The sequence below is a fragment of the Doryrhamphus excisus genome, linkage group LG20, assembly GCF_037039965.1.
Source record: "Doryrhamphus excisus strain RoL-2023G ecotype Guam linkage group LG20, RoL_Dexc_Guam_v1.1, whole genome shotgun sequence".
NCBI classification, from domain to species: Eukaryota; Metazoa; Chordata; class Actinopteri; order Syngnathiformes; family Syngnathidae; genus Doryrhamphus; species Doryrhamphus excisus.
In genome coordinates, this window is record NC_136376.1 from 2,768,564 (window position 1) to 2,840,087 (window position 71,524).

A 71,524-nucleotide genomic window follows, 5' to 3' on the forward strand; every position below is an offset into this window, starting at 1 on the left:
CCAGCCAATCACAGGGCACATATAGACAAACAACCATTCACACTCACATTCATACCTATGGACAATTTGGAGTCGCTAATTAACCTAGCATTTTTTTGGAATGTGGGAGGAAACCGGAGAGAACATGCAAACTCCACACAGAGACGGTGGGATTGAACTCGGGTCTCCTAGCTGTGAGGTCGGTACGCTAACCACTTGACCACCGTGCAGCCCCCTTTGTATTTAGCTATGTGAAATCAATGCACCAATGAAGGAAGTTCCAGTAATGCTTAAAAAGAGCAAAAATAGGTTGCTGCAGCTGATGTCCATTTTTGTAAACTTCCCTTTTCCCAAATATTCTCAACTGGATTTAGACCAGGGAAACACGCAGGATGGTCCAAAATGGTGAGCTTATTCCTCTGGAAGCAGCCTCGTCATGGGGGTATTGTGCACTAAAGACTTGTCCTGTTGAAAGAGGCAGTCATACCACACAGACGTCTCCACATAGCCAGGTGCCATTTGACGCCCTTGCACAATCTGAAGCTCCACAGGTCCATTGAAGTATCACGATGGCGCCCCCCCTCAACTGTGCCGTGTGTAAAAGATCTCAGGTGGGATCTCCTTTTCACGTTGGAAGCCATCAGGATGAGGTCTTTTTGTACTTAAAAGCAGTCTGATGGTTATTGGACTGTACTTGGGTCCAGATGATCCCGTGTCTTGATGAACAGCAAATACGACGGGGACATTTTTCTGGGTGTACCACTTGATTTTTTTTGTTCCGTCACCCTCAGGATGTTTGAAGAAGTTCCAAATGCATTTACCTCAATCTTGCTCAAATCTTACACACATGTTCATATGACCTCCTCCCACATTCCAAAAACATGCTAGGTTAATTGGCCACTCCAAATTGTCCATAGGTATGAATGTGAGTGTGAATGGTTGTTTGTCTGTATGTGCCCTGTGATTGGCTGGCCACCAGTCCAGGGTGTACCCCGCCTCTCGCACCGAAGACAGCTGGGATAGGCTCCAGCACCCCCCGCAACCCTCTTGAGGCTAAGCGGTAGAAAATGAATGAATCTTCATACTACATGTTCTTCTTGTAATATTTGGACTGTGATTGTGTACCCCGCCTCTCACCCGAAGACAGCTGGGATAGGCTCCAGCACCCCCCGCAACCCTCTTGAGGCTAAGCGGTAGAAAATGAATGAATCTTCATACTACATGTTCTTCTTGTAATATGTGGAGTGTGATTGTGTACCCCGCCTCTCGCCTGAAGACAGCTGGGATAGGCTACAGCACCCCCCGCAACCCTCTTGAGGCTAAGCGGTAGAAAATGAATGAATCTTCATACTACATGTTCTTCTTGTAATATGTGGAGTGTGATTGTGTACCCTGCCTCTCGCCCGAAGACAGCTGGGATAGGCTCCAGCATCCCCCGAAACCCTCTTGAGGCTAAGCGGTAGAAAATGAATGAATCGTCATACTACATGTTCTTGTAATATTTGGACTGTGATTGTGTACCCCGCCTCTCGCCTGAAGACAGCTGGGATAGGCTACAGCACCCTCCGCAACCCTCTTGAGGCTAAGCGGTAGAAAATAAATGAATCTTCATACTACATGTTCTTCTTGTAATATTTGGACTGTGATTGTGTATCCCGCCTCTCATCCGAAGACAGCTGGGATAGGCTCCAGCACCCTCGCGACCCTCATGAGGATAAGCGGTAGAAAATGAATGAATGAAATGAAATCAGCAACACACCTCAAAAGTACAAGAGGGTGTTTCTATAGAGCACTTTGAGCTGTGTGAGAAATTTCAAGTCATGGTTTAATAAGCGCATCTTTGTGTGGTGTATTCGTCCGTAAAATAATAGCACCGGCAACACGGTACGTGTGCATGTTTTGACAGATTTTCAGCCTTTTGTGTGCAGTGGCGTAGAAGTAGAAGAGTCAGCTTGCACAAACACATTACTAAGTAAAATAACATACAACGCTTTCAAATGATTCATTATAAATACAACAATGTAAATTCGGATATTTGTCCTCTACTTTGTTGAAGAGTGAGAGCATGCATTACAGAATAAGATAAACACAAGAATGTAAATAAATTAAAAAAAAGCCTTTATAACCCGGCCAGGTATGAAGTAGGAAATTCCGGTACGGTTGTTAAGCAATGTACTGTACTCAATAATTATTGCACAGCAGCAGTATCAACAATGACTACCAGGTGGGTATCCTTGGTAAACTACGATGTGATAAAAGTATGTCAAGCTTCCAACGTACGAACGAGTGGAAACCATGATGATGTTATGATTGATGGACACAATCACGGCAAAGGGTGCCAGGAAAGAAGAATATTTGGGCACTTAGCGAGGAATGTGTTACCTGGAGAACATCTGACCGCGTGGGAGAACAAGAAAACGCTCGGAGAAAGTTTATTTAAAAAAAAAAACAAAAACAAATATGAGGTAAAAATGTGTTAAGAATGTTGTTTTTTTCAGTCATTGTTTGGGTTTCTGCTTCAGTCTTTGGTACCAATCAGGAGCTTCTCTTTTGGTCTGCAAGTGAAACAAAAGAAGGAAACCGGAATGAAGTAGCTGGACTGGTTGGATGTATAAACTACTTATTTTCTTTGATATAAAACTTCAACAATGTAAGATGAAGTGCTGTGTGTGTGTTTGTGGATGATTGACATTTTTAAAAAATGTTTAATTTGTAAAGCAGGATTGTCCAAAGTGTGGCCCAGGGACCATTTTAGCACCATACGTCATTTTTTAATGACCTTTGGCATGCAGTATATCAAATCAGATTCAAATAATATAATATTAAATAATATAACATCATTGATGGTCGAGTGGTTAGCGTGCAAACCTCACAGCTAGGAGGCCAGGGTTCAATTCCACTCTTGGCCATCTCTGTGTGGAGTTTGCATGTTTTCCGGGTACTCCGGTTTCCTCCCACATTCCAAAAACATGCTAGGTTAATTTGCGACTCCAAATTGTCCATAGGTATGAATGTGAGTGTGAATGGTTGTTTGTCTATATGTGCCCTGTGATTGGCTGGCCACCAGGCCAGGGTGTACCCCGCCTCTCGCCCAAAGACAGCTGGGATAGGCTCCAGCATACGCCCGCGATCCCAATGAGGATAAGCGGCATAGAAAATGGACGGATGTATAAATATACATTTGCATACATTTACAGTTAACTACTTTTTCACTTTTGGCATTTCCCTGTTTAGGGTCACCAAACTGTGGGTCAATCGCATGAATGCTTTCTACCAGGTATGTCCTATTCTTGATGCCCCCCCCCCCGCCTAAGCGTGGGGGGGCATGTACCATGACACCACAGAATTATTATTAAGACATATCATTAGGTATGGAATATGTTTCCTCTGCTATCAATAAGCCTTGAACATGTTTTGTTCAAAGCAAAGGAAACATATTCCATTCCCAACCGTGACAAAACATATTAGTGTAATATCTAACAATACGTATATCTGATTTTAGGAAGTTTTCTTCAGCTTTGAACGAGGCATGCTGAAGGCTTGTTGGTAGCAGAGGGGAAAATATTCCATTCCTAACAGTGATAAAACATGTTAGTGTGATATATAACAATATATCTGATGTTATCAACATGTCTTGGTCAAAGCAGAGGGAATATATCCCATTCCTAAAAGACCAAGCTAATATATTGACATGCATTCGATTGGTTTTCAGCATCTCCAAGGGCCCGCCATCGTTCAATTTTTCAGTATGCAGCCCTCGTCGGTAAAAGTCGTGGCAAAGCACCACTATTGTGTCGGAAGTCTTAAGTTTTATGAGTGTTGCTCAAATGAAACCCAACTGACAAAAGAGTCGCTAACGTCTACCCTGCCAACCTGGCGTGTTCCCTCGTCTGACTCACGTTGGGTGTTGGCCTGGTTTTGACACTTACAAACACGGTAGGTTTTGGCTTGTCGGGCGACTCGTCTTGGAGCGTCTTGGAGCGTCGGTTGCTGGAGCCGGAGCTCCTCGTATCTCCTTTGATCGTCGGCAATGGGCTCAAAGCGTTTTCCTGTTTGGAGCGCATGTTGAGGAGGACCTGCTTCATCATGGCAAACTCCTGCAGTGTCACACATAGGGGGGGGGGGGGGGTGCCAGATGTTAGCATGTTTCGTGAAGATTATGTATATAATGACGTGTGTCCAGAAGCAGCGGGCCGGGTGAAGCTCTTGAGGGCGACCGCCCCCCCCGTCCCCCGAGGCTCAACAAGCTTCAAGGGGTCTTGCTGGGGTAGAATGCAGCAGGGCCATTTCACTGTTCTATTTATCACCCCTGAGGACATGAGCCCTGGCATGTCACACACACGCGTAAACGTGCGCACACACACACACACACACACACACACACACATACAAACTGCGGTGGCATCTCAAACAGCCAGGCTCAGGAACAGCTGTCTATGACAGGGCACATACTTCATACAGCAAACGGCAGGCAAGCAAGCAGAGGAGAGGGGGAGGGGGGGCGGCCTGTTCCCACGTGCACGCACACACACACACACACACACACATCATCTTGAAGGAATTGTTGCAACACAGTGAGAGAACTCGTCTGGTGTGAAAAGCCTGAAGGTTTGTTTTAAAAGCGACTCCCGTGGACGAGGAGAGAAGAGGCAAACAGGCACGACTGGCTCATTCGGGGCTTTGTTGTTTCTTCTTGTCGTTTACCGACTGAGCCTTTTATGCAAATTGAATCAGGCGAAACACAACAACGGGGAAAACATTGAATAATTCACATTATGACAGAAGAAGAAAAGGGGTCCTAAAATGTACCTCGCGATGGTTAAGGAGGCGCTCCAGATCGGCGGCCATGTTGTTCTTCACTTGCAGCAGAGCCGTTCGCTCCTTCGTCAGAGAGCTGGTGACACACACACACACAGGGCCGTGAAATGTTAATAGATCTGATAAGATCCACGGTGATTAATTGGTGACTAAGAGTGACATAAAATAAGCTACTATGTTGAGTTTATCGGTGTTGTTTCAGGGTGCAGTCAAGTCAGGATCTGCACAGAAAAAAAATAGTTGCAAGGAACTATGCGTCACCATCATTTGGAGGTAGTGACTTCGCTGTGATTCAACACAGGACATGAATGGACTATGACCCAGCGTGATTAAACTTAAAACTCAAACTTAATTCATAATTAATTTGGAATAAAAGAAAACTTTACGGAATTTGTTTTGGAGACGCAACGTAAAAGTAGAGCATTAAAAAGAAATGACGCCATGGTTAACGGAGCGTTGTGACATTCCACCAGCTGACTGGCGGTCATCTACTTTTCCTTATGCAAGCAACTGTCCCTTCTTCCTGTAGCCAGGGTGCTTGTGGGTAGTGGAGTGTATACACTATTGTATGGCCAATAACGGCTAGCACGTAGCACAAGTGTCATACTTCATTCATTCATTTTCTACCGCTTATCCTCACGAGGGTCGCAGGGGGGGGGGTGCTGGAGCCTATTCCAGCTGTCTCTGGGCGAGAGGCGGGGTACACAATCACAGTCCAAATATTACAAGAAGAACATGTAGTATGAAGATTCATTCATTTTCTACTGCTTAGCCTCAAGAGGGTTGCGGGGTGCTGGAGCCTATCCCAGCTGTCTTCGGGCGAGAGGTGGGGTACACAATCACAGTCCAAATATTACAAGAAGAACATGTAGTATGAAGATTCATTCATTTTCTACTGCTTAGCCTCAAGAGGGTTGCGGGGAGTGCTGGGGCCTATCCCAGCTGTCTTCGGGCGAGAGGCGGGGTACACAATCACAGTCCAAATATTACAAGAAGAACATGTAGTATGAAGATTCATTCATTTTCTACCGCTTAGCCTCAAGAGGGCTGCGGGGTACACCCTGGGCTGGTGGCCGGCCAATCACAGGGCACATATAGACAAACAACCATTCACACTCACATTCATACCTATGGACAATTTGGAGTCGCTAATTAACCCAAGTTGAAATATTAAATAAGTTGCCATAAAGTTGTAATATATAAATATATAAAACAACTACTCAGCTAGCATTAAAGTGCTGCATTCTGACCACTCAGGATACTGCAAATTCAGCTACTGCCATCTTGTGGAGTTGATAAAAAAGTACATGAGGAGGTTGCCTACAGCCACGACTGCTCATGCCAACAATTTCTCAACAGGCGCTAATTAGAGACGCAGACGGTTAAACACCCACCGATTACAGAAGACTGAACATGATTGCACAGAAGCGTTAATTGGAACATGCATTGTTCCAGGCATTGAACAGGCGTTGTTGTACATAGTTACACCCCTAAATCCCACACAGACAAAAAATTACAACCGTGTCAAGGCGACCGTGGAAGGACAAAAAGAGATAAATGACTTAAGGGTGGGGAAAATGGCCGACTGCCAATGAAAGTAATTTACACAAAGTGGAACACAAAGATTTAAAGAGACTGTTTGCAACCGGCTCAAAATGGCGTTTTCCCCCCACCAAAATAACTATAAACACTCTAAAGTCTTGATTTTTCACAATTGCAAAGAATAAGAATAAGACATCTACACTTTCACACCGCCAGCACGGTTCCTGTGTGGGTGTGTCCCCAATCGACACGCCGCACGGCGGAAGTTAGCGCCCTGGAGGCAGCCGCGTAACCGTTGCAAACAGTCCATTTAACCTAATTGCTTCAAATTATTGAGGCGTTAATTCGTAGTGGGAAGTGGTTGTGTGTACCTGACATTGTCCTCCAGCGAAGCGATGCGTTGCTTCAGGGTGTCGATCTGCCCGTCCTTGTGTCTCACCGTCTCGATCAGGTAGCTGTAGGGCTGCTGCGCCTGCTCCAGAAGTTGGTTGGCTGCCATCAGCTGGATGGAGGTAAACATACGCAGAAACAATGGTCAACAATGGTCGACAATGATCAACAATGGTCAACAATGGTCAACAATGGCTATCAGGTTCGCACTTTTGTGTATGACTTTTTTAAATGGCTGAGCTAGCTAGGGCATGGGTGTCCAAAGTGTGGCCTGGGGGCAATTTTTATTAAACCATAGCACCTTCTGAAAATATAATTTAACATGAAAACTAAAAAAAACAGCAAAACTGGAAAAACAGTGGTCATTGTACAAGAATAAAGTCAAAATGCTAACAGAACAATGTAATCTGGCTCTGGTGTCTTATATCTGATTTTAGGAATTAAATAGTTTCCTTCTGCTTTGAACAAGGCATGCTGATAGCTTGTTAGCTTGATAGCAGGAGCCTGTGCTGGAGCCTATCCCAGCTGTCTTCGGTGCAAGAGGCGGGGTACACGCTGGACTGGTGGCCAGCCAATCACAGGGCACATATAGACAAACAACCATTCACACTCACATTCATACCTATGGACAATTTGGAGTCGCTAATTAACCTAGCATGTTTTTGGAATGTGGGAGGAAACCGGAGTACCCGGAGAAAACCCACGCATGCACGGGGAGAACATGCAAACTCCACACAGAGATGGCCGAGGGTGGAATTGAACTCGGGTCTCCTAGCTGTGTGGCGTGCGCGCTAACCACTCGACCATTGTGCAGCCCTAGAGGAACTTGCCATGCAATATTTTGCTGAATTATTTTAATTGTTTTAATGATATAAAAATATTATAATTTAGTAATATAAATAATCAGCCAATCACAGGGCAAACAACCATTCACACTCATTCGCCAATTAACCTAGCATGATTTTGGAATGTGGGATGAAGGGGGGGATCGAACCCGGGACTCCTAGTTGTGAGGTCTGCGCGCTAACCACACTTCTGCCGTGCAGCCTAGCGTTTAAAATATACGTTTTCATAAATGTTTCAAGTAATATTATGAGAAACTTTAAAATATACATTTTCATAAATATTTCAACGCTAGGCGGAACGACGGTCGAGTGGTTAGCGCGCAGACCTCACAGCTAGGGTTCGATTCCACCCTCTGCCAATTTGAATTAGCACCAGCGGCACGGTGGTCGAGTGGTTAGTGCGCAGACCTCACATTCCACATTCCACCCTCGGCCATCTCTGTGTGGAGTTTGCATGTTCTCCCCGTGCATGCGTGGGCTTTCTCCGGGTACTCCGGTTTCCTCCCACATTCCAAAAACATGCTAGGTTAATTAGCGACTCCAAATTGTCCATAGGTATGAATGTGAGTGTGAATGGTTGTTTGTCTATATGTGCTCTGATTGGCTGGCCACCAGTCCAGGGTGTACGCCGCCTCTCGCCCGAAGACAGCTGGGATAGGCTCCAGCACCCCCGCGACCCTTGAAAATGAATGAATGAATGAATTATGAGAAACAAACAAAACAAAATAAAGTTGTAATTTTTGAAAAATTCTATCATAGAAAATAATATTAATATTGTGGAAGTAAAGTCAAAATATGGAGGGAATGAAGTCATAATATTAAAAGCCAGAGTAACATCTTAAAGATGTTTTGCCAGTTCACAACGAGTCAGCTCCAGTCTGTGGGGATGGTGCAAGATCTACATGATTTCTCCTCTAAGGTAGAGACACGGCCTCAGACCAAAATGGTTTAATTTTCGTGAAAAACGACGGTTGTTAGTGGAGCGAGGCCTGTGCCTCTTGACAGTCATTTGGGTGGACTTACTCTTACTTACTTATAAGCAAAACGACTCGATATTTTATGTAGGGGAGGGGTCGTATTTCCCAACCTTGACGTAGTGTACATGGCGTCTTCTACATTTCTGTCCTCAAAAGACTGCCGCTCGACCCGAAGAGCTTCAGCCCGTCTGTGTTGAGACATGTGCCTGATCATTGGCTTTTTGGATCACGCACCGTTCCTTCAGACTAGAGCTGTCCTATCTAGTTGTGAGCATGAAGCGGTGAAGTCTTCTCGGATGGGAGCCAAAAACGTCTTCTTAGACAACATGAACAGTCTCGTTGCGATGGATTCAATGACCCGGATGAATGAATGAGAAGATGCTGGGGTAGGTGATATCTCATTGAAGTTGTCTTTTGTCGCCTTGTGGCAGGAAAGAGCAGATTAGGATGCTTCGCTGCGTGAAGTGGAGATGCAGAGACTTTTGAGTCAGTGCCCCGGCTTGTTAAGTTCAATTGCTATCTGGTCTAAAATCTTAGAAGGGAGGGGGGGGACGGATAAAGTTTGCTCGCTGTTATACATTAAACCACTTTTACAACCCCAGAAGAGGGCGAGCAGAAGCGGGTGGGAGGGTGAGACAAAGTGGGTTGGAGGTTGAGGACAATAGTAAAGTTAGTCAGGGCGCCTGTGTGGGTGGTGAAGTGGTTAACATGCTTGGCTTTTTCCTGTGAAGAAACGGCAATATTTCAACCTTTCTTTTCATACCCAGTGAATCATAAGGTATTCCTGACGAATGGTGTAAGCTTGACAGGTGAATGGCTGGTTTATTTAGCCACAAGTGGGCCCCGCCTCGCTTACTCTCGACCAAAATCTACACTCTTGAGTGCTTTTAAAAGCAGAAATAAATGAAACACAAAAAGATTCTCTGGGGGGGCACGCAAGGGGTTGTCGTTTTAGCGATTTCAAATTGTAAACATGTGACTTTGCTTGCTCACGCCGCAATTAAAAGTCTTCGCCGGGCACATGTACAGACACACACAACACAAGCCGAGAGAGAGGATAAGACCGGCATGCTCACGCTTTTTGGCCGTGCTTTCCGTCTGAGTCAACAATTGTGACAGACAGGTACTACGGCTCCGACTTCTCACACTTTTGTCACATAAGCTGTGTTGTGTTTTTGCTCCGTAAATGCCAGGGGTCTCAAACACGTGGCCCGTGGGCCAAATGTGGCACGCAGGACATTAATTTGAGGCCCCCCGCCTTGATATGAAAGTTTAATGTTAGTGCGGCCCACACAAGTTTGATATGGATGCTGTATGGTATCATGTACCCAGAAAAAATTATTACATTTGATTAATGTTCATGTTAAATGTTAAATAACTGTTAATCCTCCCTATCCGTGTGGAAGTGGTAAGTTTTTAGGTTATTTAAGTTTAAAAGAAATAACTTGAAGGCTACCGTTTAGGTCGCTTGCTCTCTAGTTTGCGAGTTAGCATGTGTCTCAAGACCCTGCAGTTGCGCAATATGTTGTAAATAAAAAAAGTATAAATGTGACTATAGTCGTGTTTTGTCATGTCTACAGGGCTCTAATAATGCTTTGTTCATTTTAAATCTGGAAAAAATAATTTGTCTACCCACCAACTATATGTGGTTTCTTAAGTTTTTATTATTTGCCGTTTTTTTTATTATTATTATATTTATTTATTTATTACTTATTGATTTTCTTTATTCTTGATTTGTTTATTTATTTTTCATCTTATTTTGTGTAGAAAAATAAAATAAGATATTTGAGAACAGTGGAATGTTTTATCAGAGCTTTTCTTGTAGAAAATTGGAACCAAAGCGAAGTTTTTTTTATTTTTTTGTTTTTAATAAATGCGTTTTTTTGGGGGGGGGGAACCTGATGCGGCCCAGTCTCACTCAGACCCGAGCTCCAGTGGCCCCCCCAAGTAAATTGAGTTTGAGACCCCTGGTCTATGCCATTGCCCGACACAAACTTGACATTATCGTGACAAGAGACGGACGGAGATTACAGGGCGCAAGATTAACTCCGAGTTTGGCGATTGGACGTGCTCTTACCGTTGAGCTCGCGACAATGGCGCCGCCCGGATGGCATGAGAGGTAAACGAGTGGCGTCATGAGAGAGAGAAGCCGGCTTTGAGATAATAACTGTTATGCCATCAAAACACTTGTAGTAAATCCTTCTGTCTCTCGTAAAAACAGTGGAACATCTGAGCTGCTTGGGTGGGTGGGTGGTTGTCGGGGGGAGGGTGGTTGTGCAAGATTAGCAATGATGGGATAGCAAGTGCACGGTCGTTTGCAGGTGCCGACACGCAGGGATGAAAGTTCCAAACAACCACGCGTCCCGTAATGCTCGTGTCCTGGTGCCATTGCGCACCGTGGCGCCTCCATTTGTGTGTTGATACCTCGTCAGAGATCTGGCCTGTTTGGGACTGGTGTCTCTCCAAATCTCTTCTCAGCGATGTGTTCTGCCTCTCCAGCTGCAGCACCCTGCGGGCCAGGTGAACACTACACACACACACACACACACATATAAAGAAAATTCCAAAACACTGCAAGTTACCACTAGTGTTACTTCAATATTTCCCTGGTGGGTTACGTAACCATGAGAGATGAGATCAATATGAGGTTCTGAGCTGCTTGTGTTGACTCCCAGACTATAAAAACACAATACAGAACACACGCATGCAATGCAAGCCGCAACAGAGTGAGTATAGTACCCCACTGCAGGGTTGGGAGGCGGGGCCTGTGCGCACATGATAGCAGTATATCACAGTGCAAGAGGTCTTTTGGACAATTTGACAATGATAGGAGTAAAAGGCTGGAGGAATTTGTGTCGGTATGAAGGCTGTCATCCACCCGGGCGGGTTTAATGCTATTGCAAACACTAGTAGTGTTGAGGAAGAACTTTTGTCAGCTAACACAAAGGAGCCACTCACAAGGCTTTTTAATAAAGTGAGAAATGACTGCAAAATAAATATGCAACGTTTGTGTGTACATTCCTCACACTTCAGCGAGTCTTCTCACGGGACAGTATACTATAGAAATGTACAGCTTGTATAGGAGTATAGATTTAGCGTCAACACTGCCATTATTGTCTAAATAGCTGGCGTAAGACGAGTGAGTACACCTCACGGTGAACATGTTCAAATACCGGGGGTGTAAAGGTGCACAGGGTTTGGTACGGTACACAATTCCCACGTGGAGCACATTCATTAGAAAGGGACAGGAAGTGATTTTTGCATCATGTATTTACACGGCAATCAAAGATTAAGATTAAGATGTACACGAAGCCACCAAAGGCCTTATTTCATGTACCTGCGTTGTTGTTGTGACTCAGACAAATAAAAGTATTTTTGTCAAGCCCTATACTTTGAAATTGTAGTTTTCTAACAAGTATATATACATCTATGCTATACGATAAATAAATATAATGATATATAAATATCGTCAAGCTGCACGGTGGTCGAGTGGTTAGCGCACAGACCTCACAGCATGGAGAACTGAGTTCAATTCCACTCTCGGCCATCTCTGTGTGGAGTTTGCATGTTCTCCCCGTGCATGCGTGGGTTTTCTCCAGGTACTCCGGTTTCCTCCCACATTCCAAAAACATGATCGGTTAATTGGCAAATGAGTGTGAATGGTTGTTTGCCCTGTGATTGGCTGATTATTCATATTACTATATTATAATATTTTTATATTATTAAAATAATTAAAATTATTCAGCAAAATATTGCATGGCAAGTTCCTCCAGGGCTGCACGATGGTCAAGTCGTGAGCGCGCACGCCACACAGCAAGGAGACCCGAGTTCAATTCCACCCTCGGCCATCTTTGTGTGGAGTTTGCATGTTCTCCCTGTGCATGCGTGGGTTTTCTCCAGATACTCCGGTTTCATCCCACATTCCAAAAACATGATCGGTTAATTGGCGAATGAGTGTGAATGGTTGTTTGCCCTGTGATTGGCTGATTATTCATATTACTATATTATAATATTTTTATATTATTAAAATAATTAAAATAATTCAGCAAAATATTGCATGGCAAGTTCCTCCAGGGCTGCACGATGGTCAAGTCGTGAGCGCGCACGCCACACAGCAAGGAGACCCGAGTTCAATTCCACCCTCGGCCATCTTTGTGTGGAGTTTGCATGTTCTCCCCGTGCATGCGTGGGTTTCCTACCACATGCTAGCTTCATTAGCTTCGACTCCAAATTGTCCATAGGTATGAATGTGAGTGTGAATGGTTGTTTGTCTATATGTGCCCTGTGATTGGCTGGCCAACAGTCCAGGGTGTACCCCGCCTCTTGCCTGAAGACAACTGGGATAGGCTCCAGCAAACCCCCGCGACTCTCGTGAGGATAAGCGGCAGAAAATGAATGAATTAATAAATATCGTCTTGTTCTTGCGAACCCAAAGCTATACAGCTGTACAAGCTGTACACTGACTACTCTAAGATGTATCAAAGTTGACTTCCTCCCGTATTGTCCCTTGAGAAGATGTACTATAATGACTATTATGAAACATAGTAGTTATTTTCAAGCCATGCTTAAATTTGCTTTGCAGTAACTGCAATGGTATATCGATCTATTGTATGTATTATTTTTGCATACTGTTGGCCGTAACAAAAAGGAACATGTTCCGACACTGTAATGTATGCAGCCTTGAGACTAACATGTTTTATGTATGAACTTGATCTTGAAAAGCGTTCTTTTGAACTTTCCTCCCCCTCCCAGCAACGGGATGCTGGAATACAATGAATACAAATGCAATACAGTGGAACCTGTGAAGTCAAAAGCCCCTAAGGTTGTACAATTCAGAATTCCCCTAAAATTCTGGGGCGGAAATATGCCTCTGAAGTTGCACAAAACGTCTGAGTTGAAGACCTTTGCAAATCTCACGACACTTCTGTAGCGTGTGACACTTATTCCAAGAGAAGACCCAACCTCAACAAGGAGGACAAAGTTCCACTGTAGTAGCAATGTGTAAGTTATTGTTTTCTCCGTGCTGACATTTTCTGCAGTGCGCGGAGTGCATCACAGTCTGTACCTCTGCTGAAGTCTCCTTTTAGCTGTGGTCGGAACGTTGGCTCCGTAGCCATATGAGAATAGAACCCTCTCTGCTTCCTCCTCGTTCTCAACTGGACAGACAAAATCAAATTCAACGTGCGTGTCATCCATCTGTGATTGTGTGGCGTGACAACGATTTGTACGACAATACGAGAGAGGAGGCCTCACTTTCAGCGGCCTGCACGGTGACCTGGTCCAGCTCCTGCTCCAGCTTTTCGTACGACTCCAGCCGAGACGCCTGCTCAGCATTCTGAGCGCGCAGCTCCGCCACTCGCTTCTCTGATGACGTCTGTAGCCTGTAAAACTCCTGGGTGAGGAGCTGTGATAATGTAGGAGGAGGATAAACAACATAAACATATCCATGAAACATGTTCATCGACAATGAATGATGTTACAGTAACTTATGTCAATACAACTTGTTGATGAGCACCAAACATGAGAAAAAAAATCTCTTTTTTTGCTTTAAAGCAAAGTCGCTTAACCTGCAGCGCTTGCAATTACCAGCAGGCTTTGCTACACGTCCTTCAATTCGCCTGCAGCTGTTTCAACTATCCATCAGTTAGCTTCATGTTTGATCATGTTATTTTTCATTCAGCTAATAAGCTAACCCAGCATGATGTTGCTGTAGAGATGTGATTGACATGTTAGCACTGTCGCTCATTCGTGTCACTATATGTATAGTCGAGATCCAATATTGATATTGGGCCGAAAAAAAGCATTTCAAATCTGCGGTATTACACTACCGCTGAAAAGTTTGGGATCACTTGCAAATTTCTTTGTTTTTCAAAGAAAAAAAAAAAGTATTTCACAAACATTTTTCATCCATTTTACAAACAATTAAAATGAATCAGATGATTTTCAAAGAAGAATCTACATTTTTACATAGAGGCCTACTATCAACAACTGTCAGTCCTCTGCATCAATCTCCTGATATGGCTGCTAATCCAAGTTCATCATTTTATAAGGCTAATAGATGATCAGAAAAGCCATCTAAAAACTAAAACTAAAATCTCTTACCATGCTGTTAAATACTCCCTTCAGAGAGCAGCACAAACTGGGTCTAACAAGGACACAAAAACGCTGCACAAATATCTGAGAGTGTGTAGTTTAAGGACGTCACCTGGCAGCTGCACTAAATATTAGCCGTCAAACACCAGTGTCAGTATCAACAGTGAAGCGGTGACTTCAGGATGCTGGACTTCATAGCAGGACTGCCAAGAAAAAGTCATATCTCAGACTGGCCCAATAAAATTTCCAAGTGATCCCAAACTTTTGAGCGGTAGTGTATATATCTCCTATACAAGCCATGGATTCCAGACTCCGCCCCAGCACATCCAACCTGCAGCGAGGATATGTGATCACATGTAAAAAAAAAAAAAAAACTGGGAATGTTTAATATGATGAACCTCATTGTGCATATGAAGCGGTATCGTATGGGTAATTTATAATAAATGGGTTTTTCCTCCAAACTCCACCATAGAAAATACACTGCAACGTCAGTATCGTATTGCAAACGTTGTATCGGGACACCCCTAATAAATCGCATTTATTACGTTGGACAAGTGTAGAGTTAAAGTTATAGCTCATTAGCATTAAAGCTACATACACATAACGGAAAAGCGCTTTCCAATTGACTAAATTCTGCATCAATGCTATATTTCGGGCAATCCACCATTAAAGGTACAACATGGGACATTTAATCTTAAGCATGGGGCGGCACGGCGGACGAGTGGTTAGCGCGCAGACCTCACGGCTAGGAGACCAGGGTTCAATTCCACCCTCGGCCATCTCTGTGTGGAGTTTGCATGTTCTCCCCGTGCATGCGTGGGTTTTCTCCGGTTTCCTCCCACATTCCAAAAACATGCTAGGTTAATTAGCGACTCCAAATTGTCCATAGGTATGAATGTGAGTGTGAATGGTTGTTTGTCTATATGTCTATACCCCCGCGACCCTCGTGAGGAAAAGCAGCAGAAAATGAATGAATGAATGAATCTTAAGCATACACGGCTCACATAAACTGCAATACAAAAAAACTTTGTAACTTTGTCATTCACCACCAGCAAAACATTTACACACACATTGACAGTTTTTGTCTGTAAGTCTCCCGTCAAGCTCAGCTAACAAGCGGTAATCATGTGCCAGAAGTGAACACCTCTTACTACTACAACTTAATTAGTTTTCCTTGAGAACGGCGCTTTGACAGAAGAAGGATGAGGCTTTAGGGGCCGTATGATGACTCCCAAACAAAACACACAAAAAAAAAAAACTGTTGAAAAAGTGTTGAAAAGTCTCTCCCCGATGACGGAGGCCCGCTGACAGGCTGGCTGAAAACACAGCCGTGCGTCGAAGAGAAAGAATAACTTGGAGACAAAAATAAAGCCGCTCATGTATGCAATGTTATTGTTATTAGTGTTGTGGTGCATTAACGCCATTGTACCCGGTGAGCCATGTTGTATGTGTTGTGTTAGCGCGCTAACCAGGTGCAATTCCCAATTCCGAGGTGAAAGGTGAAAGTGGTGCCCGATCGCGACCAAAACACTGCATTCTCCACCGCGGGGATTGCGGGCAGAGGCCAGGCTTGATCGCCTTGTGACGTAACGTTAAGAGTTTTTTTTGGATATTTTTTCCATCGGGCGGTTGGAGTACCTCCAGTTTTTTCTGCTGTTTCTCACACTCCACCTGGCACTGGGCCAGGGCCTTGTCGGTTTCCTCCTTCAGCATCTGAGCGCGCTCGGCTTCAAAGGAGTGAAGCTTGGCCTGGTTGGACAACTCGGCGACGCGGCTGTCGGTGCCGAGCTGGAGCTGGCGATACCTGGACGAATAAGAAGGGAACAGGTGTTGATGACTCACCGAAACAACGTTTCGATTTCCATATAGCTCCACTTGAAATGCTGACCTGATGGGTGCTCTACACACATCAACAATTGACATGCATGATGTTGTTACAATAGGCCAGGTGTGTCCAAGGTGCAGCGTGGGGCCTTTTCATGCATGTGGCTGTTCATTTATTGCCTCACCGCACATTCTTTTTTATATACTGTATGCATACATTTGCAAACACTGAGTGTTTACAACAGTTCAAGACATATAGAGCGCATATTTATACATGTGCAAAGGTTATAAAACACGGACCGGTAACGAAAGGAAGGGCAGGTTGTGTGATGTTGGGAGATTTGTCACAGAATGGGCTGTTTACTGACTTAAAAGACTATTCTGAGAGGGGGAAAAAAAAAAGACTTAGTAGTCATGTAGTTGTGCGAGATTGGAGAGTCAAAATAAAAAAAAATGCACTTATATGTGTATTATAATTTTTAAAAAGGCTACATTAAAATAATAAAAATAGAACTCAACGAAACAAAAATACTAATTGAAAAATTTGGAAATAATATCACAATCTACACATTCTAAAAATAGAATTTAACACTAAAAAAAGCAATAACAAAAATGGAAATATCGGCAGAGTAATTCAAACCATTAAGAGAAAAAAATAAATAAAGTCATGATATTCATTCATTCATTCATTCATTTTGTACCACTCATCCTCATAAGGGTCACGGGGATGCTGGAGCCTATCCCACTTGCCTTTGAGCGAGAGACAGGGTACACCCTGGACTGGTTGCCAGCCAATCACAGGGCAGTCATGATATTATGAGAAGAAAATTGACAATAATAAAGTTGAAATAGTTGGGAAAAAAAAGCAGCAGAAACGGGAAAAAAGCTGTAATTTATGAGAATTGTCAAAATTTTAAGAGACAGAATATGCATTCCAATGAGAGAAAAAGTCAGAATTTGACAAGAGAAAAACAAAGTCATTTTATACAGTTAGAATTGAAGTATTTTAGATTTTTTTTTAAATTAAAATAAGTAGTTATACTACATAAGAGCAGTAAAGCAACAATATAAGAGAAACAAACCAAACAAAATAAAGTTATAATTTTTGGTAAATTATCTTGGGGAGAAAAATTTGTAATGTTGTGGGAATAAAGTCTAAATATTATGGAAATAAAGTCATAATATTGCAAGAAATATCCAAAAAGAAAGTTGAAATGAGAAAATTAAAAATCGTGAAAAAAAAAACCACAGCCACAGAAGTGACTCATTTAACAACAAAAACTTTGTTTATCCAGTTTCTGAATATTTTTGTAAATGTTATATCTAATAGCCGTGTATTTTAATTTTAAAGAAACAAAAACTAAACATAAAAAACCCTTAGAAGTCATTCAAAACAAACACTGTTAGTGTTTTGTCAGTTAGCAGACTACTCCCTGGTTCATGGCGGATGACAAAGAGTTGTTAAGAAGTATTTATCCGTCTACTAGCATAGACACAATAATTGAATGTCATGCGGTGAGATATTTGTCATGAAAACTGTCAGGGAGGTGTAGTCACCCGGTGTTCTTTTAAAACGAGCAACTTGCACAGTGTCACCCAACAGGACGGCCGACTATTTCTTCAGAGCGACGACCGCCCAAAGCGATGCTTGGCCTCGTTTGATGTTCTGTGATTGCGTTTGGCAGCCTGCACCAGGAATTGCTCACTTAATGAGAGATGCTGGAAACAAAGAGGCAAAACGCTGGGAGTCTCAAATATCACCGATGTGTACAAGTCAAAAAAGTGGTGCAAGCTTGCACACGAAAACCTCAATCATTTACGTTCCCTTTAACACATTCACCGCCAAAGACGTATTTATGCGGTTTTATTTATACGTTATTATGACGCAAGTAAAAGCCATAAAAAAAGGCAACAAGGTGGCAGAAGCGAATGTGATTGTCTTGCAAGTGTAGTGTACGGAAGGCTACGCATTGTAGGGATGATTTAACGCATGCAGATAGTTCAAAATGTTTACATATTTTAGCTGTGACAAAAGCAAAAAAAAAATTGTGTCCAAGTGAGCGTTGTGCTTGAAATGTATCTTTTCCAAAAAGCTGTTTTTTGTTGGCAACTAAAATTGTCCTGAAACTTACCTACAGTACACTCAAAAATTTGGGATCACTTGCAAATTTCTTTGTTTTCCAAAGAAAAACACATTTTTATCCATTTCACAAACAATTAAAATGAATCATTTTTGCATAGAGGCCTACCATCAACAACTGTCAGTCCTCTGCATCAATCTCCTGGTATGGCTGCTAATCCAAGTTCATCATTTTATAAGGCTAATAGATTATTAGAAAAGCCATCAAAAAATCTAAAAACTAAAACTAAAACCTCTTACCATGCTGTTAACTACTTCCTTCAGAGAGCAGCACAAACTGGGTCTAACAAGGACACAAAAACGATGCACGACTGTGCAAGAAGACAAATATCAATCATCAAATACAACTTTTCCGATTGTTCCTGTTGGAAGTAAGGGTAATTGACTTCATCCGTTCCAGGGTCAAACTGTCACCAGAATACACATTATTGACTGCATTCTTAAAAGAGAACACTTGTCTGTGCCTTTCAGGCAGAATAAGTGGGATATTGTAGTGACGACATATCATTCAAAGTATAAAATACTTAAACTACCGCTCAAAACTTTGGGATCACTTACAAATGTCTTTGTTTACCAAAGAAAAACACATTTTCATGCATTTTACAAACATTTTTTTCATTTCACAAACATTTTATCCATTTCCCAAACAATTAAAATGAATCAGATGATTTTCAAAGAAGGATGTACATTTTTGCATAGAGGCCTACTATCAACAACTGTCAGTCCTCTGCATCAATCTCCTGGTATGGCTGCTAATCCATGTTCATCATTTTATAAGGCTAATAGATTATTAGAAAAGCCATCTAAAAATCTAAAAACTAAAACTAAAACCTCTTACCATGCTGTTAACTACTTCCTTCAGAGAGCAGCACAAACTAGGTCTAACAAGGACACAAAAACGACGCACGACTGTGCAAGAAGACAAATATCAATCATCAAATACAACTTTTCCGATTGTTCCTGTTGGAAGTAAGGGTAATAAAACCAAAATAAAGTAAAACTACTCACATACTCTCTACTACTCTTTTTTCGTGGTTAGTTGCTTAGTTAGTATGATTCCTTTTTTATAAATTGAATATTTTCATAGTTGGGAGTTTAGAAAACTTGTTTACGACCTTCTAAATATGGTTTCTAACATCAGTAGAGTAGGGGGTATCACACATTTGTTGACACAAAAATGTCTAGGACTGAGCACTGGGACTGAGGTCTACCAATGGTCTACCACCCTAGAATTATCCCCAAAACAAACCAGATGAGCTAAATCCAAACCAAGCATAAACGGCTAAACGCTTTCATAAGTGGCATGTTCTATGGTTATCATCGCACTTTAACTTGACAGGGTTGTTTTACGATGCAGTGAGGAAATAACAGAGCAGGTCTTTAGTGGCAGGCCTAAAAGTGCAAGCAGGACATGAGAGACGTGCGCTTGCTTCCTCGGGCTGTAGAGGTTGCTTTGGACAATATTAATAACTCTCGATTACAGCTGACCTGATAGGATTTCATCATCCATCCAGCGCTCGGCTGAGCTGTGCAGGCACGACGTGACAGACAAGTGCACATGGCTGGACGTTTTATGTCCTCCTTTATTGATGGAGGAATGACTTAATGCGAGTGTCGTGTTATTCCTTCATCCCTTTCAAAGAACTGTTTCTTTTCTGGTATGTACTCTGACCTGACTGGGAGAATCCCTGATTTTCCGAAAGACGGGGTCAGAAGACAAAAAAAAAAAAAACAAAAAAAAGCAGGCAACTGTAATAAAGCGTCCGCCCACGCCACTGTCGTCTGACGCCATTTCAAGCTCGTCCGCCTCATTCTTGGCCCCCAAAATAGGGCCTATACGTGGGGTTAGGGGTTAAAGGCTTGCGGCTAGCATCTGTCGTTGCTGGCTTGCGATGCGCGGCGGGAATGTGATCGCTCAAAGAGAGAGTGCAAGGGAGAGTGAGGCAGCATGTGTGTGTGTGTGTGTGTGTGTGTGGATGGAAAGTAAGACCAACAGCTGGTGGTTTGGATCTGGAGAAATGACAAGCATGCAGTAGTGCCCTGGAGATAGGGACACTTCTGCTTCTGCTGCTGTGTGTGTATGTGTGTGTATATGTGTATCTTTTACAGTCTCCTTTATGTGCTATATTTAAAATAAAAAATAGAAAAATTATATTTGATATTTACAGTATTCCTAGGGAATGTATGAGAGCACCTGAAGTGGACACTGGGCTTCTCTGAGGAGTCAGAAATGAATCAAGCATACATGAACATGAATCAACCACCAAAACAAATGTTCAAGAATGCAAATACAGTACAACTACAATACAGCATATACTGTAGTTTGACATCCTAATCCACAAAATAACAATGAGATTTCCTATTTTTCTGTTTTTATGTAAAACTGGAAGCGTGAAAATATTTTAGCATAACAGAAAAAAAAATTGGTATGTTATTCTGTTGGGGTTGTGGGTCTTCTCCGGGTTTACTCCGGTTTCCTCCCGCACTCCAAAAAAACATGCTAGGTTAATTAGCGACTCCAAATTGCCCATAGGTATAAATGTGAGTGTGAATGGTTGTTTGTCTATATGTGCCCTGTGATTGACTGGCCACCAGTCCAGGGTGTACCCCGCCTCTCGCACGAAGACAGCTGGGATAGGCTCCAGCAAAATGGATGAATGAATGAATCTTCGTACTACATATTCTTCTTGTAATATTTGGACTTTGTTCCCATAATATTTCCTTAATATGTAACATTCCCAAAGCTACTGTAATTCTAGATTTAGTTGGTTTATCATTACAACTTTATGGCAACTTCTTTAATATTTCAACTTAGGTTAATCAGCGACTCCAAATTGTCCATAGGTATGAATGTGAGTGTGAATGGTTGTTTGTCTATATGTGCCCTGTTATTGGCTGGCCACCAGTCCAGGGTGTACGCTAGTGGCCCCGCCTCTATATAAATACAAATAAATAAAATAAATTTAAAAAAAAGTATGCCTACTAAAAGCATGAACTTTCATAGCACTGAAGGACAACTACTGTGACATATACAATGATACATACCATTTTACATAAAATTACTGTATTTACGAAGATTTTTTTTTTCATTTTTTTCCCCATTGTAAATTTTTTTTCCCCCAAATCTAGATCTTTATCATATAGTGTGTGTTTATACATAAAATTGAGGTAAAGTGACTGGAATGAAATGGAGACAGACAAAATGGAACACTAATTTAAAGTTGAAAAATTAACTAAATCACAAAAATCCCCTCTGCGGCTTCAAATAAAACTATGAGGCTGATTAGTTGACATTTTACAGTCCAATTCATCTCGTTTCACCTGCACTATTATCTTTCTCCCGGGAGGAGAGCAGGTTTGACTTTACAGCAACCCCCCAGCCCTTGAACGTCATGACTTCCAGGTAAACCTCTGACTCCCAACAATTCATGTGATCGTCAGTGTGCAGACGGTAAATCAAAAAGCCCGAGCGTGTTTGCTAATGATAGGCTGCTGATGAGCTGGCACCATGCAGGTAACATGCATGTGTAAAAGCCTCCCTCGTAGCGATGTGCTGTATACATATTTACAATGTTGTCGTGAGGCCTGCTTAACTAAATCACACAATAAGCCGACGCTTGACGTGGCTTGAATGTGAAATGCGATGCGGAAAGGCGGTGGAGGGGGAGAGTAAAAAAAAAAAATGCACATACGAGCTTTGATGTGTGTGTTGTTTTTTTTTTTTTTTGACAGTTTAAGAGTCGTCCTCGGGCAAATGCTGTAAAAGTCATCACCGGTTGTTGAAGCGACCTGCTTCCTGACTTTAACCTGCCAGTGTGAGATGATTTGCTGATGTTTGCTGAAATGCTACATGTTACACAACAAATGCTACACCTGCACTTCATGCAATGCACAGACGTCCAAACCTGTCCCAGCGATGGCCGCCTGTCCATCCATGTACTTGTAGATATGCTAACAAGTCACTGTATATGCTCTTAAATTTCACTCTTACGAGGTGTTAAAGTGAACAAATAAACTGAGGCTAAGCGGTAGAAAATGAATGACTCTTCATACTACATGTTCTTCTTATAATATTTTGACATTGTTCCCATAGTATTTCTTTAATATTTAACATTCCCAAAGCTACTACAATATTTCAACTTGGGTAAATTGGCGACTCCAAATTGTCCATAGGTATGAATGTGAGTGTGAATGGTTGTTTGTCTATATGTGCCCTGTGTTTGGCTGGCCTCTCGCCCCAAGACAACTGGGATAGGCCCCAGCACCCCCTGCAACCCTCGTGATAAGCGGTAGAAAATGAATGAATCTTCATACTACATGTTCTTCTTATAATATTTTGACTTTGCTCCCATAGTATTTCTTTAATATTTAACATTCCCAAAGCTACTGTAATTCTAGATTTAGTTGGTTTATCATTATATTACAACTTTATGGCAACTTTTTTAATATTTCAACTTAGGTTAATTGGCGACTCCAAATTGTCCATAGGTATGAATGTGAGTGTGAATGGTTGTTTGTCTATATGTGCCCTGTGTTTGGCTGGCTACCAGTCCAGGGTGTACCCCGCCTCTCGCCCCAAGACAACTGGGATAGGCCCCAGCACCCCCTGCAACCCTCGTGATAAGCGGTAGAAAATGAATGAATCTTCATACTACATGTTCTTCTTATAATATTTTGACTTTGCTCCCATAGTATTTCTTTAATATTTAACATTCCCAAAGCTACTGTAATTCTAGATTTAGTTGGTTTATCATTATATTACAACTTTATGGCAACTCTCGCCCGAAGACAGCTGGGATAGGCTCCAGCACCCACCGCGACCCTCGTGAGGATAAGCGGTAGAAAATGAATTAATGAATATTTGAGGTGTGTAGTTGTGAGCCATGATAGTTGGTCCCGCTGCCCTTTTTCCCCCACTTTTGTTGTTGTTGTTGCTAGTTTTCTTGCTTAATTGTGTGTTTAAAATACAGCGAGGACTGCAAATGGCTCCTGGGCTGCGGTTTGGACACCCCAGGGATAGTGTAATCCATTTTCAAATGTATGCAGTTGATAACCTCCATCAAGTTTCATTAACACGGGGCCAGTAGGCGAGATAATCACATGGTATCACAGGAACAAAAACATTCTTTGTCTTACTAATTGCAACGTAGAAACATAAAGGTGATTATTATAGTATATTAAAATTATTACACCACACCTCCATGTCTATTAAACATGCAATTGACACCACGGTACTGGATCGGATGAGATGTTCAGGTGTATGGAGTAGACCTAAGCAGTCATATGGAAGGAGGCGTTTAAGCTTACTGTTCCAGCAGTTGGTCGTATCGTGACTTAGTGTCTCTCTCGGCGGTGACCGCTCGCTCCTTCTCCAGCACCGCATTGTCTCTGGCCTCGCGCAGGTTTCTGCTCGATGAAGAGAAACCCGGTTATTACTGACCCCCTTGGAGACCGTTACGGTGCTCACAAGAAGTAAAAAGGCAGAAAAAGGGAAGGACCTGTTCTCTCTTTCATACATCTCCTTGGACGTTCTCTGCAGGTGGTCGATTTCCTGACCGGTTTTCATTCTGATGTTCTCCAGCTCGTCTCTTAACTTCCTCTCGTACTCTGACTTATAGTGATCCCTGCAATGGAATAACAATGTCTTTTTTTTACCTTCTCATGTACATTTAGACACGTTGTTGTCCAACCTAGACGCTACGTATTTCTCATAGGCGTCCTCCCGGGCCTTCTTGGTGTCCTCCAGATGTACCTGTGCCGCAAAACACCAGCAGAGATGGAGAACCTGTTAGATGCGGCGCGGCTCGATTACATAAGCGTAGATGACTGTAAGCACCTGCATGCGCTCCAAGCGGTCCTCCTCGTGCGCACAGCGAACGCTCAGCTCCATGTTCTGCCTGTGTAGGTACTCCTTGTCCTTCTGCAGCAGCGTCACAGACTGTCGCAACGTCACCACCTGCAGGTCAGAAATGGTACGGCACGGACATGAAATCACGGTATCAAATGAGCTGTGGTGTATTTTGGGTGAAGCACCTCTTTGCTGAGGGTCTCTCGCTCCCTGCCCAGGGCTGCGTGACCCAAGTCAAGGGTCTCGAATCTTCTCTTCGCCTCCTTTAGCTCTGCTTCCAAGCTGTCACGCTCTCTGATCGCCACGAACACCACATAAGCAGATATGTACATTTAAACACAATACTTACTTAATTTAACCTACTGATTCATCTAAATACTTCAATATTTTAAATATGGGAGTCGGCACCAAATATTACATTTTTATGTGTAGTTTTTTTGGAGAATGTGCACAGAAAATCGGAATAAAGAAGTTAAAATTCTGGTTTTGACGACTTTTAAAGTCTCACTTTTTCAGCTTGTTCATGTTCACGGAAAGAAAAAAATATCCCAATTGTAAGTCATAATTGGGACACAAAAAGTCGAAATTAGGAGACAAAAGTCATAATTATGTAACAATTATGAATTTCATTCATTCATTCATTTTCTACCGCTTATCCTCATTATGGTCGCGGGGATTGCTGGAGCCTATCCCAGCTGTCTTCGGGCGAGAGGCGGGGTACACACTGGACTGGTGGCCAGCCAATCACAGGGCGCATATAGACAAACAACCATTCACACTCACATTCATACCTATGGACAATTTGGAGTCGCTAATTAACCTAGCATGTTTTTGGAATGTGGGAGGAAACCGGAGTATAGCATAGAAAGCATAGAAAAGTTATCTACAATACGGTTTTTACCACTATTAGAGCCCTCTAGACAAACACTAACACCCCTATAGTCAGCTTTACACTTGCATTACATGAAAACTTACACATTATTCAGTCATTCATTTTCTACCGCTTATCCTCACGAGGGTTGCGGGGGTGCTGGAGCCTATCCCAGCTGTCTTCAGGCGAGAGGCGGGGTACACCCTGGACTGGTGGCCAGCCAATCACAGGGCACATATAGACAAACAACCATTCACACTCACATTCATACCTATGGATAATTTGGAGTCGCTAATTAACATAGCATGTTTTTGGAATGTGGGAGGAAACCGGAGTACAATTATGACATAAAAAGTCAAAATTCTGAGATATGATATGAGATAAAAAGTCAAAATGACATCATAGCTATGAAATTTTATCTCATTATTTCATAATTATGATTTTTTTTATCCTTTTGCTCACCGTTTGATGTTGGGGTAGTTTTCTCGACGGTAGTCCCCGTCTTGGATGAGCTGCTTGGTGTCGGCCAGTTCCAGCGTCAGCCTCTGGCTCCGCAGCTCCAGCTCGGTCCGGAGACGGCGCTCCTCCTCGTAGCTCTGTAGACACACACACACAAAGTACACAGTACACACCCATCAAAGTATACCCCGTATGTTGTTACTGCAAATTCAGTTGATTTAAAACAGAACTCTATCTATCTTTCAACTTCTAAATTATTTATTGATACATTTTTGAAAAACCTTAATAGACAGAGGGCAAGATAGCGAGTATACGTACACTGTATGTGTAGGCTAATTGTGTACCTCCATCAGTGCCTTCATCTGGGCCCGCTGTGTGTCCACATCTTCGCTTAGTGTGTCTTTCTTCACACTGAGCTCAGCCAGCTGAGCCTTCAAGGGAGTCACCGCCTCGTAGAAACGCACCTGTGCATGGAACAAAAAGGTCCGAAGTAAGGATCGGCCGGCCGATACGTGTGTGGGTTCGCCGATGTATTCGCCGCAGTGGGATGTGCGTCCCACTGTGGAGGAGCAGTCATCGATCATCGATGCTAGATAAAACTTAAACAGAAACTTTAAAGTTGATAATGCCGTATAAAAGTGTTTTAAGCAAGCTGAATCCTACTGTGTTCAGTGTTTACATTTAAATAAATATTTGTTTAAACTTGAGACCTGTAATATTTGTTAGCATTGTCATTTTTTCATGTAAATTGAGGCAGCAAAAGCAGTATCGGCCACAAATATCGTCCCAAGCAAAATTGGCCATTGGATAAGTGTGATGGAAAAAAATCGGTATCGGCCCGAAAAAAAACCATATTGGTCGATCCCCAGTCCAAAGTATGAAAAAGGATTATGAGAAATGGGGCAGCACGGTGGTCGAGTGGTTAGCGCGCAGACCTCACAGCTAGGAGACCAGTGTTCAATTCCACTCTCGGCCATCTCTGTGTGGAGTTTGCATGTTCTCCCCGTGCATGCGTGGGTTTTCTCCGGGTACTCCGGTTTCCTCCCACATTCCAAAAACATGCTAGGTTAATTAGCGACTCCAAATTGTCCATAGGTATGAATGTGAGTGTGAATGGTTGTTTGTCTATATGTGCCCTGTGATTGGCTGGCCACCAGTCCAGGGTGTACCCCGCCTCTCGCTTGAAGACAGCTGGGATAGGCTCCAGCACCCCCTGCGACCCTCGTGAGGCTAAGCGGTAAAAATGAATGAATCTTCATACTACATGTTCTTCTTATAATATTTTGACTTTGTTCCCATAGTATTTCTTTAATATTTAACATTCCCAAAGCTACTGTAAGTCTAGATTTAGTTGGTTTATCATTATATTACAACTTTATGGCAACTTTGCCCGAAGACAACTGGGATAGGCTCCAGCACCCTCTGCGACCCTCGTGAGGATAAGCGGTAGAAAATGAATGAATGAATATTTGAGGAGTGTAGTTGTCAGCCATGATAATGGGTCCCGCTGCACTTTTTTCCCCACTTTTGTTGTTGTTGTTGTTGTTGCTAGTTTTCTTGCTTAATTGTGTGTTTAAAATACAGCGAGGACTGCAAATGGCTGCCGGGCTGCGGTTTAGACACCCCAGGGAGAGTGTAATCCATTTTCAGATTTTCAGTGAGGAAAAAGCGGTAGAAAATGAATGAATGAATGATTACGAGAAATGGTGAATAGCGGCACTCACCGCTACAAATTCCTGAATGGTCATGGTTTCTTCGGGAAGGTCACGAAGCTCCTGGTAGCGTTCGTGGGAGATGTCCACATCCCTGAGTGACCGCCGAAGCTCTCCGGCCTTCTCTCGCATCTGTCGATTAGCCTCTTCCAGCTGCTGCTGCCGGAGCAGAATAGTGTCCACTTCCTGTTTGCGCACGGCCTGCTGCTTCCTGTAAAACAGGGATCCTTATTTGAGCTTCATGTGGCGATACGGCGATGCGGCACAGTGTTCTCACCGGTTTTCCTCCTGAGCAAGTTTCAAATGAGTGTCCAGTCTCAGCGTCAACACTTGTTTCTGATGGAGAGCATCATTCAGCTTCTCCTCCAGCTCCTCCACCTGACACACAACATAGCATTACTGTAATATTCACTTTTTAATAATATATTCATGCTTAGAATTGTGGTGGTTGGAATAACTCAAGTATGTTCGATAATAAAGTCAGCTAAGATTAAAAAAAACTTGTAAATAATCGTTTTACCTGTTACTAATCCACGCTGATGACGTCATGAGTGTTTACTGTCATACAAAGCAATTACATAGATCCTTCGGGTCGGTACCTTCGACATGTAGTCCGCCTTCAGGTTGTCGATGGTGAGGTTCTTCTGGGAAAGTTCGATTTTTAGCAGCTGGACGTTCTGAAGCAGCTGCTTCCTCTCGATCAGCTGGCGGGTCAATTTCTGTGAGCTCATCCGCTGCTCGTCGGAGGAGGAGACGTCCTCGGCGGTGGGCACGGTGGTCTCCAGGCTGATGTCCTCCGACTCCAAGTCCAAGGAGCTGGAGATGTTCATCGCTGTCGACTTCTGCTTTTTCGGGGGCATTTTCGACGTTTTCCGGCCAAGCTCAACAAGTCTGCACCGTCTGTGTTAGCTAGCTAATGCTAACAAACAATGCGTTAACGGATAACTGTACATATATTACATAGCTCTGTTTGCTCAAAACAGCCTCCGAATGAGGGCTATTTTAACTTTATTTCAAATACGTCCTCTGAAATATTACAGAAATATCATAAACAGAAGCGACGTAAAGACTATGAGCTGTCAGAAACAAGCTGTTATTTTCAAGGGTCCCGCTCCAGTCGCCGCCCTCCAGCTAGTGTCGAAACGTCTACATGCATTGGTAATGTAGAATTTCTTACAGCGCCCCCTGTGTGTAGTATACATGCAGTACAACCACTAGTTGATATCCATGCATTACATATTATACGGTAGATGCAGGTACTACGTTTATCCGCAAGAGGCGCTGTCTAAAAAAACACTTCCCAACAAAACCAGCTTCTTTGGCTTTGTTGTTTTGGCTTTTAGAAGGCCGACGAAAACTATCTCCGGAGTAGAAGGACAAAACTCACATAAAACGGCATATGTTTCGAGTGGTTTTATAGATTATTTGCTTTCTATATAGTATATCGTATACATAAATCAGATTTTAATAGACAAAATTTATCGTTCATATTGAGTACGTTCACTATCTCGCTGTAAAGTCCCCGGTATTGTTTTTGTCGGCCCACTAAATGCGTTCCACATGGTAAATTTAATATTTGTTTCACTCTAATGTTAGGAGTAACCACATGATTTTTACTTTAAAAATTCCTAGCCGCCATCATGTTGAAATCCAAAACCTTCGTTAAGAAGACTCGCTCAGGTGGGGTCATGAAAATTGTACGTGAGCATTACCTGAGAGATGATATTTGGTGTGGAAGCGAAGTTTGCAACGAATGTCAGCAGGAATCCAGCGTGCTGCAGAGAGATGCGTGTATTGAGAGCAACTTGTGCTCTTTTCCACATTATCTGATCCCTGACACGAATGTGGTGTTGCATCAGGTGAGAAATTAGAACGAAACTGATTTATCGATGCATGTATCATCAATATGGGGGTATTTGTAAACATCCTTCCATTGTATGTACCATGCATAAACTAGGACGCACGTTATTGAGTATAATTATATTGGAAAAGGCTACCCTTTGTATTTGATCATGTTAATTTGCATTTGAAATTACATATAAAGTTTGTGCATTTTGTTGATATCCCACAGATTGACGTGCTGGAGGATCCTGTGATCCGGAACGTCGTCATCCTTCAGACTGTTCTGCAGGAAGTCCGCCACCGCAGTGCTCCGGTTTATAAACGCCTGAAGGACCTAATACATGAAAAAGAAAGATACTTCTACACCTTTACCAACGAACACCACAGGTAATCATGTCTGCGTCTTGATGATGATGGGGGGAAAAATGTCATTTTTGTAGCATAGAGTTGAAATATTAAAGACAATTATGTCTTCAAGTGGTATGATTATGAGACACAAAACAAAATCATATTTTTTTGGAAAATGAGGTTGGGGAGTGAGTGCTAATATGGGAATCAGGTCAAAATATTATGTAAATGCAGTCAAAATATTCCAAAAAGAACATATCTGTAGATTATTTAAGAAGAAAGTTGAAATATATGGAAAATGTGGAAAAAAATTAAGAGAATAATGTCAAAAAATAATTTTTAAAAGGTCTCAATTTTACAAGAATAAACTTGTGAGATGATGGGGGTAAAAATGTCATTTTTGTAGCATAGAGTTGAAATATTATAGAAAATTATTCAAAATATAGGTCAAAATATTATGTAAATACAGTCAAAATATTCCAAAAAGAACATTTCTGTAGATTAGTTAAGAAGAAAGTTGAAATATATGGAAAATGTGGAAAAAAAATTAAGAGAATAATGTCAAAATATTCAAGTCATAAGATTATGACACACAAAAGAAAATATTTTTTGGAAAAATGAGGTTGGGGAGTGAGTGCTAATATGGGAATCAGGTCAAAATATGATGTAAATACAGTCAAAATATTCCAAAAAGAACATTTCTGTAGATTATTTAAGAAGAAAGTTGAAATAGATGGAAAATGTGAAAAAAATATTACGAGAATAATGTCAAAATATTCAAGTCGTAAGATTATGACACACAAAACTAAATATTTTTTGGAAAAATGAGGATGGGGAGTGAGTGCTAATATGGGAATCAAGTCAAAATATTCCAATAAGAACATTTCTGTCGATTATTTAAGAAGAAAGTTGAAATAGATGGAAAATGTGAATACAATATTAAGAGAATAATGTCAAAATATTCAAGTCGTAAGATTATGAGACATAAAACTAAATATTTTTTGGAAAAATTTGTTTTAGATTGCTAATATGGGAATCGGGTCAAAATATGATGTAAATACAGTCAAAATATTCCAAAAAGAACATTTCTGTAGATTATTTAAAATGAAAGTTGAAATAGATGGAAAATGTAAAAAAAAAGCAATAATTTTAAGAGAATAATGTCAAAATATTAAGAATTTGTAAAAGGTCGCAATTTTACAAGAATAAACTTGTGAGATGATGTGGGGAGGGGTGTCATTTTTGTTGTATAGAGTTGAAATATTAAAGAAAATTATGTTTTCAAGTCATAAGATTATGAGACAAAAAATAGTCATTTTTTGGAAAATGAGGTTGAGGAGTGCTAATATGGAAATCAGGTCAAAATATTATGTAAATACAGTCAAAATATTCCAAAAAGAACATGTCTGTAGATTATATTTAAGATATACTGATATATATATATATAGATGATATTATAGAATATAGATATATAGATTATATTTAAGAAGAAAGTTGAAATAGATGGAAAATGTAAAAAAAAGCAGTAATTTTAAGAGAATAATGTCAAAATATTAAGAATTTGTAAAAGGTCGCAATTTTACAAGAATAAACTTATGAGATGATGGGTGGGAAATATCATTTTTGTAGTATAGAGTTGAAATATTAAAGAAAATGATGTCTTCAAGTCATAATATTATGACATAATAACCACTAAATAACCACGTGTGCCCCACAGAGGATCGATATGGTTCCTGGGGTTCCTGGGGTTCCTGGTTCCTCTTGGGGATGATTGCTGAGATCGTTTTTTTTTTTTAAATTATTATTCCTACAGAGAAACATTCATCGAACGCGAACCGGGCGAGAGCGCCAATGACCGGAATGACCGAGCAATCCGCGTGGCGACCAAATGGTACAGCCAGCACCTGAATAAGTGTGACGCCGATGGTCTTAAGGTGGTGCTTCTGACTAACGACCTCGGTAACAAGCAGAAGGCGGAAGCGACTGGTCTGCTGGCGTATAAATGTAAGCTAGCTTCTCAATTATGGATTTGAATGACGGTCATCTGCTAAAGCGTCATTTGTGCACAGTTGAGGAGTACGTCAGGGGCCTGATCGCAAATCCTGAGCTTGTGGATCGCCTGGCGTTGTCAAACGACGACAAGGTAACGGCGTCCTTTTTAGTCGTATGGATTTTGAAGTCCTCATCCTGATTGGATCTCTTCTGGCCGCCTCAGAATGACATCACCAGCAGTAAAGTGCTATTCCCAGAGCACCTCCCGCTATCCAGGATCCAGGCAGGCATCAAAAGCGGGTCTTTCCTCCAAGGGACCTTCAAGGCAAGCAGGGACAACTACCTGGAGGCCACGGTCTTCATCCAAAAAGACGAGGAAGACGGCACAGAGGTATGCCATTCCGGGGTTTAACACCTTCTGGGGAGTGCCAATATGGGAATTAGGTCAAAATATTCCAAAAAGAACATTTCTGTAAATTATTTAAGAAGAAAGTTGAAATAGATGGAAAATGTAAAAAAAACAACAAAAAAACAGTAATTTTAAGAGAATAATGTCAAAATATTAAGAATTTATTATATAATATTAAGAATTTGTAAAAGCTCACAATTTTACAAGAATAAACTTGTGAGATGATGGGGGGGGGGAATGTCATTTTTCAGGTCAATCAGGTCAAAATATGATGTAAATACAGTCAAAATATTCCAAAAAGAACATTTCTGTAAATTATTTAAGAAGAAAGTTGAAATAGATGGAAAATGTAAAAAAAACAACAAAAAAACAGTAATTTTAAGAGAATAATGTCAAAATATTAAGAATTTATTATATAATATTAAGAATTTGTAAAAGCTCACAATTTTACAAGAATAAACTTGTGAGATGATGGGGGGGAAATGTCATTTTTCAGGTCAATCAGGTCAAAATATGATGTAAATACAGTCAAAATATTCCAAAAAGAACATTTATGTAGATTATTTAAGAAGAAAGTTGAAATAGATGGAAAATGTAAAAAACAACAACAGTAATTTTAAGAGAATAATGTCAAAATATTAAGAATTTGTAAAAGCTTGTGAGATAATGGGGGTAAAATGTCATTTTTGAAGCATAGAGTTGAAATATTAAGAAAATTATCGTAAGATTATGAGACACAAAATAGTAATTTTTTGGAAAATGAGGTTGAGGGAGTGAGTGCTAATATGGGAATGAAGTCAAAATATTCCAAAAAAGAAAATTTCTGTAGATTATTTAAGAAGAAAGTTGAAATAGATGGAAAATGTAAAAAAAAAAAAAAAAACCAAAAAAACAATAATTTTAAGAGAATAATGTCAAAATATTAAGAATTTGTAAAAGCTTGCAATTTAAATTTTTATTAATTAAAAATTGATAAATAAATAATAATTAAACTTGTGAGGTGATGGGTGGGGGAAAATGTCATTTTTGTAGCATAGAGTTGAAATATTAAGAAAATGATCATAAGGTTATGAGATATAGTTATAGTAATTTTTTGGAAAATGAGGTTGGGAAGTGAGTGCTAATATGGGAATCAGCTCAAAATATGATGTATATACAGTCAAAATATTCCAAAAAGAACATTTCTGTAGATCATTTAAGAAGAAAGTTGAAATAGATGGAAAATGTAAAAAAAACCCGGCAATTTTAAAAGAATAATGTCAAAATATTCAAGTCGTAAGATTATGCGACACTAAACAAAATATTTTTTGGAAAAATGAGGTTGGGGAGTGAGTACTAATATGGGAATCAGGTCAAAATATTCCTTGAAACATCTCCATCGCAGGTCCTCATCCAGGGCCTTCAGAACCTCAACAGAGCGGTGCACCAAGACGTGGTGGCGGTGCAGCTGTTGCCTCGCGGCCAGTGGGTGGCGCCGTCCGCCGTCGTGCTGCAGGACGTGGGCTCGGCCAAGGACGACACCACGGAGGAAGAGGAGGACGATGCTGTGAGTAGGAGTTGGAAATGGAGGAGGAGCAACATGATTTTGAAAGTCCATCTTGTGTGTGTGTGTGTGTGTGTGTGTGTGTGTGTGTGCAGCTGAAAGGTTCAGCGGGCGAAGTCGACAGGAAGCCCACCGGCAAAATAGTGGGCATCATCAAGAGGGGCTGGAGGCCCTTTTGTGGCATGCTTAATGTCTCCCAAATCAAAGAGGTACAGTATCTCCTGTTAGCATCCGTTTTATTTATTGTAGCGGCCTGGGAGCCAAGACGTCATTTTTAGTAGAATTTTGTTGACATTTCAAAAAGGAAAAAAATAAATTTTCAAAAACCTGACATGAGGGGAAAAAAGCAAAAGAATGAACAAAGTTGAATTTTAGGTTGGGGATGAAGTTATAAAGTCAAAATATGGGAACAAAGTCAGAATTATGAGAAGAAATGTACGTCATGAAGAAAAGTTGAAATAGATGAAAGTTGAAATCGATGGAAAATGTAAAAAAAAAAAATCTAAAAAAAAACAGCAATTTTTTTTAATTTTGAGATTCATGAGAATAATGTAAAAAATTAAGAATTTGTAAAAGCTCACAATTTTATAAGAATAAACTTTTTTTACAAGAATAAACTTGTGAGATGATGTGGAAAAAATGTTATTTATGTCGCATAGAGTTGAAATATTACAGAAAATGATCATAAGATTATGAGACACAAAACACAATTTTTGGAAAATAAGTTAGATTATTTAAGAAGAAAGTTGAAATAGATGGAAAATGTAAAAAAAAAAACAGCAATTTTAAGAGAATAATGTCAAAATATTAAGAATTTGTAAAAGGCCGCAATTTAACAAAAAATAAACTTGTGAGATGATGGGGAAAAATATCTTTTTTGTAGCATAGAGTTGAAATATTACAAAAAAAGGATATCTTCAAGTCGTAAGATTATGAGACACAAAACAAAATAATATTTTTTTGGAAAATGAGGTTGGGGAGTGAGTGCTAATATGGGATATCAGATCAAAATATTATGTAAATGCAGTCAAAATATTCCAAAAAGAACATTTCTGTAGATTATTTAAGAAGAAAGTTGAAATAGATGGAAAATGTAAAAAAAACCATAAATTTTAAGAGAATAATGTCAAAATATTAAGAATTTGTAATATAATGTAATATAAAATATTTTGGGAAAAACAGCAAAAATGTTAGAAAAAAAATGAAGTACCAAAGTTCATACGAAGGATTATTAAGTCATGTTTTTTTACCTACTGTATTTAACAAATCAGATGCGTATTGTTTTCTTGAAGTATACATAAGTACTTAGCGTATCTCCATGTGTTGCTTTGGAAAGTTTCATCCTTTCCTTCGCTGACACCTCAGATCTTTATTGACTGTTCTTCTCCATACAGTCCACACGCCACCTCTTCACGCCGGCGGACCGCCGCATTCCACGCATTCGCATCGAAACCCGCCAGGCGTCCACGTTGGCAGGCCAGAGGATCATGGTGGCCATCGACGGCTGGCCCAAGGACTCCAGATATCCAAACGTGAGCTCCATTAGCCCCCCCCCCCCTCCTTGGTGAGACGCAATTTGGTGGTGAACCCGTTTTCCCCTGCGTCAGGGTCACTTTGTTCGTAGTTTGGGCACGGCGGGGGAGAAGGACACGGAAGAGGAAGTCCTCCTGCTGGAGCACGATGTTCCTCATCAGACGTTCTCTCAGGCGGTGCTCAGTTTTCTTCCCAAAATGCCGTGGTGCATCAAACCTGAGGTAAGTTGGAACTCAGGGTCCTAATACTTTTGTCTGTGAAGGCGTCTACCGTTGTAGAACCGTTGTCGAACCGTTGTCGAACCGTTGTCGAACCGTTGTCGAACCGTTGTCGAACCGTTGTCGAACCGTTGTCGAACCGTTGTCGAACCGTTGTAGAACCGTTGTCGAACCGTTGTCGAACCGCTGTCGAACCGTTGTCGAACCGTTGTAGAACCGTTGTTGAACCGTTGTCGAACCGTTGTCGAACCGCTGTCGAACCGTTGTCGAACCGTTGTAGAACCGTTGTCGAACCGTTGTCGAACCGCTGTCGAACCGTTGTCGAACCGTTGTAGAACCGTTGTCGAACCGCTGTCGAACCGTTGTGGAACCGTTGTGGGACCGTTGTGGGACCGTTGTCGGACCGTTGTCGAACCGTTGCCGAACCGTTGCCGAACCGCTGCGGAACCGTTGCGGAACCGTTGCGGAACCGTTGTGGAACCGTTGTCGGACCGTTGTCGGACCGTTGTCGGACCGTTGCCGAACCGTTGCCGAACCGTTGCCGAACTGTTGTCGAACCGTTGTAGAACCGTTGCCGAACCGTTGCCGAACCGTTGTCGAACCGTTGTCGAACCGTTGTCGAACCGTTGTAGAACCGTTGTAGAACCGTTGCCGAACCGTTGTCGAACCGTTGTCGAACCGTTGTCGAACCGTTGTCGAACCGTTGTCGAACCGTTGTCGAACCGTTGTCGAACCGTTGTACTGTGCATGCAGGACATGGTGGGCAGGGAGGACCTCAGGCATCTGACGGTCTGCAGCGTGGATCCTCCGGGATGCACGGACATCGATGACGCTCTGCACTGTCGACAGCTGAACAACGGAAACTTTGAGGTACACGCCCACTTACAGGAAATGCAATGCGAGCCCCTTTTCCACCTTCCTCCAGGGACACTAAGACAGATCCCAGCGGTTGGTCAGAATTAGGAGATACGAGTGACCAAGGGTCCAGTGAAGGCAACACCACATGTGGAGTTTGTAGATCATAATTACGACTTTTTTATCTCATAATTTCAACTTTATATCTTGGAATTGACTTTTTATCTCGTAACTATGACGTTATGCTGTAATTTTGACTTTTTATGTCATAATTATGGCTTTTTATTGCGTCTTTTTGACTTTTCCTCTCATAATTTCACTATGTTGTAATTTCAAATTTTTGTCCTAAAATTTCAAGTTTTATCTCAGAATTTTTTTCTTATAATTAAGACTTTTTCTCGTGTTTGTTTTTTATTTCATTCATCATTTCAACTTTTTATGTTGTAATTTTATCTCATAAAATTTGACTATCTTGTAATATTAATTTTTTTTCCTCCAATTTCAACTTTTATCTCAGAATGTTTTTTCTTATAATTTTGACTTTTCATCTCAGAAGACTATCTTGTAATTTCTATTTTTTTTCTTTAAATTTAAACTTTTATCTAAAAATTGACTATGTAATTTGAATTTTTTTCCCTACAATTTCAACTTTTATCTCATAATTATGACTATTTCGGAATTCTTTTCTTAGAATTAAGACATTTTCTCAATAATAATTATAATAATAATAATCATAGTAATTATGATTTCTTTTAAATTTCATTCATCATTTCAAATTTATATGTTGTAATTTTATCTCATGAAATTTGACTTTCAATCATAATTATGACTTTTTAATGTCATTATTTCAACTTTATATCTTGTAATTGACTTTTTATCCCGTAACTATGACGTTATGCCGTAATTTTGACTTTTTATGTCACAATTATGGCTTTTTATCTCGTCATTTTGACTTTTTATGTCACAATTTGACTATGTTTGACTATGAAATTTCAACTTATTTCTCATAATTATGACTATCTCAGAATTCTTTTCTTGTAATTAAGACGAGTTCTTGTGTAATTATGATTTTTAAAATTTCATTCATCATTTCATCTTTTTTTGTGGTAATTTTGTCTAATAAAATTTGCTTTTCAATCATAATCATGACTTGAATGTCGGTGTAAAGTGGATCAGTGAAGCCGATTGTATTGTGTTATGTTTTCCGTAGGTGGGCGTCCACATCGCCGATGTCAGTCACTTCATCAGACCAGGAAACGCTCTGGACAAAGAAGCCGCCAACCGAGGCACAACCGTTTACCTCTGCGGCAAGGTACCACGTTGCGTTTACTGACCACAGACACCGTGTTTTGAGTATGACTAAATAACCACGTGTGTCCCACAGAGGATCGATATGGTTCCTGAGCTGCTGAGCTCCAATCTTTGTTCCCTACGCTCCAACGTGGAGAGGTGAGGACCAAATACATTCCTGTAATAATATCATATAATACTGTATATGTATATTAAAATTTCTATTTTGTTCTGCAAGGCTGGCTTTCTCGTGCATCTGGGAGATGAACCAAGAGGCGGAAGTCCTAAAAACACGCTTCACAAAAAGCGTAATCAACTCCAAGGTAGGACCATCTTTCTGGAGGTATTCCTTTTTATTACCGTATCTCTTATTCAGCTTTTTATTCCTTTTAACCTCTCTGGAATAAACCAGGGGTGTCCAAAGTGTGGCCTGCAGCGGTTTTTTAACTGAAAAAAATGGAACCCAGTTTTTGCCACTGACAGTAAACAAACATTTCAATGGTAAGTGATTAAAAAAAAGTCTAAATTATGAGATAAAGTCGAAATTATGAGATAAATTTAATTTATGAGATAAAGGAAAGTCATAGTTATGAGATAATGCTGAATTTATTAGATAAAATTCCTAATTATGAGAGAAAAAAAATTAAATTATAAGCTAAGAAGTTATACACCCGCCTTTAAATGTTTGGTGATGTTCCCAACATTTTTTGTAATTTTTACTTTTTATCTCATAAATTTTGACTTTTTATTGCATAATTATGACTTTTAACTTCATAATTTGAACAAAAAAATAAAAAATAAATAAAATAAATAAAAAAAAATAAATAAAACAAAATAAATTAAAAATAAAGAACAGAAAAATTGACAAAAATTTGCAGTAATTTTACAAGAATAAAGTCAAAATATTAAGAGAAAAACAGTTGTAATCCAAAGAGAAAGAGTCGTCATTTTACGAGACTAACATAAAATAAATAAAATAAATACAATAAATACAATAATACAATAATAAAATAATAAAAATAATAAAAATAACAAAAATAATAAAAATAATCAAGAAAAATAACATAATTTTAGTAGAATAAAGTTGAAATATGAAGGTCGGAATATTATGAGAAAGTTGTAGTCTTTGGAAAAAAAATTCCAATGTTACAAAAATAAATTCCAAGTATGTGAGTAAAGCTGTAATTATGAGAGGAAAATGAGGTTTGGACACCCCTGATATAAATAAAGCGTGACCCCGGGAGACATATGGATTATGGAATGTATGGGAAAAAATTCCCATAAACATGTTAGGAATTTTGAGTCAAATTTCCCGCGGCCTCCTGCTTCACTGCAGGCATCGCTAACCTACGCGGAGGCCCAGATGAGGATCGATGACACCAGCAAGAAGGACGACATCACCAGTAGCCTGCGTGGCCTCAACAAGCTCGCCAAAATCCTCAAACGAGGAAGGATCGAGAAAGGGTACGATTCCGACCTGCGGGGGGGGGGGTGTCGACGCATAGCAGGAAGACAAAGTGACTGTTTTTGTTGTTCAGGGCGCTGACGCTGTCCTCCCTGGAGGTCCGCTTCCACATGGACAGTGAAACCCACGACCCCATTGAGCTCCAGACCAAAGAGCTTATGTAAGTTTAAAAAAAATAATAATCAAAAATGATATAAATAATGTAAATAATGGCTTCTCTGGGTTGCCAGGGAGACCAACTCCATGGTGGAGGAGTTCATGTTGCTGGCCAACATTTCCGTGGCTCAGAAGATCTACGATGAGTTCTCAGACTGCGCCTTGCTGAGGAAACATCCGGCACCTCCACCATCCAACTACGACATCCTCCTGAAGGCCGCCAAGTCCAAGGTGAGGACTGGAAGCGGAACCTGAAATGTGGGCTTCCGAATGTTTTCCGAACATTTGCTGGACGGTAGCCACGTTTACATGACGCTACCAAAAGAACGATTAGACTCCTGTCTTTCATCAGAAAAATTCTCGTTTGTTTCTACTGTTTTACGTTCTCTAGTAATCAGCAGTAGAACATAGGTAAGTTTCAGGAAAATATTGGTTCCCAACTAGAAAAGGGAGGAAAGCAGCTTTTTGTGAAAAGATACAGTTCAATCTTTCCGAATGGAATCTTTCCTAATGACGTTTCCGAAAGCAATGGTATCCATGGAAAGGAATATTCCAATTGCGTGTCTACATGCGGCACTATAATCCAACAGAATAGTCAACGGGGCATGCCCAGTAAAACGTAAACATCAACATCACGTGATACCGACTTCCTGGAGTTTTTCTTTCACTTGTTGGAATAACTCCGTGGGCGGCACGGCGGTCAAGTGGTTAGCGTGCAGACCTCACAGCTAGGAGACCAGGGTTCAATTCCAACCTCGCTTCCGTATGTTCTCCTAACATTTGCTGCACGATAGCCACGTTTACATGAGGAGTTTTTGTCTTACCGAATGGAATTTTTCCCAATGACTTTTCCGAAAACAATGGTATCCATGGAAAGGAATATTCCAATCGCGTGTCTACATGCGCCGCTATAATCCAACAGAATAGTCTACGGGGCATGCCCAGTAAAACGTAAACATCAACATCACGTGATACCGACTTCCTCGAGTTTTTCTTTCACTTGATGGAATAACTCCGTAATGCCGGTTTTTCGTTTTTTCCAGTCTTGAAATTTAGTTTGGATCAAAAACAAACTTTCCGCAGATTGCTCGCCTCCGTTTTTTTAAATCGAAGAACGTCTCGAGCTGCGTGTTACGTCATATCTCAGCATTCGCTGAAAGAACGGGGTACACCCTGGACTGGTGGCCAGCCAATCACAGGGCACATATAGACAAACAACCATTCACACTCACATTCATAACTATTCATACCACACAGAGGTGGGATTTAACTCGGGTCTCCTAGCTGTGAGGTCTGCGCACTAAACCACTAAAACACCGTGCAGCCCTCCTGTATTTTATCAGAAAAAAAAAGTTTTTACCTTTTTCTGTTACCTTTTTAGTAATCAGCAGTGGAACATAGGTAAGTTTCAGGAAAATATCAGTTCCCAACTAAAAAAAGAGAGCATAACTTTTTTTAAAAAAACCAAAAAAAAAAACGTAAGTACTTTGCGGGTTTTCCGTGCAAAGCCCCAAAATAAAAACTCTTCCCGTGATGGCAGGCCGTGCAGATCCATACCGACTCCGCCAAAGCGCTGGCTGACTCCCTGGAATCCGCCAAAGTGGAAAACTTCCCGTACTTCAACACACTCCTTCGCATCTTGGCCACCCGCTGCATGATGCAGGCCGTCTATTTCTGCTCGGGCATGGACCGGGACTTCCACCATTACGGCTTGGCTTCACCAATCTACACGCACTTCACTTCGCCCATTCGGAGGTTTGGGACGCTGACGCCGAATATTATATTTTTATACATTTTTTATATTATATATTTTTATATTTTTTAAATTCTTCCTGTGCAGGTATGCTGATATTATTGTACACCGCCTGCTGGCTGTGGCCATCGGAGCGGACAGCACCTACCCGGACTTGACGGACAAACATAAACAGTCGGCCTTGTGCAACAACCTCAACTACAGGCACAAAATGTCCCAGTATGCTCAGCGGGCGTCTGTGGCCTTCCATACACAGGTAAGCATTAAATGGCAGTGGTGTACCGGGTAGTACATTACAACATATATCATATTATTCTGATTTTGTATATAATATATATTATATAGGGCGGCACGGCGGTTGAGTGGTTAGCGCGCAGACCTCACTAGCTAAGGAGACCAGGGTTCAATTCCACCCTCGGCCATCTCTGTGTGGAGTTTGCATGTTCTCCCCGTGCATGCGTGGGTTTTCTCCGGGTACTCCGGTTTCCTCCCACATTCCAAAAACATGCTAGGTTAATTGGCAAGTGAGTGTGAATGGTTGTTTGCCCTGTGATTGGCTTTATATTACTATATTATAATATTTTTAAAATAATTAAAATAATTCAGCAAAATATTGCATGGCAAGTTCCTCCATGGCTGCACGATGAGCGAGTGGTTAGCGCGCACGCCACACAGCCAGGAGACCCGAGTTCAATTCCACCCTCGGCCATCTTTGTGTGGAGTTTGCATGTTCTCCCCGTGCATGCGTGGGTTTTCTCCGGGTACTCCGGTTTCCTCCCACATTCCAAAAACATGCTAGGTTAATTGGCGAGTGAGTGTGAATGGTTGTTTGCCCTGTGATTGGCTTTATATTACTATATTATAATATTTTTAAAATAATGTAAATAATTCTGCAAAATATTGCATGGCAAGTTCCTCCATGGCTGCACGATAGCGAGTGGTTAGCGCGCACGCCACACAGCCAGGAGACCCGAGTTCAATTCCACCCTCGGCCATCTCTGTGTGGAGTTTGCATGTTCTCCCCGTGCATGCGTGGGTTTCCTCCCACATGCTAGCTTCATTAGCTTCGACTCCAAATTGTCCGTAGGTATGAATGTGAGTGTGAATGGTTGTTTGTCTATATGTTCCCTGTGATTGGCTGGCCACCAGTCCAGAGTGTATCCCGCCTCTCACCTGAAGACAGCTGGGATAGGCTCCAGCACCCCCCCCCCCGTGAGGGGTAGAAAATATGAATGAATGAATCTTCATACTACATGTTCTTCTTGTAATATTTGGACTTTGTTCCAATAATATTTCTTTAATATTTAACATTCCCAAAGCGGTAGAAAATGAATGAAATCTTCTTACTACATGTTCTTCTTGTAATATTTGGACTTTGTTCCCATAATATTTCTTGAATATTTAACATTCCCAAAGCGGTAGAAAATGAATGAAATATTATATTATATATACATATAATATATATAATATTCATTTTTTTCCCTCACCAAACAATCCTTATATGGCACAGAAGCTACTGCAAAAAAACGCTAGTCCAAGATCCATAAGAGAATCTTTGCTGTTTCTAAAGATGTGTTACAAATATTGTCTATTGGCTCAAAGATTGTCTATTCGCATATAACGGGTGAATGCTGACGTTTTTACTGCATGACTCACGTGGGAGGCGGGACCCGGACTTTGTCGCCAGCCAATCGATGTGTCTCATCCAGTTTTCTGTCTTGGCAGCTGTTCTTCAAAACCAGAGGCATTCTGAGCGAGGATGGGTTCGTCCTCTTCGTGAGGAAGAACGCCATCATCGTCCTCATCCCCAAGTTTGGCCTGGAGGGAACGGTCTTCTTCGACGGCAAAGACAAGAGCGGCATACGCCTTGTTTTTGATGAGGAGGTAATAAAAGATGGACTCTACAGTCGACCGTGATCACTTGGTGGTCTTTCATAGCTTAATTAAAAAACAAATGGTCATTGTGAGGGATGCACGGTGGTCGAGTGGTGAACGCACAGGCCTCACAGCTAGGAGACCCGAGTTCAATCGGCCATCTCTGTGTGGAATTTACATGTTTTCCTCCCACATTCCAAAAACATGCTAGGTTAATTAGCGACTCCAAATTGTCCATAGGTCTGAATGTGAGTGTGAATGGTTGTTTGTCTATATGTGCCCTGTGATTGGCTGGCCACCAGTCCAGGGTGTACCCCGCCTCTTACCTGAAGACAGCTGGGATAGGCTCCAGCACCCTCCGCGAACCTTGTGAGGATAAGCGGTAGAAAATGAATGAATTAATTATTAGAGCTCTCTAGACATGAAATAGCACCCCTATAGTCGCCTTTATACTCAATTACTCAAAATAGTAAAGTTTGAGTTTGCTGAAATAAACTTTCCTCTGCCTTTTGTGCTCTGTGATTGGCTGGCCACCAGTCCAGGGTGTACCCCGCCTCTCGTCCGAAGACAGCTTGGATAGGCTCCAGCACCCCCACGACCATCTTGAGGATAAGCAGTAGAAAATGAATGAATGATTATTGTTTTGTGACTATTGAACAATAAATTATATGTAGTACTCTACACTGGTCACTAGGTGTCAGTAATGTGTAAGTTTTCATGTAATGCGAGTGTAAAGCTGACTATAGGGGTGTTAGTATTCATCTAGAGGGCTCTAATAGTGGTAAAAGCCGTATTGTAGATAACATTTCTATGCTATAACTCTGAAAATATTTGATTTATAAACTAATCCTGATTATTCATTTGTACGTGTAGGCTCCGTCTCTGACTGTAGAGCAGCACACCTTCCATATCTTTGACCGAGTGAAGGTCACCATCAGCCTGGACGACTCCAACATTCAACACCAGAAGATCCGCATGGCTCTCACGGAGCCGGTGGTAAGAACCCATTTGCTTGGAGATGTTTTTTTTTTTTTTTTTTTTAACCAGCATCTTCTTGTGCTCCTTAAGTAACATCTTCTACATTTGCCTTTAAGATTCCTGGCGTGAGCGTTTCAGCCCAAGATGCCGGACCACAAGCCAAGAAACCCAAACTGGATCGCTGATCAAGAACTCTTAATCTTAGATTAATCTTTGGAACATCTAATAAACCTGAAGTGATATCAATACATCAATATTTTATAGTAACATAATCAGTGTGCTGGTAATTTTATTGTAAAGGTTCCCTGCATAGATAAGCTCTATGCCAGGGATGGGCAACCACGTAAAAAAAAAAAATGACCTACTTACTCACGGTGCAACAAAATAACAACACATCCACAGCAAGTTGACATATCCCATCACAATCAACTATAGCTGCTTCGTGGGTAATAAGGAGGTAAGCGCTAAATAAAACTTGTACCTTTTTAAATTACGAGTGCCCACAAAGTATGCTGGGTAGTCCTGTGGCAAATGATCAAACAGACATCAGAAATATGTGGAAAGTCCTCGATCATCAACATGTTTGGCAATCAAGCAAAAATATGAGAGTGCGCCACAAGCTACCCAACATGCTTTGCGTATCACAACGTATCACATTAATCAACTATAGTGCCCACAAAGTATGCTGGGTAGTCCTGTGGCGAATTATCAAACAGATATCAGGAGTATGTGGAAGTCTCTTGTTTTCTTCCTTGATCATCAACATGTTCGGCAATCAAGCAAAAATGTGAGGGGGAGTGCCACAAGCTACCCAGCATGCTTTGCGGCAAGAATATATGGTGTCATGCACATATTTTTTTTGATGCAATAGGTAGGTTACATTGTGTGTTAAGTTGCTTTTTTTTACTATTTCCTGTGCGATTGAAGCGTGCCGCCATGCAAGTCATGTCACCAGCTACAGTTTTGATGTTCAAGGATTAACATACAGCCATTTAGAAACACCCGGTGGACAGAATTATGAGTTTTTAAGTTAACGTATCACATTAATCAACTATAGTGCCCACAAAGTATGCTGGGTAGTCCTGTGGCGAATGATCAAACAGACATCAGGAATATGTGGAAGTCTCTCATTTACTTCCTCGATCATCAACATGTTCGGCAATCAAGCAAAAATATGAGAGTGCGCCACAAGCTAACCAGCATGCTTTGCGGCAAGAATGTATGGGTGTCATGCACATATTTTTTTTGATGCGATAGGTAGGTTACATTGTGTGTCAAGTTGCTTTTTTTGACTATTTCCTGTGCGATAGAAGCGTGCCGCCGTGACATTGCAAGTCATGTTACCAGCTACAGTTTTCGATGTTCAAGGATTAACATACAGCCATTTAGAAACACCCGGTGGACAGAATTAAGACGTTTTGTGGGCCGGCAAGCTGCTATTGTATTTTTACTTTTAATTAATCACTTTTATGACAAGTAAAATGACTGCTATATCCTTGTGGATCCTTTATCGTTTTCTACATACGTTACAGTATGTTGAATCAACAATACGGAGGATATTCAAGTATCAGGAAACAAAAAAAATAACGAACTATATTACTGAAGTGAAAAAAAAACATGTTCTTAATCAGCTAAAAAGCAATAGTGTCCATTTAAATAATCCAGCAACAGTCATCAGTGGCATTCCTTAGTCTTATTTCGAGTGAGGAAAAAAAATAATTAAAAATGTTCAAGACACCTGAATCTTCACAGTTCTTATTGACAGTCAAATGAAAAAAAAAAAAGTGTTAAATACATAAAAATCCATATAGTTTGCTTAAAAACATACAGTACAAGCATGATTGTGTCTGCACCAAATCAAATCGCAAAAAAAAACGAAAAACTTGAAAGTGATTATCCCTTGAAGTGCCATCACCGACATGGTGGATACAGCCAAAATGACATTGAACTTCTCTCTTGACGCCGTGATAACCACGCATGGAAGCTAATTTGATGCCCTAATAAAACACTCCTACCAGTGTAGACAACTGTTGTTAAAAAAAAAAAATAATAATAATAATAAAAACTGCAAGTTGTGGTGCTCCTTCCTGTGGGTTAGACAGTTCAGTGATGAGGATTCCATGCCTGGAACACGAGAAACACCATATCTGTGACCATGTCTTGTTAGAGTGCAGGAAATAACTGCATTCACAACTTCACAAGCGACAGAGAAATACTCTGATCATTAATAAAATAAATTACAACAAAAAACAAAACTTAAATTATATTATGAAAGCAGGAAGTGAACAAATGTAACAATTACTGATTGTAAAAGTACCAGATGGAGGGGTAGGATTTAATAAGCTTTGCTTCTTCCTACTCCTTTTGGACATGTGGAACTGTGAACTGATTATGTGATGCATTCAATTGTAATCTGATGCATGTTCAAATGAAATTAAACCATTATTTATAAATTTAAAAAAACTTTTAAAAAAATTAACTATATTAGGAAAGCAGGAAGTGAACAAATGTAACAGTTACTGATTGTAAAAGTACCAGATGGAGGGGTAGGATTTAATAAGCTTTGCTTCTTCCTACTCCTTTTTGGAACTGTGAATGTGTCATGATGTGCTATATATATCACTATATTGACTGTTACTATGGTACCCATTATGTCATTGGATGCTCATATCACCTTGTACTTCGGTACGTGACAAAAAAAAATTATACACATTTTTAAAACATTAAAATTTTTTGAAAAATTATAAAACAATTGTAAAAAATTATAAAAAATAATGACATTTTTTATTATATTAGGAAAGCAGGAAGTGAACAAATGTAACAGTTACTGATTGTAAAAGTACCAGATGGAGGGGTAGGTTTTAATAAGCTTTGCTTCTTCCTACTCCTTTTGGACATGTGGAACTGGGAACGGATTATGGGATGCATTCAATTGTAATCTGATGCATGTTCAAATGAAATTAAACCATTACTTATAAATTAAAAAAAACTTTAAAAAAATTAACTATATTAGGAAAGCAGGAAGTGAACAAATGTAACAGTTACTGATTGTAAAAGTACCAGATGGAGGGATAGGATTTAATAAGCTTTGCTTCTTCCTACTCCTTTTGGACATGTGGAACCGTGAACTGATTATGTGATGCATTCAATTGTAATCTGATGCATGTTCAAATGAAATTTAAACCATTACCAAATTGTGAGCACCCGAGTGCAAGAATGAAGTGTGCACTAATGTGATGGTAATGGGTAAGCTGGTAATTGGATCTGATGGCAGTACAGTACCTTTATTTTCGAGGTTCTAGTGAGATGGACGGCATCTTCTGGAAGGTTGGAGCTGAAGGATTCTTTCCCGTGAGCCGAGTCCGAGCCGAGTCCGTCGATGAGGCTTCCGGCGCCTGCTGAGGTAGTGTTGTATCCGCTGTCCACCTGCGCACACACAAAAAAACAAAATGTCAATCAATCCCTTTTCGGGGAAAAAAAAACGCTTAGCAATACCGACCTGCATGCTGGAATCGTAACGTATGCTGCTTCCGTCCGCCAGAAGCGACACAAACATCTGAGAGCTTTCTGTGGCGGACACGTTGCCCATTCGAGAACTTGTCAGCTGTCCTGAGACGGCGCCGTTATCCATCTCTTCGTCCTCTTCCTGTTTTCTCTCCATTCTCATTTCCTGTGTTTTGACAGGCTCTATAAATCCTAAACTGGACCTTCCTTGAGAGTGATGGTTTGGATTCAGAGAAGAAGATTGATCCAGATCGATGGAAAGAATAGATGATGACGATGAGTGCGTTAGGTCCTCTCCATCATCATCATTGTCGGGTAGCCGGAGGTTGAAGATGGGCGAGATGAGAGGAGGGGAGGCCCAGCAACGGAAACTGGTCCTGGGCTTGGATCTGGTACGTTGTTGCTGGGGGTCAGAGCGGAGATGGTGCGGAGAACAGCTGCGAATGGGAGAGCAGCCCTCCACGTACGGACTCTTGGCGCAGGAGGGGGGGTCCATGTCCACGGGGACGCCGCAGGGAGTTAAACTGCACACTTGCTTCCACTCGGCTGAGGAAGCTTAAAAAAAAAAATGCAGTAACCTGAGAATTAAAGCAGTATTACATGAAAATACTAATCTACTATCAGAATACTTATTATATTTGATGAGGTTGTTTATTAAAGCAAACAGCTCTGGTATTGGAATTATTGACATATCCGAATTCTGGACTCTGGAATAATTCGTTTTACACTACAGCATACCTGAGTCTGTGGGCGTGCGTGCTGCATTCGCGAGAATAGGCGAAAAAGTGGGAGACCCCGTGCCAGCGGGTGACGACCTATCCGGGAAGAGTGGGCTGGCGATGCTGCCGAGGCTGCAGTCCCGGAAGCGGCCCTGCTGGATGGGACTGGAGGAGAACTGACCCTGCATAGCAGTTCAAAAAGTAGAATCCGATTAGTATTATGAACTACAAAAAAAAAAAAGGGGCTGCACGGTGGTTGAGTGGTTAGCGTGCAGACCCGAGTTCAATTCCACCCTCGGCTATCTCTATGTGGAATATGCATGTTCTCCTCGTCCGGTTTCCACATTTATTTGAGTTGTCACAAAAGGAAAAAAAAAAGTTATGCTCTTTTTTTTTTTTTAGTTGGGAACTGATATTTTCCTGAAACTTACCTACGTTCCACTGCTGATTACAAAAGAACAGAAAAAGGTAAAAACGTTTTTTTCTGATAAAATACGGGACGGCTGCACAGTGATTTAGTGGTTAGTGCGCAGACCTCACAGCTAGGAGACCCGAGTTCAATCCCACCTCTGTGTTATATGAATAGGTATGAATGTGAGTGTGAATGGTTGTTTGTCTATATGTGCCCTGTGATTGCTTGGCCACCAGTCCAGGGTGTACTCTCGCCTGAAGACAGCTGGGATAGGCTCCAGCACCCCCCCACGACCCTTGTGAGGATAGGAAAATTAATGAATGAATGATCATTGTTTTGTGACTATTGAAAAATAAATATGTAGTACTATATACTATATATATGTAATGTTAGCATTCGGCATTCCTAATGCTAATGTGTAAGTTTTCATCTAATGCGAGTGTAAAGCTGACTATAGGGGTGTTAGTTTTTGTCTAGAGCGCTCTAATAGTGGTAAAAGCCATATTGTAGATAACTTTTCTATGCTTTCTATGCTATATATGTGCCCTGTGATTGGCTGGCCACCAGTCCAGGGTGTACCCCGCTCTTGCCCGAAGACAGCTGGGATAGGCTCCAGCACCCTCGCGACCCTTGTGAGGATAAGCGGTAGAAAATTAATGAATTAATGAAATATAAGTCTAAAACCGGATGCACGGCGGTCGAGTGGTTAGCGCGCAGACCTCACAGCTAGCAGACCCGAGTTCAATCCCACCCTCGGCCATCTCTGTGTGGAGTTTGCATGTTCTCCCCGTGCATGCGTGGGTTTTCTCCGGGTACTCCAGTTTCCTCCCACATTCCAAAAACATGCTAGGTTAATTGGCGACTCCAAATTGTCCATAGGTATGAATGTGAGTGTGAATGGTTGTTTGTCTATATGTGCCCTGGGACAGCTGGGATAGGCTCCAGCGACCCTGGAAAATGAATGAATGAACTACAAAAAAAACCATCACCAGCCATCTTTGTTTAACTCACCGTAGGAAGAGTGGGGGCTGTCATAGCGCAAGACAAAGGGGAGGAAAAGGCGGATGAAGTAGCCCCCTCAACGTTGTGTATAGCGTCCTCATCTTGTGTCAGACCTCTCTCTGGGGTCGGCGGACTGGAGTTCTCGGAGCCGCTGGAAGCGCCTCGGCCATCCAGGAAGAGCTTCCGTCTTAAAGAGGAGGAGCTCAGGCTCTCCTGGACCGCATCGCACACGACTTCCTCGTTACGGCAATACTCCCCTAGGAGACGTACGTGGTGAGATAACCTGATGAACCACCTTGGCTGTAACGTAACAATTCAAGGCTTACCGAGAAGCTTCTCCAAATCAAAGGCCACAGGTAACGAGAGGCTGGTCTGACAGGAAACTGCAACAAGATGAGAAAATGTTAATTGGGAAAGGGAAATATTAATAATAAAAATATTTACCTGAGTGTTTTTCTGGCTCCTCAGCGATTGCCGGCGACAGAGGGCCTGAGGATGAGCGACATAAAATGTTAACATGCAGAAAATCTCAAGAGAATATGGAACTTACTTTTTTTATACACGTGAAGAAAGGCTTTCCGGGTGTCTGAGACCGCCCACGGGGAGGGCACGATGGCTTCTTTGGTAAAAAACTGAATGGGACACAGAAATAAATACATACACGTTACATATTGGTAATGGTTTAATTTCATTTGAACATGCATCAGATTACAATTGAATGCATCACATAATCAGTTCACAGTTCCACATGTCCAAAAGGAGTAGGAAGAAGCAAAGCTTATCAAATCCTACTCCTCCATCTGGTACTTTTACAATCAGCAACTGTTACATTTGTTCACTTCCTGCTTTCCTAATATAATGATTTTTTTAAATTATTTTTTAATAATTATTTTATGTTTGATTGTTTTAAATAATTTTTATAAATGTTTAAATTTTTTAAATAATTTTTAAAAAAATTATAATTTTTTTATTTTAGTCACGTACCGAAATACGAGGTGACATGACTATCCAATGACATAATGGGTACCATAGTAAGTGTCAATATAGTGATATATATAGCACATCATGACTGGTTCAAGACTCTTCATCCTTGTATTTAGCAAACATCAACAACTCTTGTTCAAGTATTGAATGACATTTTTAGCTAATTGGCGATTTTTAGCCTTATGCATTATTTTAGCTGTTTGAACATGAACTATATCAGCAAGTTGAAGTATTTGTGATTTTAGAAATAAGGAGTTAGTATGTTCTCTGTAGACGGCATTATGAATTATCCTTACTAAATCTGTTTTTAATGTGTAACTTTTTATACCCGACTGCTGTGCCCCGCTTTTACCCATGTTTTAGCTGTGTATAAGCGAATGAATGTTGTATTTTAATGTATATTTTACTGTGTTGACTTGCTTTTATTCAACGCCATGTTTTTCTGTAAAGCGTCTTTGAGTATTTTGAAAAGCGCTATACAAATAAAATGTATTACTATTATTATCATCATCCTTACTACCCTTTTTTGCAGTATTGAATATTAAACTACTGAAGGTAATTTCTGAAGAAACTGTATGTGAACGTTGAAGAGCAAAAGAGCGAATGTCCTGGATGATTTGTCTGACAAAATGGCGGATATAGTATCTCCATTCATTTTCAATGGAAAACTCGTCAATGCAAATGCGAAACTGCTTTGAACCGGTTCAGAAATATGAACAAAAAGGTTTCAATCATAACATACCTGTTCTATGGCAGTCTGGCGCTTTTCTTCTGTATCGGAATCTGCCCTTTAAGATGTAAATAAAACAATGACATAATGCACTCAAGGTTCCTAGATGACACCCACTTATGGAGTAAAATGGCTGGGATTACTTCAGGTACCTTGTCTGGCTGAGGAAAAATGATTGTCTCTGGATTTCTTCTTGGTCTATGTCCACTGGGAGTAGACTGGCCATTTCTTCAATAGACCAGTTAAACTTGGGGGGAGTCTATGATAAGAGTATTGTAAGTAATACAAAAAAAGCATTAAAGATGATGTATGTAAATGTTTGTCAACTTACAGCTTTACAGGTCTTGGACTTGAACGCGGAAGGACTCGGCACCAAGGGTTCCCGCAAGTGGCGGTAGTCATTGGGACTCTCAAAGGGGTTTCGTACCGATGGTCTACCTGGAGTGATATGGATCTTTGTGTGGTCCCCCATCTTTAACACGAAACACAATATTGTAAGCAAAATTGAAAATTAAAGTACATATAAGACGATTTTAGTATTTTTTAAAGGCTGCAATGGCTTCTTGTTTGTCATTTTAACCATCGACGCTGCTCGCCTTTACGTAAAAGAAGCCATTTTACTTCCAAAACCGATATATGTGTTAATAAATATTCCGTATTTCGTACTTACAACATAGATGATCGAGTATTTTTGATGCCGAAGCGACAAACAGCAGCTAATAAGTGAAGAATGAGCCCCAAGTCAGGCGTCTGTGGAGGTTTATTTCAATTTCACCCTCACTTCGCCTGCAGCCAATAGAAATCCTTCCGGAAGTTTATGCCAGCCAATGACGGCGCTCGCTTCGTCACGTCCGCTTCCTGTTTGGCTATTGACGCGCAAGGTTGCTCTAAGCTAGATAGTTAGCTGCCTTTTTGTTTATTTTAACGTCGTAATTCTCTTCATAGCATATATAGAGTTACTACAAAATGTTCCATATTGGATTATTTTGTTGAAGTCATCTTGTGAGGGATCGTATACTTGTTGTAGCCTGTATGTTATCCGCGCGCTAGCAAGTCGGCTAACGACCCATTCAGCACCAGCACCATGGCGAGTGCAGCAAATGCTAATCTAAACGCAGTCAGGGAGACTATGGACGGTAATGTAATGTTTGTTTATTATAATCACTTAGCAACACTGCAACGTGGCACTCAATTTTAACATTCCCCTTGCATTCTTCAATAGTGTTACTGGAGATTTCCAGGCTGCTCAACACCGGCTTGGACATGGAGTCCCTGTCCATCTGTGTGAGACTATGTGAGCAGGGCATCAACCCAGAAGCTCTGTCTGCAGTCATCAAGGAGTTGAGGAAAGCCTCAGAGACCCTCAAGGTAAACAATTATTCTCAAGAGCGCCTAATAACATGCATTGTTGGAAGGTTTTGTGCAGTTTTTTGGCTACTGTTGCGTTTTTTTTCAGTTGAAGAAGTCACAGAAGCTGTAATATCTGCAACAGTATTGACTTAAAGGGGGCCTATTATGCTTTTTCCACTTGTCAAACCTATAAATGTAGTTAAGATGTTGTATTGTTACGTTAAACGATGCAAACATTCAGGTTTGTGCATTTGGAAGTGAGACCTGAAAGAAGTTTGGGTTGGCTCAAAACGCTCGGTTCCAGAGGGCGTTGCAAAACTGTTCCTTTGTGATGTCACAGAGGAGCCATAAGGAAGCGTGGCTGTCGCCGTGATAAACTCTCTCACCTCTCCACCTCTGTTTCTGTTCCTCTGTTTATGTTGCTAGCAATGGCTGGTAAGTGAAAGCCACATTTGTTTACAATTCCTAAAGACGCTTAAAGTTCCTGATGCCTTACCAGCAAAAAAAAACAAAAACATTTTAATCTGTCAACGGCATTTTACACTGGACTGTTTTGTGAACACTGGCCAGTATTCAGCTGGACTAGCCGACAAAGTTGCTGAAGTCCGACACCTTTCCAATATTACTTGGTCGTGTGGAAGAGTCAGAAGAGCAAGCAGTAAGTAAAAATGTATCATTATTATTTAAGTAATAGAACAAAAGCGCTTGTCTGTGTAGCAGTATAGAATGTGCATAGAGGGAGCAAGGTTTATTATCAACTCCTATACCGCTTATCAACTCCTATAAAGTTGGGTTTGCAGCTAGAGACACAACCAGTCCTTCTAAGCACTCGGGAGTGTGACCAACCACTGTAGAGTGGGTATACCCGGAGGCGGGGCGTGGGTGGAATACATTAAAATAGACCGTTTTCGCAGGAAGTATGAATAGCTGAATAGGTGCAGATTCTGGAAGACCGAGAAAGTTTTCTGTGCTGGTTATTGTGTGTAGCTGCTCTATAGGAGTCCACAACTCAATCCAATACAATACTGAAAAATGAGCATAATAGGTCCCCTTTAAATTGATTGAATGCAAGGGGAAGTACCACAGTGATGCTCAAAAACTATTTATTCTGTGTTACAGGCTCCTGAAAACTGCACAAACTAAAAATTCAGCCACCCACTTTTAACTGGATTCTACCTTTTGGGTTGTCTCTGCCCTTTCCGTGGACATCGTCAACATCCACCTCACCTCAATCCTTGCCTTAAACGAGGGACACTACAAGCTTAGATGAAACACCTGCCCCCCCTGCAATAGCACATTTTTGATTTACTTTTTAAAGTGTCATTTGTTTTTATTTTGGTTAAACATGCACTATAATTGGAAATTACAACATTACAGCCAGCAGCCACGAGGTGGTGCTGTGACCCGCCATTTCAAGACAGTCTGCGCCATTAAAAAAAGTATTCTGTAATAACTGCTGTCATAATATCACATTATAATACAATTGAATTGTACAGTATGTGTCTTTGATTATTATTACATATTAAGTTTACCTTACAGTCAATAGGGAAACATTAAATACCACTAAGAAACCTATTAAATAAGATTTGGTAATTGTTAGTAGGTTTAATCAATACAAATGTACCCCCTTTGATATCTTAGCCAGAAAACAAAGTCCCAAAATACTATTAACGTGTATAAATAAAAGTACTTTTTTTTTCTTTGCACATTTTTGTCAAAAAACATCAACTCAATGACTCAATGACTTGTGCTATTTTCTGAATAATTGCATATTCAATATGATACATTTTAAATGTTCTAGATTTGACACATTTGCCGCTGGTTATTAAGTTGCGACCCACATCAAGTCGTTTTTATGTATCTATGCCTTCATTGACTTTATTCAGGTTTTGAAAAATTAAAAAAAGCAAATAAAATTAAAATTGCCTGACATTTTTTTAAAATTTTAATAAAAAAGCTACATGTCCAAAGTGCATTTTAGAAGAATTCATGAAAGCATTTTGTCAAGGAAATTAGAAAATATAACTCAATGCAAAGAAATAATGCATAAATTAAAATCAGATATTTCACTTCTAAGTTCCAATGTACATATATAATGGAGTGAAAAAATATTTTCTGTTTTTTTTTCATGTTTGTCAACATACATGGCCCTGTGTGTGTGGGGGGAGGGGGAGTGATGGTCTGCCCCAGAAACAAAGGAGGGCTATCAGTCCGGAAAAGGTTCTAAATATTGGACTCCAGCAAACCAAAGTGAGAGCCATTCTCCACAATGGCGGAAATATGGAACAGCGGTGAACCTAAGTGTGCAGCGACGACTCATCCAAGAAGTCACAAAAGACCCCACAACATCACTTGCTTCAGTTTATGACTCCACTGTAAGAAAGACACTGGGCAAATACGGCAAATTCCAAGATGAAAACCACTGCTGAACAACTAAAACATTGAACCTTGTCTAAATTTTACCTGTAAACATCTTGATGATCCCAAGACTTTTGGGAAATTACTCTGTGGTCTGACGAGACAAAAGTCGAACTTTTTGGAAGGTGTGTGTCCGATTACAGTAAAATGTGGTGGTGGTAGTGTAATGGTCTGGGGCTATTTTTGAAATAAGAAGTATTTTCCACACCACTATAGACACTTTATTTAACTCCTTCACTTCACTGCAATAAATGAGGGATGACCGTACTGTTAATCTCAACTTCATATTCAAAGCCACCAGGGGCAAGACCAAAGAGCTGTCATAAAACAGGACTCCTGGACGAGTCTGATGCTTATTATTAGTAAATGGAAGTGCAAGATGACAGATGAGCTGACGAGACAAAAGTTGAACTTTTTGGAAGGTGTGTCCCCGATTTACAGTAAAATGTGGTGGTGGTAGTGTAATGGTTTGGGGCTATTTTTGAAATAAGTATTTTCCACAACACTATAGATACTTTATTTAACTCCAAGAGAAATGAATTACATTAATATTGAAACTTTTTTTTGGAAGGTGTGTGTCCGATTACAGTAAAATGCGGTGGTGGTAGTGTAACGGTCCGGTCTATTTAACTCCAAGAGAAATGAATTACATGAATATTGAAACTTTCGCAGAAATTCACTTATCTCGGTCAGGTCTTGAACCAATTAACCGCAATAAATAAATAATACTGTTAATATCAACTTCATATTCAAAGCCACCAAGGGCAAGACCAAAGAGCTGTCATAAAACAGGACTCCTGGACGAGACTGATGCTTATTATTAGTAAATGGAAGAGCAAGATGACAGATGAGCTGACGAGACAAAAGTTGAACTTTTTGGAAGGTGTGTCCCCGATTACAGTAAAATGTGGTGGTGGTAGTGTAATGGTCTGGGGCTATTTTTGAAATAAGTATTTTCCACAACACTATAGATAGTTTAACTCCAAGAGAAATGAATTACATTAATATTGATACTCTTTTTGGAAGGTGTGTGTTTGATTACAGTAAAATGTGGTGGTGGTAGTGTAATGGTTTGGGGCTATTTTTGAAATAAGTATTTTCCACAACACTATAGATACTTTATTCAACTCCAAGAGAAATGAATTACATTAATATTGAAACTCTTTTTGGAAGGTGTGTGTTTGATTACAGTAAAATGCGGTGGTGGTAGTGTAACGGTCTGGGGCTAAGAAGTATTTTCCACACCACAATAGATACTTTATTTAACTCCAAGAGATATTAATTACATGAATATTGAAACATTTGCAGAAATTCACTTATCTCGGTCAGGTCTTGAACCAATTAACCGCAATAAACAATTGATGACCGTACTGTTAATATCAACTTCATATTCAAAGCCACCAAGGGCAAGACCAAAGAGCTGTCATAAAACAGGACTCCTGGATGAGACTGATGCTTATCATTATTAAATGGAAGTGCAATATGACAGATGAGACCTTGCACTGACAAAGCAGGGGATCAAATACTTATATATACAATGTTCCTAATGAAATGTCCAGTGATTGATCCCCTTTTTTTATTTTTTTAAACCAGTAATCCAGATATATACGGTGAGGTTGATCAAGTTTTCAGCACATATCCAAGCGGCACGGCGTGTTGTTTTCTCCGCTGTCTCTGCAAAATAGCTCTATTCATCTTCTAGAAAAAAAAAATGCTGAAAGCACACAACTTTCCTCCACAGGCCAATATAGACGCTAGAAGCAACCTCTCATCATCTGTGTGTGTGTGTGTGTGTGTGTGTGTGTGGAGGAGGGGGGTGGGGGTCCTCCTTCCATGCGGGCAAGTTTATTTGCTACCGCTGCTTTTAAGATGTCTACAAATGAGGAGCCCACCACCACCACCACCACCACCACCATCACCATCACCCCTTTAAGCCATCTGACAATAACGCCTCAGCACTCACAGGAAGTCAGCATGTGAGCGCCAGGGTGTCGGCGTAAGCATTTCTGTCTTTGTCTCCGCCGTTTGACTGACAGGCCGCTGGGTCGGAAACCTCGGCGCTGCTCCTTTTTTTTGATGTCTTAACACACGTACCCCCCCCCCCCCCCCCTCGGTGTTCCTCAACAGCAGCATCACGTCGGACCGTGATGATGAGAGAAGCATACAGATGTGGATTCAATCCCGTGGCCTCACTCGTATACACACACACATATGTAGGGTCGGGGAAAGGGGGGCGGCGGCGGGGGTCTGTTGATGGAGGAAGGGCCACATTTCGAATCTGCTTTCTTACAAAGGGGAAAGTAACTTGCTTGATTGGCGAGTGTGGGCGTGGGAGTCAAGATGCGCGGCGATGTGTTTGATGTCTTCCTCCTGATCCCCACCAGACACTTTGATCCCCCCCTCTTCTTTCTCCCCAACCCCCCCCCCCCCCCCCCCCCCACCCCACCTCCACGTAAAACAAAAATATTCCCAAATCCCACAGTCCTGACTGGGAGATTGAGCGTCCATATATGCATAAACATCTAAAAGACTGGCTCCAACTAGGACGCCGGTCAGGTCACATGACTGCATCACAACTTCAAGCAGGCCCTCGCATCGCAAACTTCTAAAGGTGTTTATGTTTGTACGTTTGATTAATTAATCCGGCCCTTTTTTTTTTTTTTTTTGAATAAATGAGGGCATTCTCATTTAGACCCGTAATGGTGGTGCCGTAATGGTCCTGGTGTGGGAAATGGAAGGTACAAGAAATAATTAGACTGATTAGAGGTTCCTTGTTTATAAGAAGGGGATGCTGTGTTGATGTTCAAACCCAAATTATGGACTTGAGGTCTTGGGAAAAAAAAAAAAAAACACTCGCTGTTTATGCTCGACTTCTGTAGACAAGAGTAGTAGGTTGACCAATTTATTTTAATCATATTAATAACAAAGAACAACAGCCTTTGTGTGGAGTGTTGTTGTTTTGGAGAGACCCAAGTCCGGTTTTTTTTTTTTGCTCATTAGATGTCAATTAATAAAGAGGAGTACTTTCTTCATGTTTGCATTTCTAAGTTTTGTCTTGTTCATTTTTTTGTGTCGGAACTTTTTCTTTGTCTTCTTTTGAGTGACGACTGTACAAAGTCTTAATGCAGTTTTTCTCTTTATATTTTGACTTTATGCTCGTAATATTACAGCTGTTTTTTTTTTTTTTACAACTGATGGGTTATGGCTAACAAACCAAAATAACAGCATTCTCTTATTTTGTTTCTCATAATATTATGATAAAAAATGTCAAATGACAAAATCAAAATACGAGCAGAAAAAACATAAAAACTCAAACTTTTATTAAAATAAAGTCATAATATTAAGAGGAAAAATTCTCTTAATATGACTTTATTCTAATAAAATTTTGACAAAGTCAAAATATGAGCAGAAAAAACATAAAAAGTAAAAATGTCATAAGAATAAAATCATATTAAGAGAGTTTTTCCTTTTAATATTATGACTAATTAATTAAGATAATTTTCCTCTTAATATTATGACTTTAGTCTAATAAAATTTTGACTTTTTTTGCTCATATTTTGACTTTGTGGAGGAAAACTTATCTTAATATTATGACTTTATTTTAATAACATTTTGACTACGTTTTTTTCTGCTCATATTTTGACTTTGTCATTTCTGCTTTTTTCGGTTCAGCTTTCTTAAATAATCATAACTTTACCTCTTTTAGTTATGAATTTATTCTCATATTTTGACTTTATTCTCATAACCTAACCTAATTGTTGTTGTGGTTATTTTTTCATAATATTACAACTTTGAAAAATAACATTTCTTTAATATTTAAAATTTTGCTTAAAAACCTTTTTCCTAATATTTTTTCTAATATTGCGACATGACTTTTTTTTGTTGAATTAGAATTTTTTCTCTTAATATTTGGATGTTATTCTTGTAAAATTATAGTTTTACAATTTTTTTCTAATATAATTTCTTTTTTTTGGAAAATTATATTTTAAGAATGTGTGGCCACAAATGGCCCCCGAGCCGCACTTTGGACACCTCTGGCCTAACGTAGAGCATATTATTATTTGTACATTTTGCTAGTAACCGCAATTCAACTCTTGTTAAAAAATATACAGATGGTCCTCGTTTTATTGTCCGTAAATACGAGACTCGCTCGAGAGCCACAGTTAGAGCGGCCATGATTAAGCATAAAGATGTTTTTTTTTGGGTTATTGTAAGAGTTATTATTGAAAACTCCGGCATCAGCATATGAGTTGACACTTTATCTACTGTATGTTCAAAGCTAAGGTCGAGCATATACGACCGGTGCTGCACTTCCTTAGTCACTTAAGTCACAGAAGTAGACTCAAGGAAGTTGTCACTTATTCTGATATATTGTTTTAAATAAGCAAAATAACAAGTTCTTCATTTTGCTTAGATTTCCACTTTATGTTGCGTATAACTCCGACATTGGAGTTGGAGCAGCCCCACCCAGAAGGAATTCTGTTTGACCCCCCCCTCCACTCTACTGAAATACTGCAACGTAGACAAGATTTTACGTTTGATCTGGAATTCTCAGCCGATATTCCTCAGCCTGTTGGGAATCGCTTGTCCTTGTCGGAGCAACAGCATACTCTGAGTGATAACAGAGCAAAGAAAATCAAAGGTCAAAGGGGGGGGGGGCTTTGAATTCGAGCAGCCATGTGTGCACGCAAAAAAAAAAAGACCTGTCCACATAAAAACAGATTCATTTAGTCCAATCACAAACATGAATAGATGACTTTTGTTCGTCAATGTAGTGAGTAGTGAGTCTTTCAAATCAGTGGAGATGTTTTTTTTAATTGCCCGCAAGTCAATACCTTAACCTTTTAAAAGCGCCGGACCCCAGAGGGTTTTTGTAGGGGGCGCTACTGGAAAAACATCAGGTGCATGTAAAAAAAAAAAAATCTATAAAAAATTTTAAATAAATCAATCATTTTAGGAGGGCTTAAGAACATTTTAGGGGGGCTAAAGCCCTCCTAAAATAGGCCTAATAACGCCACTGGCAACAAATTTGGTGCTTCGCCTTCAAAGATTTTTTTTGTAAAAAAAAAAAAAAAACAATAAAAATTTAAAATAAATTTAGGGAGACTTAAGAATATTTTAGGGGGGCTAAAGCCCTCCTAAAATAGGCCTAATAATGCCACTGGCAACAAATTTGGTGCTTAGCTTTCAGAGATATTTTTTGTAAAAAAAAAAAAAAAAAAAAAAAACTATTAAAAAAAATAAATAAATAAATTTAGGGGCGCTTAAGAACATTTTAGGGGGACTAAAGCCCTCCTAAAATAGGCCTAATAATGCCACTGGCAACAAATTTGGTGCTTAGCTTTCAGAGATATTTTTTGTAAAAAAAAAAAACAAAAAAACTAAAAAAAAAAAAATAAATAAATTTAGGGGCGCTTAAGAAAATTTTAGGGGGGGCTAAAGCCCTCCTAAAATAGGCCTAATAACGCCACTGGCAACAAATTTGGTGCTTCGCCTTCAAAGATTTTTTTTGTAAAAAAAAAAAAAAAAATCAATAAAAATTTAAAATAAATTTAGGGGGACTTAAGAATATTTTAGGGGGGCTAAAGCCCTCCTAAAATAGGCCTAATAATGCCACTGGCAACAAATTTGGTGCTTAGCTTTCAGAGATATTTTTTGTAAAAAAAAAAAAAAGTCTATAAAAAATAAATCAATAAATTTAGGGGCGCTTAAGAACATTTTAGGGGGGCTGAAGCCCTCCTAAAAGAGGTCGAGTAACACCACTGGCAACAAATTTGGTGCTTAGCCTTCAGAGATTTTTTTTGGGGAAAAAAAATCAATAAAAAATTTAAAATAAATTTAGGGGGGCTTAAGAACATTTTAGGGGGGCTAAAGCCCTCCTAAAATAGGCCTAATAACGCCACTGGTAACAAATTTGGTGCTTAGCTTTCAGAGATATTTTTTGTAAAAAAAAAAAAAAATCTATAAAAAATAAATCAATAAATTTAGGGCCGCTTAAGAACATTTTAGGGGGGCTAAAGCCCTCCTAAAATAGGCCTAATAACGCCACTGGCGACAAATTTGGTGCTTCGCCTTCAAAGATTTTTTTTGTAAAAACAAAAAAAATCAATAAAAAATTTAAAATAAATTTAGGGGGGCTTAAGAACATTTTAGGGGGGCTAAAGCCCTCCTAAAATAGGCCTAATAACGCCACTGGCAACAAATTTGGTGCTTCGCCTTCAAAGATTTTTTTTGTAAAAAAAAAAAAAAAAAATCAATAAAAATTTAAAATAAATTTAGGGGGACTTAAGAATATTTTAGGGGGGCTAAAGCCCTCCTAAAATAGGCCTAATAATGCCACTGGCAACAAATTTGGTGCTTAGCTTTCAGAGATATTTTTTGTAAAAAAAAAAAAAATCTATAAAAAATAAATCAATAAATTTAGGGGCGCTTAAGAACATTTTAGGGGGGCTGAAGCCCTCCTAAAATAGGTCGAGTAACACCACTGGCAACAAATTTGGTGCTTAGCCTTCAGAGATTTTTTGGGGGAAAAAAAAATCAATAAAAAAATTTAAATAAATTTAGGGGGGCTTAAGAACATTTTAGGGGGGCTAAAGCCCTCCTAAAATAGGCCTAATAACGCCACTGGCGACAAATTTGGTGCTTAGCCTTCAAAGATTTTTTTTGAAAAAAACAAAAAAAATCAATAAAAAATTTAAAATAAATTTAGGGGGGGCTTAAGAACATTTTAGGGGGGCTAAAGCCCTCCTAAAATAGGCCTAATAACGCCACTGGCAACAAATTTGGTGCTTAGCTTTCAGAGATTTTTTTGTAAAAAAAAAAATCTATAAAAATAAATCAAAAAATTTAGGGGGGCTTAAAAAACATTTCAGGGTTTGATGCTTAGCCTTCCTAAGACACAAGTATCATTCCTCTACCGCTAAAACTCGCTAAAAAGCAGCTTATATATGCATATCCGGTAACAATATGTACATTTTGTTAGCTTATTAAATCCTACCCCTCCATCTGGTACTTTTACAATCAGTAACTGTTACATTTGTTCACTTCCTGCTTTCCTAATATAATTTAAGGTTTTTTTTGTTTGTTTTTTTGCAAGTAACAAGTAACATATTGCAAGTAACATGCATCGTTATGCAAAATCAAGTGCCCAAAGTAAGCACCCTACGCATTGCTGGCTCAATATTTGTGCATTTATTTTGCTTCATGTATAAGACCAACTATGGGCCCAATAAACAAAAAAAAAAAACCTAGAAATTAGAAAAAACGCAAAAAAAAATTGTCCGGTTGTAATCTAGGCTTTAGGTTAATGTGAGTTCCTAAGGAGTTTAAAAGTGTGAATGTAAGCAGTAAATAGATAGATAGTGGATGGATGCATCCATCCATTTTCTATGCTATAACTCACTAGGGTTGCGGGGGTATGCTGGAGCCTATCCCAGCTGACTTCGGGTAAACAAACAATCATTCAGTCCAGACTGTTTGTCCAACATGCTAACCACTCGGCATAGCAAAATAAGTATTTTTAATATTAATGTTTGTGTGGATGTAGCAAAATACGCTTTAAAACTATACTAGACTAAAACTCGACGTCACATTTAAGGTATAAAAAAAAAAAAGCAATAGGAGGAAACACATGCTTGACAATAATTGCTTTATTCACGTTTTACGTAAGCGACCGCCGCCCCTCGGCGCTTAATCTCCGCCGACTGTTTGCCCTCGGAGGAGTTGCGTGACCTTGTCGGAGCTGGCGGCGATATACGCCACCCTTGATTAAACACAGGACACACTTTTAAACGTTTTTAATATTAAAAACTATTTAGCTCCCAATTAATTTCACGGCAAGGAGATTGGATCATAAACTCTTTTAAGGATCGTTAACAATCATTAGACGAGATAATGGCATGGCAATCAAAATCTGCTTTAAATAATAATAATAAAAAAAAAATATAATAATAAAACAACTTCCAAAGTCTTTTTAGTGACTTTGTTGTGTTTGGATCTGTTCCAAGCTGATTAAGGTGGGATTGATTGATTTACAGTTGTAATTAGCCGTCTTCTGCTTCTACGCAAAGTAATCATATATCTGCATGCTTGTTTTAAAGTATTAATTGGTTTCATTAACAAAATCAGTTAATTGAATAACAATTAGCAACCTTGGCTGCGTGCGGCGTCACATCTCTCCCGCTTTTGTTTTCCCCGCCGTGATAATGAATAATAATTTTTTTTTTTTTTTTTATCAGATTGCAATTTGGTGTACGGGACTACGTAATGACGAGTATGATATCGGGCTTGTTAGTTTCTTGCGAGCGGCTCACTGAGGCGTTGAGACGGCATTGAGCGCTCTGTGTTTAACAGGTAGGCGCCATATGCCGCCTTAATTAGCCGCTGGAATCGCATTTGATTGTAAAATTGTCTTCTAATAAAAGCGGCTAGTAAAACAACACGGGCTAATTCAATTTCACGTGGGCTGTTCAAGTGAACAGCTGCTCATGTTAGTCGGATTGCTTTTTAACATTCCGGGATTTGAACAATGTCATGGCTTTTTATGATTTTGCCTTTGTACGCCGACGCATTTCCATGCATGCAAAGTGAACAAACTTCCGACTAATTGCTGACACGTGGAGATAATAAATAAACTAAAACGCTTTCGCCCTAAAGGCATCAAGGGTGCGGTCTCCTGAACGTCGTGGAAAGATGCGAGCGGCTTGCAGGGCCCCGAGCGCGAGTCTTACCGGGACGACAGCGCCATTACGCATAAACGCCAAAATCTCGCAAAAGACTAAAACGATTTCTCATCCGGAAAATAACTGTTTTCCCATAATTAATCGATGATTGCTGATCTTTTAAGTTTAAGGGGGCTGCGCAGTTGTCAAGTGGTTAGCATGCAGACCTCACAGCTAGAAGACCAGCGTTCAATTCCACCCTCGGCCATCTCTGTGTGGAGTTTGCATGTTCTCCCCGTACATGTGTGGGTTTCCTCGCACATTCCAAAAACATGCTAGGTTAATTAGCGACTCCAAATTGTCCATAGGTATGAATGTGAGTGTGAATGGTTGTTTGTCTATATGTGCCCTGTGATTGGCTGGCCACCAGTCCAGGCGTGTACCCCGCCTCCCGCCCGAAGACAGCTGGGATAGGCTCCAGCACCCCCGCGACCCTCGTGAGGCTAGCGGTAGAAAATGAACGAATGAATGAATCTTCATACTACATGTTCTTCTTGTAATATTTGGACCTTGTTCCTATAGTATTTCTTTAATATTTTAACATTGCCAAAGCTACTATAATTCTAGATTTAGTTGGTTTATCATTATATTACAATTTTATGGCAACTTCTTTAATATTTCAACTTAAAATTGTCCATAGGTATGAATGTGAGTGTGAATGGTTGTTTGTCTATATGTGCCCTGTGATTGGCTGGCCACCAGTCCAGGGTGTACCCCGCCTCTCGCCTGAAGACAGCTGGGATAGGCTCCAGCATAAACAAAACAAAAATTGTTGTTTTACATGAAAATAACTATTTATTTACTAACATAAAACAATTAACTATTTACAAATTTCACATTTGGAACTGAGACCCGGGTTCAATTCCACTCTCGGCCATCTCTGTGTGGAGTTTACATGTTCTCCCCGTGCATGCGTGGGTTTTCTCCGGGTTTACTCCGGTTTCCTCCCACATTCCAAAAACATGCTAGGTTAATTAGCGACTCCAAATTGTCCATAGGTATGAATGTGAGTGTGAATGGTTGTTTGTCTATATGTGCCCTGTGATTGGCTGGCCACCAGTCCAGGCGTGTACCCCGCCTCTCGCTCGAAGACAGCTGGGGTAGGCTAAATTTCAAGACTGGACGAACGAAAAAACGTCAATAGGAGTTAAGAAAAACTCCATTTCAAAAGTGGGTATCACGTGATGTTGATGTTTACGTTTTACTGGGCATGCCCCATTGACTATTCTGTAGACAAGAGATTGGAATATTCCTTTCCATGGATACCATTGCTTTCGGAAAGGTCATTCGGAAAGAGAAAAACTCATGTAAACGTGGCTAATGGTATCCATGGAAAGGAATATTCCAATCTTTTGTTTACATGCGCCGCTATAATCCAACAGAATAGCCAATGGGGCATTTGGCCTTTTTTTTCAGAGCAATGATAGTCAAGGTGCATATTTTGACAAATTTTCACCCTTTTTTTTTTGTCCTGCGGTTCAGGAACAGAAGTTTGCTTACTAAAACATAACAAGGCAGTTAATATTTTACCAAAATGTCATTTTTCTCTAATATTTCTGATCCCATCATCTAATTCTAAGTCAGTTTAAGTCCACACTTTAGTCACATTTTGATTGTTTTACTTCCAACCCATTGTGATGGCGTATAAAGGCAAAAGCATTTTAAAAAAAAAAAAAAAAAAAGGACAAGAATCACCTCTGGACACTAACTGTGTATATTAAAACAAATCCATTTTTAAATAGGCTGCCTTTTTTTTTTTTTTTTCTCAAGTTTTCTTGCAGAAAATAAAGACAGGGGGGTGGACGAGCTGTCCACTCCACTCTAAAGAAGACAAGAACAGCCACATTGTGGTGACAGCTCGTATTGTGTGTATGTGAGAGCGAGAAAGCGACGGTGGACGGAGTGAAAGAGAATGTTAGGAAAACAGAAAAACATAACGTGTGTGTGTGTGAGCATGTGTGTGTGTGTGTGTGTGTGTGCACGGCAGTGACAGCTTGTATTCTGCGTGATTAATGATGTGCCGTGTGACTTGATAAGTGCTTCGGAGGACCAACGCTTGTTTCAATTAGACCTTGTGAAGGTCGCGACGCTGCGCCGGCCTCTCATTATCATATCCATAATCAATCCACATTATCATAGGGCAAGTGTGCAATGGATGTGTGTGATATCTTGGTCACACACACACACACATACACGTACACAATGAGACATCTAATCACATATCAAAACACAATGACATAGTCTCTCATTCAAAAGAGCACACACACACACACACACACACACACACACCCTTCACTCCAAGATGATTTGAATCATAACAGTGGGGACGGATTGTCTGTTCAGATTAAAAGTGTGTATCGGAGAATTAAGCGGCGTTGATGGTGGTGGCATTTCACATCCCCTCTGCAGACACAAATGCCAAAACATCATTCTGTCTCCCCCTCCTCCTTCACCCTCATATAATACCACACACACACACACACACACACACATTTATCCGAGACCCTGGGGCTTTTTTTTTTTAATAGAGCCCAAGCCATTCGTATGTTTTTACCCCTGTAATGAGAACAGATTGAATGGTATTTACACTTCACGGCCTCATCTAAACCACCTACACATTCCTCTCATGTGTCATGTGCTCATTGGACAAAAAAAAAGACATGTGGAGACGTCCGAAAGTACAGCAATGAACTGCAATAGCAACTATTGGAAGTGCAGTCAGATTTAAGAACGGTGGAGAAAAGCAGCAGGGTAGAGGCAACCAAAGTGTGGCCTGTAGCACATTCTAAAAAAAAAAAAAAATTTTTTTTTTAAATATACTGTATAATATGAAAAATAGACCCGGGTTCAATTCCACCCTCGGGTATCTCTGTGTGGAGTTTGCATGTTCTCTCTGGTTTCCTCCCACATTCCAAAAACATGCTAGGTTCATTAGCGACTCCAAATTGTCCATAGGTATGAATGTGAGTGTGAATGGTTGTTTGACTATATGTGCCCTGTGATTGGCTGGCCACCAGTCCAGGGTGTACGCCGCCTCTCTCGCCCGAAGACAGCTGGGATAGGCTCCAGCACCCCCGTGACCCTCGTGAGGCAAAGGGGTAGAAAATGAATGAATGAATCTTCATACTACATGTTCTTCTTCTAATATTTGGATTTTGTTCCCATAATATTTCTTTAATATTTAACATTCCCAAAGCTACTGTAATTATAGGTTTAGTTGGTTTATCATTATATTACAACTTTGTTTAATTGGCGACTCCAAATTGTCCATAGGTATGAATGTGAGTGTGAATGGTTGTTTGTCTATATGTGCCCTGTGATCGGCTGGCCACCAGTCCACCAGTGTATCCCGCCTCTCGCCCAAAGACAGCTGGGATAGGCTCCAGCACCCCTCTGACCCTTGTGAGGCTAAGCGGTAGAAAATGAATGTATCTTCATACTACATGTTCTTCTTGTAATATTTTGACTTTGTTCCCATAATATTTCTTTAATATTTAACATTCCCAAAGCGACTGTAATTATAGGTTTAGTTGGTTTATCATTATATTACAACTTTGTTTAATTGGCGACTCCAAATTGTCCATAGGTATGAATGTGAGTGTGAATGGTTGTTTGTCTATATGTGCCCTGTGATTGGCTGGCCACCAGTCCAGGGTGTACCCCGCCTCTCGCCTGAAGACAGCTGGGATAGGCTCCAGCACCCCTCTGACTCTTGTGAGGCTAAGCGGTAGAAAATGAATGTATCTTCATACTACATGTTCTTCTTGTAATATTTTGACTTTGTTCCCATAATATTTCTTTAATATTTAACATTCCCAAAGCGACTGTAATTATAGGTTTAGTTGGTTTATCATTATATTACAACTTTATGGCAACTTCTTTAATATTTCAACTTAGGTTAATTGGCGACTCCAAATTGTCCATAGGTATGAATGTGAGTGTGAATGGTTGTTTGTCTATATGTGCCCTGTGATTGGCTGGCCACCAGTCCAGGGTGTACCCCACCTATCGCCTGAAGACAACTGGGATAGGCTCCAGCACCCCTGTGACCCTTGTGAGGATAAGCGGTAGAAAATGAATGTAATCTTCATACTACATGTTCTTCTTCTAATATTTTGACTTTGTTCCCATAGTATTTCTTTAATATTTAACATTCCCAAAGCTACCGTAATTCTAGATTTAGTTGGTTTATCATTATATTACAACTTTATGGCAACTTCTTTAATATTTCAACTTAGGTTAATTGGCGACTCCAAATTGTCCATAGGTATGAATGTGAGTGTGAATGGTTGTTTGTCTATATGTGCCCTGTGATTGGCTAGCCACCAGTCCAGGGTGTACCCCGCCTCTCGCCTGAAGACAACTGGGATAGGCTCTAGCACCTCTGCGACCCTTGTGAGGCTAAGCGGTAGAAAATGAATGAGTCTTCATACTACATGTTCTTCTTGTAATATTTTGACTTTGTTCCCATAGTATTTCTTTAATATTTAACATTCCCAAAGCTACTGTAATTCTAGATTTAGTTGGTTTATCATTATATTACAACTTTATGGCAACTTCTTTAATATTTCAACTTAGGTTAATTGGCGACTCCAAATTGTCCATAGGTATGAATGTGAGTGTGAATGGTTGTTTGTCTATATGTGCCCTGTGATTGGCTAGCCACCAGTCCAGGGTGTACCCCGCCTCTCGCCTGAAGACAACTGGGATAGGCTCTAGCACCTCTGCGACCCTCGTGAGGCTAGCGGTAGAAAATGAACGAATGAATGAATCTTCATACTACATGTTCTTCTTGTAATATTTGGACTTTGTTCCCCTAGTATTTATTTAATATTTAACATTGCCAAAGCTACTGTAATTCTAGATTTAGTTGGTTTATCATTGGTTTATTATTATTACCTCGTGAGGAAAAAGCGGTAGAAAATGAATGAATGAAATTTCAGTTAAGGCGTTAAGCCCAAGTTAAAAGCTCTTAAATCATCTTAAAAGCCTGATTGCAGGCGGACTGACCGTCTTTTCCGAGTACTTTAAACAGATTTAAAACACATCAACGTGACTTCTGTTGGAGTGTAAAGAGAACACGGTACGTCTCGACTGGCGAGGCTATTTTTTGCACTAATCGGCGCATTGTTTCATTTAAGGGGGATTTTAACGACAATAGCCGCTGTGCAAATGAAACCGCGTGACCTTCCTGTTGTGAGACAACTCATTTCCCTGCGAGCGATGCAAAGCGTGCGGAGGGGGAGGCGGGGGGGGGGGGGGGGGAGAAACATCGCAAGCAAAGAGAGACCAAGTTCACCTCTCCGTACAACGTCTGATGACTGACCTATAGACGAGATTGTTCGCTAAACACGGACGAGGAGGTTAAATGGAACGTTTAAGGTGGGGGGAATTGACTAATCAACGCCGACGGCTTCATGCGTGCAGATGGAGAGAGCGCCAGTCGTGACATTTCTATTTGGCAAAGAAAAGGCCATACTCAGCAGGAGTTATCAAAGGCAAAAAAGTAAAAAGTTGGGAGTTCGCTATCTGCCTCGCTCCCTCTTCCTCCCTGGAGATACTCATGTTAAGCATAATTAAGCAGATTTGATTAGCATCAAGCCTGGCTTCCTCTCTTGACTTTTAATGAATGTAAATCTACCATCTACATCCTAAAGATTAATTTCTGCCAATTAAAAAACACAAGAGGGCTTATTGGAGAGGGGTGAGGGGGTGGGGTGGGGTGGGAGAAGGAACGTTCAAGTCCTTTGAGTTGGGGGAGTGGAGTCGGACTTTTTATCCCCCCCTCAGTTGTCGTATGGCAAGATGGTCTCTGGAGATCTGTGTCGCTCCCTCACGACCAAGATCATTATCTGCACAATGTTCCGTGAAAGCCACTTTGAAAGGACTGCAAGCTCCGTATGTAAATGACGGGAACACGTGTGTGTGTGTGTGTGTGTGTGAGAAGGAACAGGTAAAAGGGTCAATTTGTCAAGACAAGGTTATTGCTGCCTGATTATGAGCTTTGCACGCTACCTTAAGACATTAGAGACAGGTCTTTTTAGATCACATGACCAATCAGCGTCAAAAAACGGGGGAACGCAACGAGGATGTTCACGCACAAATTAGCCACTTTCTTTAAGAACAAATTACGATGACCTCAGGATGCAGAAACAAATAGTCCTCAGATGAGCAGAAAAAGGGAAGTTTATGTAAGCTAACTTGCACGGCAGCATGAAACAAACATGATGCAAGCGACAGGAAACCGACATAAAGCCAGCAGTGCGCTCACAAAAGGAAACGCTAGCAGCTGAACTAAATAAAGGCAAATACAAATGAGCACCAGGTGATCATGAGCAGGAAAGTAAAGGCAGATGAGAAATGGACGGAACAACAACAGGAAATATTACAAAATAAGGGCATGATGACAAGAACTAAGGAATAAAAAAAAAAAAAGGCAAATTTTTTTTTCATTTTTGAGTAAGCAATTTATTGCACAGAAGCAGTAGAGTGGAATATGATGTTCATCAGATGATCAAAAGTTTAAAAAAAACACACTGAACATTCCCTCGGCGAGTGGGAATGTGGTGAAGATGGCTTCATGAAGGGCATCCACATTCTGTAGATGATGTCTTTTTTTGTAAACGTCCCTTTCCATCCATCCCCAAGTGTTCCCAATTGGATTTAGACAATGGGAACATGCAGGGGGGTCCAAAAGAGAAAGTTTATTCCATCCACCCATCCCACCCATCCATGAATCCATCCATCCACCCATCCATGCATCCATCCACCCATCCAACCCATCCATGCATCCATCCACCCATCCAACCCACCCATCCATCTGTTCAACCCTCCCACCCATCCATCCATCCAACCCAAAACCCATCCATCCATCAACCCATCCATCCATCAATCCATCCATCCACCCATCCATCCATTCAACCCTCCCACCCATCCATCCATCCATCCAACCCAAAACCCATCCATCCATCAATCCATTCATCAATCCATCCATCCATCCATCCAACCCAAAATCCCATCCATCCAACCCACCCACCCATCCATCCACCCATCCATCCATTCAACCCTCCCACCCATCCATCCATCCATCCAACCCAAAACCCATCCATCCATCAATCCATCCATCCATCCATCCATCCAACCCAAAATCCCATCCATCCATCCAACCCACCCACCCATCCATCCATCCATCCATGCATCCACCCATCCAACCCAAAACCCATTGATCCATCAATCCATCCAACCATCCATCCAACCCAACCAACCCATCCATCCATCCATCCATCCATCCATCCAACCCATTCATCCATCCATCAATCCATCCAACCATCCATCCAACCCAACCCATCCATCCATCCATCCATCCATCCACCCACCCATCCATCCAACCCAAAACCCATCCATCCAACCTAAAACCCATCCATCCATCCAACCCAAAATCCATCCATCCATCCAACCCAACCCATCCATCCATCCATCTATCCGAGAGGCGGGGTACACCCTGGACTGGTGGCCAGCCAATCACAGGGCACATATAGACAAACAACCATTCACACTCACATTCATACCTATGGACAATTTGGAGTTGCTAATTAACCTAGCATGTTTTTGGAATATGGGAGGAAACCGGAGTACCCGGAGAAAACCCACGCATGCACGGGAAGAACATGCAAACTCCACACAGAGATGGCCGAGGGTGGAATTGAACCCGGGTCTCTGAGCTGTGTATCATCTCGGTTAAACCTCAATACTTGACGCCTGAAGAAATGTGTAGCGACGTTCTCACATCCTCAACGAATCACGAATTTCCCAAGATTTTGATTGACTGCCAGGTTTGGAGGGAATTTTGGGGTATCAAAGTACTTCAGAGGAGAAAAAGCGGACTTGATCAAGTATTCTTGCTAGTATACGGTCTCACAGAAAGTCCGAT

At 40.6% G+C, this 71,524-nt stretch overlaps 4 protein-coding genes across 4 annotated transcripts; 2 read left to right on the forward strand and 2 right to left on the reverse strand.

The window, feature by feature from the left end:
- Nucleotides 1–2,395: 2,395 nt before the first annotated feature.
- pibf1 (progesterone immunomodulatory binding factor 1) lies at nt 2,396–28,652 on the reverse strand. Its single transcript, XM_058058502.2, has 18 exons — nt 28,098–28,652; nt 27,776–27,876; nt 27,511–27,709; nt 26,131–26,250; nt 25,790–25,923; nt 24,642–24,750; nt 24,445–24,564; nt 24,299–24,360; nt 24,107–24,232; nt 23,916–24,014; nt 16,283–16,448; nt 13,805–13,955; nt 13,617–13,707; nt 10,976–11,078; nt 6,711–6,841; nt 4,789–4,873; nt 3,909–4,076; nt 2,396–2,534 (listed from the first exon to the last, which is right to left on the reverse strand). Exons 1-18 carry the CDS (start codon nt 28,356–28,358, stop codon nt 2,478–2,480), a joined length of 2,283 nt encoding a protein of 760 aa, XP_057914485.2. The 5' UTR covers nt 28,359–28,652; the 3' UTR covers nt 2,396–2,477.
- Nucleotides 28,653–29,010: 358 nt separating this feature from the next.
- Nucleotides 29,011–45,912, forward strand: dis3 (DIS3 exosome endoribonuclease and 3'-5' exoribonuclease). Its single transcript, XM_058058501.2, has 21 exons — nt 29,011–29,357; nt 29,570–29,727; nt 31,502–31,692; nt 31,758–31,831; nt 31,904–32,071; nt 33,474–33,635; nt 33,728–33,841; nt 35,027–35,164; nt 35,240–35,386; nt 36,137–36,253; nt 37,449–37,550; nt 37,623–37,687; nt 37,767–37,851; nt 38,865–38,992; nt 39,067–39,153; nt 39,224–39,380; nt 40,690–40,904; nt 40,990–41,158; nt 42,628–42,786; nt 43,651–43,773; nt 43,872–45,912. Exons 1-21 carry the CDS (start codon nt 29,139–29,141, stop codon nt 43,938–43,940), a joined length of 2,847 nt encoding a protein of 948 aa, XP_057914484.2. The 5' UTR covers nt 29,011–29,138; the 3' UTR covers nt 43,941–45,912.
- Nucleotides 45,313–51,931, reverse strand: bora (bora aurora kinase A activator). Its single transcript, XM_078787331.1, has 12 exons — nt 51,777–51,931; nt 51,438–51,578; nt 51,259–51,365; nt 51,119–51,164; nt 49,943–50,024; nt 49,837–49,881; nt 49,719–49,775; nt 49,402–49,649; nt 47,998–48,160; nt 47,255–47,805; nt 47,038–47,181; nt 45,313–45,879 (listed from the first exon to the last, which is right to left on the reverse strand). Exons 2-12 carry the CDS (start codon nt 51,576–51,578, stop codon nt 45,859–45,861), a joined length of 1,605 nt encoding a protein of 534 aa, XP_078643457.1. The 5' UTR covers nt 51,777–51,931; the 3' UTR covers nt 45,313–45,858.
- Nucleotides 51,932–51,956: 25 nt separating this feature from the next.
- Nucleotides 51,957–53,949, forward strand: mzt1 (mitotic spindle organizing protein 1). Its single transcript, XM_058058504.2, has 3 exons — nt 51,957–52,242; nt 52,329–52,474; nt 53,576–53,949. Exons 1-3 carry the CDS (start codon nt 52,191–52,193, stop codon nt 53,597–53,599), a joined length of 222 nt encoding a protein of 73 aa, XP_057914487.1. The 5' UTR covers nt 51,957–52,190; the 3' UTR covers nt 53,600–53,949.
- The last annotated feature ends 17,575 nt before the right edge of the window (nt 53,950–71,524 follow it).

Bases quoted from the DNA above. Each gene is read 5' to 3' on its own strand.
- bora (XM_078787331.1), bottom strand. From the start codon at position 51,578: ATGGGGGACCACACAAAGATCCATATCACTCCAGGTAGACCATCGGTA. The intron at 51,165-51,258 runs GTACCTGAAGTA...TACATCTTAAAG, and splicing joins TTTTTCCTCAGCCAGACAAG to GGCAGATTCCGATACAGAAG. The intron at 49,650-49,718 runs GTAAGCCTTGAA...TACGTCTCCTAG, and splicing joins TGATTTGGAGAAGCTTCTCG to GGGAGTATTGCCGTAACGAG.
- pibf1 (XM_058058502.2), bottom strand. From the start codon at position 28,358: ATGCCCCCGAAAAAGCAGAAGTCGACAGCGATGAACATCTCCAGCTCC. The intron at 25,924-26,130 runs GTACACAATTAG...GTGTGTCTACAG, and splicing joins AGATGAAGGCACTGATGGAG to AGCTACGAGGAGGAGCGCCG. The intron at 24,361-24,444 runs GTGCTTACAGTC...TTTGCGGCACAG, and splicing joins ACCGCTTGGAGCGCATGCAG to GTACATCTGGAGGACACCAA.
- mzt1 (XM_058058504.2), top strand. From the start codon at position 52,191: ATGGCGAGTGCAGCAAATGCTAATCTAAACGCAGTCAGGGAGACTATG. The intron at 52,243-52,328 runs GTAATGTAATGT...ATTCTTCAATAG, and splicing joins AGTCAGGGAGACTATGGACG to TGTTACTGGAGATTTCCAGG. The intron at 52,475-53,575 runs GTAAACAATTAT...TCTGTGTTACAG, and splicing joins AAGCCTCAGAGACCCTCAAG to GCTCCTGAAAACTGCACAAA.
- dis3 (XM_058058501.2), top strand. From the start codon at position 29,139: ATGTTGAAATCCAAAACCTTCGTTAAGAAGACTCGCTCAGGTGGGGTC. The intron at 33,636-33,727 runs GTGAGTAGGAGT...GTGTGTGTGCAG, and splicing joins AGGAAGAGGAGGACGATGCT to CTGAAAGGTTCAGCGGGCGA. The intron at 35,165-35,239 runs GTGAGCTCCATT...CCCCTGCGTCAG, and splicing joins AGGACTCCAGATATCCAAAC to GGTCACTTTGTTCGTAGTTT.